Here is a 67,154-nt window from a genome sequence, read left to right as displayed (position 1 = left end):
TTGCCTACATATTTCTGTCACGGTGAAACTGGTTGTGGAACTTCTTAGTTGATAGTGATGAAAGAGATACAAAATTGAAAAATTTTCTGAGAAGCCCTTCGGACTTCACATGATTTGATCACGTGACCAACCAAGTTCATTTCCCAGAGAACTTTTTAACATTGTTATTTATTTCTTAAACAACATATTGAATATGATCTGAACAGTATGGCACGTAGAGTGGGCATATTGATTTGATGTGTGGTGGGTAGGTCACATGGATGGGGCACATTAACAATATGATGTGAATAGACAGCATAACATAGCTTAATACAGTAGTCTTCTCGACCAATGAAATTTCAAGATTTCTATCAGAGGCAGGATAATCATGTGTTCGACCCGAGCCCAAATATCACTTTTATTTCAAGACAGTAACCATGTATTTTCTTTATCCTGCAACATATTTTCACGTCCGAGATATTTTCAACCCGATTTAGGCACATCTCTGCAGTTGAAACCAAGACGCCATAGCGTAAACATTGCAATATACATGTATATGACGTCAAAATGCTTTTAGAACGTCAGAATATATGCACGAAGCTATATAAGGGCATTGACTGAATATAGCTTTGGTTTATTATATTACATTTATAAGATCAATGCAAGGGGTAGTTGCAGGATAAATACCAGTATAACTTGGGCAGCTATTAAGTTCATTTCTTGTAATTTTATTTTCCGTCATTAAGTGAAGACAATAAGGCAATTTTCCTTCAAAAATGCCTTTAAATTGAGCATATTTTAAAAGTAACGTCAAGCAGAATAGTACGTTTTTGACATAAGTCATTGTGACGTAGGCAACATATGTTATATGATATAAACTAAATCTGTTATCCAATCAAATGACGTGTTACAACCAGAATTTAAATTACTACGAGATAAATAACTCCCGATAGCTAGCCAAGTTATAACAAGATATTTACTTGTAATAACTAAATAATCATTTTAATATAACGAGCTTAATGAAAAAAAATAAAAGAAGTATAATGAAAATAATGATAGTGTTGTTTCATGAAATAAACGATTGAAGTTTGTGCTCTAAGCTTGTTTTATATCTCCCAGTTGGTTCGATACACAAGAGACGCTCTAGGTACGAAAATTTCTAAAAGGAGGCAAGCTACTGACAAACAAGTTGATGAAATAAGAATATCAACAGTCTTGTTTAAACTCATCATTTTGCAAATTTTATGGTCAATATAATGACCTTGTCAGCAAATGCAATCTAATTTTGAATCAAATGCTGACTGATGCTTTCACAGTAATTATTTATTGATTATTTCCTTTATATTCCTTTGTATAGCCATGATCCCCTGTTATGGCCCCTCTATTCTCCTGGGTCTTCATGATTTGAAAAAGAATTAAATCTACATTACCTGAGGATGCTTTTTATATTATCATGAGCAATCATGGCTTTGTTGTTCTTGTGAAGAATTATAAAGATTCCCCCTATGTATTGATACGTAAAACTCTTGTCGCCCATTGAGGCCCCACCTTACCCCCGGGGGTCATGATTTGAACAAACTTAAATCTACACTACGGTATCTGAGGATGCTTCCACATAAGTTTCATATTTTCAAGCACAGTGGTTCTTGAGAAGATTTTTAAATGATGCCATTAATTTTTCACAAAATCATAATTATCTCCCCTTGGAAGAAGGCATGGCCCTTCATCCAAACAAACTTGAATTCACTTTACCCAAGGATACTTTGTGGCAAGTTTGGTTGAAATTGGCCCAGTGGTTCTTGAGAAGTTGAAAATGTGAAAGCGGACAAATTTCGATCAGAAAAGCTAACTTTAGCCTTCGCTCAGGTGAGATAAAAATCCTTAGCATGACAAAAATCACCCCCCCCCCCCACTGAAAAGGGTGATCATTGTTGATTTTGAGGTCACAAGGTCAAAAGTCAAGGGTCAATGAAAAATAACCCAAACAAGATTTTTTTACTTTTCAGCCAGTGATCTTGAACTTGCAGGAATGATCTTTATTCAGTATCAGGACACATCCTCGGATCATTAGCAAGCTCTTTATCAAGTCGAAATTCCAGTGAATCTCATTACAAATTTGGAGTTCAGACAAGCATTTAATATGTTTTCGTCAGTGACCTTGAACTTGCCAAAACCAACATGGATCAAGGTCATGACAAACCCGCGGGTCAAAAGCATTTTTTGTACAATGTATAAGCCTCTAGTGATTCTTATTTCAAAGTTATATGCCAGACCAGAATTTTATACTTTTTTGTAAGTGACCTTGAACTTGCCAAAATGAGTTTGGGTTAAGGTCGGCTTTACTCTCAAGTCAAAAGCAATCTTTGTACCAAGTATGAGCTTCCAGTAATTCTCCATTACATAGTTTTTCTGCCAGTGACTACGTACTTGCCGGAATGACCTTGGGTCAAGGTCGACATACACTATTGGATCATCAGGAAATTTTATTCCATGTATGAGATTCCAAAGATTCGCTGTTACAAAATTACTTATCACCCACACAAAAGTTTTTAAATTTTTCAGCCAGTGACCTTGAACTAACCAAAATGACCTTGAGTCAAGGACTTAACACACGTGGGTCAACAAAGCTATCACTGTACCAAGTATGAGCATCCAATTATTCTCCGTTATAAAGTTACAAATTTTATACATTTTTTTGCCAGTGACCTTGAACATGCTGGCATGACCTTGCGTCAAGAGCATGGTACCCCCTTGCGTCATAAGCAATCTCTGAACAAAGTATGTGCTTTCAGTGTTTTTCAATAACAAAGTTATAGCAAGGAGAAGATTGCATGGACAGAAGGACACACAGTAAAGAGATTTCTGTATAACACACTCCTTAAATCCCCTCCCCCCAACCCCTCTCCCACAAACTTTTTATGTGGGATATTTAGATATTTGTTACAATTTCAATAACATAGGAAGATTCAACAAAAAAGTAGAGTAGCTAGTCGGGCTGCGCAAATTCAGTTTTACTGCTAAAATGTAATATAAATATTTTTAAAAACTTTCATGAATACATGTACGTGCTAAATACTACTTTCCTTGTCTTGTTGCCAAGGAAAATTTTCTGTTGCCATGGAGATGGAAAATTTTTAAATAGTCATTAGTTTACACAGAAGAATATTGTATATTATATTCTTTTAAAATTTGTTTTTGGTACTCAATGATTACATTTTTTATTTACTTTTGAATTCGGCCTACTAGTGCCCATACGGACTTCGTCAGGAACTGATTAACCTCAGACTTCGGCCTCGGCCAACCAATACCTCACCAGGTCTGCATTGGCACAAGGAGACCTCATCAAAAGTTACTATTTTTTTATAAAGAGATTACTGTATTTTTAAACTTGTCAGAAAGTAGACTATCCAGTTTTCGTTGCAAATATTGGTCATGATGCAAAATTTTCAGGAAATTGCAAGAAATTTTAAGACTCTTGAGTCTCAGTAAGCCACTAGCATGAAAAAGTAGGTCATTGATTTACCATTTGAAAGTGGAAAAAATACCAGCAAGTCAAGTAAATGATTTTTCATTTCTATAAGTAGAATGTTTTTGCCTAGTTAACATCCTTAAGGATACACCAAAGGCTTTTTTCAAGATTTTCAACAATTTTGAGATTTTTGGCCAATAAAAAGAAGTTAAACATTGCTTTATAATGCATGTAAAATTATTGGTAATTATGAAATGGTTTTCTAATTATTTAACAATAATGAAACATAAACACTACCACATGTGAATGTTCCGTTATTGAAGCTTCTGATTTGATCTGTGACTGCCTGCTCATGAAAGACGCAATAAATCACTGTGACCACTTGGGGAATTCTTCACTAGCCACACAGAGATTATCAGTAATTAAACTACAGGGACTCTAGATTTAGAGAAGGAGATCTAACAGATTACTGATGACCATAAAATAGGAGGTGGAGCTTAGCTCTTGCCATTTTGCCGGGAAATCTTTCTGATTCAGAATTGAACCTATTTTACTTAATTAAAAGCATCTAAATACAGAAAAGAACCTCCCATTCTTGTGAATATGCATAGGAAATATGGCTAAGTGACAGGTATCCAAAGCTGAATCTCCAAGGTGTCATATATTCCTAGCTTTGGCAGATTTTGTTATGTAATGGGTTTTTGCCCTCTACTGTAAAGTAAGATCAGACAGTTTGTGGTATTATTTCAAAGGATTCAGCTCCCTCATTTATTGACAAATTTCTCTGAAAATTGGATGGGCTGCTTCTCAAATGTGTGTTCACAAAACTGTATCTCAGATTTTTGATATCTAGCTTAGTTTTGGAATTATTGAGGGAAATGTTAAATTAGGCAAATAAATTGGTAACATTGAAGGGCAAATGGCTGTAACTTTTGAATTAGAAGATTTATCAAAAATCTGAGATCTGATGTTTTAAAAACTTAGATGAATATGTGCTAAAAGTAACTTTCAATGCTTCGTTGCTAAGGAAAATTTGCAGTTGCCATGGAGATAGCTTATTGTAAAATAGTCTTTAGTATACAAGGAAGAATATTTTATATTTTATTATTTTAAAATTTGTTTTTGGTACTCAATGATTACAATTTATCCGATTTTTCTTCCAATGCTTTACAATTTCCCCTTTTTAAATTTATCATACCATCCATTTTTGTTGCTTAGCAACAGATAGGAATTTCAAATTTGCAAAACTTTTTATTTCAAATTCTTAGAGAGGTTTTCCTGTGGTTTTACATGAAATAGATGAAACAATTGTATTAAGATGGTGAAATGAATAATATCGACTTGATTTTTGCTAAAATCAAGCAAAATGCTGAATCAGCAAAAAATGGGAAACGTGTATCTTTACCTGTGTCTATAACAAATATATTAGAGAATGTAATTTCTTGTTATTACGTTGACAGAACATTTTAAAAGTATATCTTTCTTATTACACTGGATAAGAAAAAAATTACTATATTTACATTTTGTATAAAGCCTTCAAAATGAGTGAAATTTCGTCAATCTACAAAGAAAAATTGGCCGGTTGCTAGGGAAATTTCTTTGTCCATGTTTCCATAGTAACAATGACCCAAAATATTTTTCCTTCCACATACATGGCTTATAGCCCAAGAAAAAACTGTGAGTAAAAAATCATTCATTTCTGAGAACCCCCGTGTATCACCTTTTATATATAGGCTGCCTGATTCTTACGTGGACCTGTACTTAATTATAAATGAAATGTATAATATAATGTTCAACTTCTGATATGTTCGTAGTATAGGAGTTATTCTTCCTGACCTCTCAGAGCAATATTTTTGCCTTATTTTGCGCACACACACCTTGTTGCCAGGAAATGGATGTTTTTTTTTTTCCTTTCCTTTTTGGAAGACCCCCTCATGTATTATAAGTAATAGCAAATATAGAAAAAAAGAAGAAGATTTTTTGGCTAAAGGTACATGAATTTAGTGCACATTAATTCATCAGAGACGGTTCATTTGTCCATTATTATGTAATATTGTTTTACTTAAAAAGTGCTAATTAATTAAAATCAACTTAACTGTCCCTTTGTTCTTAATTAAATTTTCTTGCTAAGATTGCAAAACAACTGTCATTTTTATTTCAGACGGAGTAATGAATTACGTGCAAGGAATTTTGTTAGTAATTAAAGAACCCATATAGAGTAAGACTACTTTAAACCAAGTCTACATAACAGGTTCCTATTAAAAATTGGGAATCCATCTTGACTATCAATACTAATATTTTATTTAAAGGGATGTACAATTTGTACATACACTGTATGTTTATGTGTTTGAGACGTTGCTGTTTAGATTTGAACTCATGTGAGGAGAAAATCACATCTGTATAATTGACTTATTTCCAAGGTCACGTTTTAAAACAGTCTCGTGAATATCACATACCCATAGACACACACAAGACCTGGCAAAAATTTTTTTACTCTTCATTTATAGAGAAAACCTTGAATTAAAGGGTATCACGAAAAGGAAATGCATTAAATATCAAGCATGATGCAATTCCCCGAGTTTGCCACGTGAAGTCATGCGCAGTTCAATAAATCCCATATTAGGGAGTGTGCATCGTTGGGTCTTCCATATTTGGACCTTGGTTTTCGCCATATTAGGAAGGTACAAACCATATTAGGTAGGGTAAATGTTATAAACGTTTTAATGCTTATCGATATTCTAGAATTGCTAATCATTTCATATGTTCAATAACGTGTAACTAATTTTTCTGAATAGAAACAAAATAAATGTGTTAAAAGGTTATATTAATGAACTGTTACTTAGTGTACGTATTCTGCACACGTTTATCTAGTGCGAAAGGGATTTTTTAACTGAAGAATACTTTATATTATGGGGTTATTAATCTTTCGTGTTCTCATCTTGGGCAGACATGCAGTTAAATACTGTCATCTGCGTTATCAATTAAAACATTCAGAAATAAACCAAAAACGGAAATGGGGTTTAAAACAGCTTGAAAGGTATAAATCCTTTTACTGACTTTTAGAGTGAATTCATTATAGTAGTGCGCAGAGATAGTGAATTTTTGTAAATCAGCAGGAAGGAAAGAAAATACAAAATTAAAATGGTATAACTTAGTAGTCAAGATTTCCACGAGTGCTAGAGCATTTGTGAGTTGTCGAACTAATAGAATCGATACCTTAAAAATAATATATTTGATTTTTTTTTATATAACTATGAATATATGAAAATTCAGTGAAGTTATTATTTAAAGTAATAAGTTCCTGGTGTGATGGATACTTTTTATGGAAGTGCATGATGAAACATTAGGCTGCAACATTACCTTGACTTTGCCACGTAAGTAATGCGCGCGTTATATCCCATGTTAACGCATGCGCCGTTGATACATATTTGTCCCATATTTGGACCTTGGATTTCACCATATTAGGAAGCTACAGTCCTTATTTGGAAGAGTGCACTTACAACTTAATCAATACTTTTTACTTGAATGCCCGGTAACACGTGTAAATACCATAAGCCTTTAAAAAAATTCTCTCACTTGCTGTGAGTGCAAATAAAAAATGTATATATATATATAAATAAAATTATACATGTATATATAATTTTTCTCCATACATAATGATATTGGCATGTTGTTGAACAAGTCAGTTTAACTAAAAAACTGATAAACGAAAACGGGATTTTTGAGTCCGAATAGAAGGCCTATCATTAACCACAGCCCTGAGGTCGAAGGCGAAGGAAGGTTGTTGGATCGACTCCGTGTCCTCACTGCTTTAAATTGGGGACGGGCACGTTTTTGTATCCCCTCCCCCTTCAATGGATTTGATATAAATAAGCGGCATGTTTCCCCGCCCCTCTACCTGATGAAATAAATGTAGCTCTTGACTTTCATTGTCCTATACTTGTTTCATGAATAGAAAATTTGTTTTCAGGTTTTCAATTGAAAAAAAAATTAAAATTTCTAAGGGAGAGGCAAGGTCAGGGTTTCCTTCAATCGCATCATCTCGGATTTTTCCGACAGAGGTCGGAAGAACAACTTTTTTCCGCTTGTCAGAAAGGCCCGAGAAGTTTCGATTGGGTTTCCTTATCCTTTTTTAAAAATTATAAAAGGCTAATTTCTTTTCAGTTTTGCACAACATGCTCGATCCACTTTGTCCGATGGTTGTGCTACTGGTTTCTTGTATGTGAATGGATTGCTGAACATTTGTTTTTTTTTATTTTCGTACCATGTTTTATTTCTAAATTAATTGCATGAGTACAAATACAAATAGAAATTTTTAGATTTTTTTTTCTTATTAGTAACTTGTTAATTTTTATGCTTATGACTGTATATGTATATATACCATTTCTAAAGCAGAATGGTTCCACCTCTGAAGAGAAAGACAATTTGTCGTATTCTTATTTACATATAGTATTACAGTGAATTTATGGAACTCAGATACATGTATCTTTCCCATCGTCAAACAAGCGTATTTCGCCATTATATGATAGAATACACAAGTAATGTTTGTGTGCGTGTAAAGGGGGGGGGGGGGATACTTGCCTGTGTTTGAACCTCCTACTTCTAAAATTCCATTCTATTGATTTCATGCTCTACATGGCTTTTAAAAACGTGCAAGCATGAATTACCTGTGACGCAGATCAATAACAGCGTAACCACGACGTGATATTTTTTAAAACGATTCTTTTGGCATGATCAAAATAAAAAAAATCAGAGTTCAATTAAACATAGACATCTTTATTGGTTCAAGTTAATGCAAAATACGATTTAAACTCAAAAAGGTAGATTCAGATATGTACATGCAACCATCACAATATAAGTCATTAGTGCAAATAAACATCATATTACAAATTAAAAAATTAAATTAAAAAAATACAGCGACCACTGATGTAGTATTGTATAAAGATATTGGACATCGTTAATCATTAAAAGTTCAGTCTTTCAGAATGATTGTTTGATGGAACACTGGAAGGAAATGTTTCACCCTATCTCTCCTGTATTTGGGAATGTTTCAGAATAAAGTAATCACTCAAGCAAATCGGCATATCTACAGGATATATTTTTTCTTACTCTGTACTTGAATTAACGCAACACGGCTTATGTAGTGTAAGGTCATTTTTTTTTAATAACGTCAGTCACTGCAACATTTTCGTTTCGTCGAAAACGATCCTAAAATTAGCCTGGCACGTTTGCATCATCTAACGGGAAACGGCGAAAGTAAGTTGACTGGTAAATCATGTCATGTTTTATAGTTTTTTCCATTTATATTAAATTCAATTTAAAGAGAAGTCAAATTTTTCACACTTGTTGATGACAATATTTATTTATTAATTCACAGTTTGCTTGGGGAAATCAATATTTACTGTAAACACAACAAAAAACGCTGTATACACATGGTACAGCAGGAAAAAAATCAGACTTAATAAAAAAAAAATTGTGAGAACATTTTATGTTTGATTAGATCTTTCTTTAAGTTTATTAGATATGGAAAGCGTTTTGCTTTTAATTATTTAAAAATATGCATGTTTCTTTTGTAACTTAATAAGCGAATGATTGACCGCGTGTATTGCCTTTTGTTAATTATGTAGGAGGGCATATCGTAAAACACGGTGTATGCTGTATGATATGTCAGGAAGAGAAAAGTATCGTGTATCACTGTTTGCAAATGATCTCTGTTTTAGATAAATGACTGAATCCAAAGTATTCATTTTAAGGTACATAAGCATGATGCAGAAATATTGATTCAATGAATGGCCTCAGATCTATAATTCCAGCTCACCAGGAGGCATGCTTATAAAGAGCTATTAAGGACTAAGTCATATCTTAAGGAGGAATGCCACACCAAAAATTTATTTTATAGACCTTTAAGACATCCCTGATAAGTAGTGGTTTCAGCATTAAAAGGTCAATGTTAGCTCTCAATTATTTAATAAGAATTTTTTTTCCTATTTTTCATACAAAATGAAAAAAATGTTTTATTTGCTAATAAGATGCTTTAGGGTTAAAAAATCAGTGGCGGATTCAGGGGGGTTTGGGGGGGTTCGGGAAAACCCCCCCGCCCGATCAAAAAAATTTTTTTTTACAAGTGTCATTTTAACAATATATTGCATAAATGCAACTCTATCCAAGCCCATTGTTTTACACAAAGAGGTGAAATATACAGTCACCATGCGAAATCCCTTTCCGCTTGAGCGCACACAATATACAGGTAATCAACAGTACTGTACATGCAGAGATCATGATAGTCCGTGCAGCTAGTGATGACGCAACGTCATACACTAACAACCAAAATTATTACCTAACCTACTATATAAATTGTAATTAGGCATTTTGAACTGTTTCCTGATTCTTTTTAATGTTTTTGCAAATCATGAAACAGTCAAAACTGTTTACCCGGTCACAGAATGAACTGTTGCATGGGTGAACTGTTCCATTATGACGTCATAGTTAATTTCCCGTACTTTACAGCTATAATATTGAATTATATATAAATTGAAGCATTTTTATTCAATTTGAAATTATCATCTGAAAAGTAATTCTGATACCAATTTAAATATATATTCAATTTAATATCATTTCAAAGAAGAGGCCATGAACACCTTTTCTGAGGGTAGTTTGGGAAAAATGTAGGCCCCTTTCTTTCAGTATAGATCTTTGCCATAAACGTGCAATATTCAAATTTTTAAGACATCATTATGTTGTTTACTACATGTTTTTTTTTTTTTTTCATTTATTAGTGCATGATAATATCACACCCATTAATTTTTCTGATTTTACACCAATCGGTGTGAATATTTGATTAATATTCAACTTGTTTAGTTTGGTTTTAAAAAATAATACAAACTTTTGTCAATGTATTTTAAAAGTCATTGATTATTATGTCGATATCATTACTTTAAGAAATTATATAGTAGGTTAGGTAATAAAACACTTATTTCATGACAACTCGGGAAACAGTCAAACTGTTGTCCCTCGATAATGGGGAAGACCTGGGAAACTGTTGCCCTCGGCCTTCGGCCTCGGGCAACAGTTTCCCAGGTCTTCCCCATTACCTCGGGACAACAGTTTGACTGTTCCCCTCGTAGTCATGAAATAAGTGTATACTGCACATTGTTATTACGGTTTTGTTTTGGCTAAAGTAATATTGTTTCGAGAATTTTCTTCTTTCTTCGATAATTGAATGTTACTTTATTGAACTACGTGAATAAACTGTGATTATTATTTAATAGAAAAAAAATTAATACATCAGGGACGTATACTAGTTGAAATACGTTGTGACCTGTACCAAAAAGCACATTGAAAGTATTCCTTTTGTAGATGGAAGTTACAATGCAATTTTAAAAAAGCAAAAGATCTGCATTTTTTTTTAAATTACAGTTGAATGATGTTGAATAAAACCCAACTTACGGTTACAACTTTGTATAATGAATTGTGGTAAAACTAATACGTATAAATTAGAGGTCCTGTCAAAACAAGAATTGGCCACTTTTTTATTGATTGTTTTTCAAGACTTTTTTTTTTTTCAAACATTGGGCAGGTAAGTGGGTAAAAAAAAAAAAAATAGAATTAAAGAGTGCATTTATGTTAGAAATTATAATTAACCCCCCCCCCCCAATGAATAAGCAATAATTCCAATTATTTTCCAAAATAATTTATATTTATTCTTCAATATGAAATATCATTATGTATATATATTGCAAATTATATGAACTGTATAGTCAAGTTGTTGAAAAGAGTAATTAGGGTCTCTTCACAGAATTCGAATGTTCTAAGTGTTGGAAAATTGCACATCATGCAGTTGTATTTTGGTAGACAAAGCTTCACATGCGACAGTGTGTTGGACGTGCATTTTAAAATGAAGAATTGGATATTATATAGCAAATGGCGATATTTCTAATTTTATCAGATTTTACATTTAACTTTTTCTTTAGAAAAGTATTTTTCAAGTTAACATGGAAGTTAAAAATAATCCCAAAATTTTAATTTTTTGTTCAACATGTTCAATTTCTTGAAAATTTGGGTAGGTCGGTCTTGAAAAACAACTAGGAAAAAAGTGGCCAAAAACTAACTAATTCAATCTAAAATGCTGGAAAATGCACCATTTGGAGCCATTTTTAAAGAAAAATGGGACACCCCCTCCCATGCCCTCCCCCTTCGGCCCTACGGGCCTCAAAACCCCCCCACGTGGACTTCTGGATCCGCCACTGAAAATTCCTGTTAATAAATGCATGATATGAATGTCTAATAAAATATGATAATAAAGGCTGGATAGACATTTTAGTTTTTTAAATAAAAAATAATTTATGAAAATAAAATACATCATTTGTGAATATTTTTTAAATCTATGGTTAAAATCTTCATAATACTAGTCACAACTAGGGAGAATATCTTAGGCAATCATATTTTAACAAGAAATTGAAATAAAATTGCGAAATTTTAGAGAAAATAATTTTTTTAATTTTGGCCAATCCCGATCAAAATTAAACTGATCCCAACCAGAATTATGTAATAATTGGAAATAGATAGCATTTTTACAAGAATACTAGTTTGTTTAGGTGTAATACAGGTTAGAAAGTAATTGAACTTGATAATCAAATAGATTTCTCAGTGGTAAATACAAAAAGAAGGAAGTGAATTATTATTTTATTTATTTTGTGTTAATTTTGATCGGGATTGGTCAAAATATTAAAATAATTATTTTCTCTACAATTTCTCAATTTCATTTCAATTTCTTTTTAAAATATGATTGACTAACATATTCTCCCTAGTTGTGACTAGTTTTATTAAGATTTTAACCATAGATTTAAAAAATATTCACAAATGATGTGTTTTATTTTCATAAATTATTTTTTATTTAAAAAATTAAAATGTCTATCCAGCTTTTATTAACGTATTTTATTAAACATTCATATTATGCATTTATTAGTAGCAAATTTTAAAACATAAAGCATATTTTCTGCAAATAAAACATTTTTTTCACTTTCTCTGAAAAAATGCAAAAAAAATCGTATAAAATAATTAAAAGCTACTATCGGTCTTCCATTGCTGAAACCATAGTTTAAAAGGGAATTCTTAAAGACCTTTTAAATAAAATTTTGGTGTGGCATTCCTCCTTAAAACGAACTTATGACACATCTTAGTCTTAAGTGAGGCAAACAGAAGACATCCTATTCAAGACAACAACGAACTAACCCTAAAACATATACCTTAGGTGATTTAAAAAGCAATAGTGTGAGGAAAATAAGTAGGAATTATTGAATGTACAATTTAATACAATAATTTTTGTAAAACATTATGCCCCCATAATCGAAGATTTTTGCCCTGTCCATCTCTCTGTCTGTCTGCAAAAACTTTAACCTTGCCCATATCTTTTGATTGGTTGGAGCTATGACTTTCATATTTCACATGTGTATTCCTTGTGAGAAGACCATCATTTTTGACCTTGACCTTGGAGTTTGATCCAGTTTTGCAAAATTTTACCCAACTTTAACCTTGGCCATAACATTTGAACAGTTGGTGCTAAGGATTTCATATTTCACATACGTATTCCTTGTGACAAGACTTTCTTTTCGATACCAACAACTTTGACCCTTTGACCTTGACCTTGGAGTTTGACCTACTTTTGAAAAACTTTAACTTGGTCATAACTGTTGAATAGTTGGTGCTAGGGATTTCATATTTCACCTGATAAACCTATTTTGTGTGTATGTGCAGGGAGGGGGTTGTAATTTGCTTGCTTTTACAATGTATAGAACACATACATGTACCGGTATATGACTTTCTTGTAATTTTTATTAGCGGTTAATGTTTTCTTGGGGATTAGTGAACTTATACTTTTAATAACTCTAAAAATCTTAGGGGGACTGGACCTATTGAATTATCCCCCTCCCTGCATCCGTGCATGCATATGATGGTATATGGAAATATATGAATAAGAACAACATGTACTATTTGTTTTACCAAAAAAAATGCTTAGATTGGAATTTACAACATCTTAAGTTACTCTCAAGGTGCTTTCATTTTAAACCCGCTGTAACTTAGGATAGTCCTAAGATATGTCCTGTGAAATATAATAAGATATCTTAAGACAATTCTCAGGAAATTTTCATAAGCATGCCTGCTGGTGCAAAGGATATCTAGAACTTTGTCTTATTCTTTCCCAAAAATGTGTCTTCTCACTTTGAATTTCCATATCAGAATCTTCATACTAGGTGATTCTCAATCAATCTTGCTGCATATTCTGCAATAAATGGGATTCCTTTATTTACTTTTTGTATAAAAAAAAGTAAGCGATAATGCTTCCAGACAAAAAACAGTGAAACATCACAGTAGGACCATGTCTTATTGTTGATTCATGTTTTCTTTCAATGAATGGTGTTTAACTATTGAGTTAACTTGATGAAGGATCTTTAATTATTTCTAAATTGACTACTTCTACAGTTGTTTTGTCTAAGCAATCTAAAGATACTTTCCTTTGTATCATTTTCCCCCAATGAACATTTGTGCATTTATTAAAAAAAAAAGATTACCAGTTTTATATGATTTTCAATGTTTTTGTCCACAATATGTTTATTTGAATGTGAATGAAACATGGCACTAATTTGAAGTACTTCAAGATGCATTTTCCTATATGTCATTTTTTAAAATGCCTCTTATAAATAGTCATTCTTTACCAGCTGGTCATATGATTCTTAGACTTTAAAATAGGTAGTTCCTTGCAAGGGCTTGTAAAATTCAGGGTTTCCCTAAGACCTGGGAGCTGAGGAATTTCCCACCTATAATGACATAATTCCCCAGTTATTGGTATTTCCCCTAAACTCCCCAATAGGGGAGAAACCCTATACCCCCCTTCTACTTTTTAAATGTCCCCTTCTATTTCAATTCTTAGGGTCAACCCTGTATTATAGATGGGACCTTGCAGGTAAAAGGCAATACATCAAGTCAACTGGACCATTAAGGCATATATCAAGAATTTGAATGGAAGATGACAAGATCTTGAATGATCCAAATATCTGACACAGTCGTTACAAAATGTTGACATCTTTGGCTGAATGATCAAACTTTCACTGCTCTGGAGTCCATGGCAATGGCATTTAAAATTCTGAATTTTGAACAATTTTTATCACTTGTAGTGACCTCATGATATGAATGAAAAAAAAATCTTGCTAGGATGCTTAACTCCATAAATCCAACAATGAATATAAAGTCATGGCAAGAACGTTTATCATTTTTAATAATTTTTTTTTTTTTTTTACATTTTAATCAAAGCTGGTACAATTGTAAATTAACTGAGATAATTACATGTAATTCTATAAAATTTGTTCTAACCTCTGATTAACAACAAAGAAATGAAAAATCTGACGTGGTACACAAACAATACATTAGTCAAACATGTCATGTATAGCAATGTTTTGTTATTATTACATTTTAGTCAATATTTTGGACTGCAGGTGAAATGTGGGGGACAATTTAACCTAAAATTATTTTTACCCCTCACATAAACAGAATTCATTCCACTGTATTTACCAAGAACGTCTTTGAATGGGGTTGAAGATATACATAAATGTCCATTTGCATGAACTGAAAAAAAGCCTTTGAGTACAGTAAGAACAGGGATTGTGTGCTTTATTTTATTGAAAACAGGGATTCTGTTTTCAATATTTTCATTTTTTTTGTTCTGCAGAATATAACATTTGTTGGCATAAAAAAATTTAAGCCATAATAATTATGCAAATTAAAGCATGGGTGAGGTTATAATTGAAGGCCTTATCTTTCAGCTGTCAAGAATTCTAGCCCAGAATGTCAAACGGCAAGTTAGACAAATCCAGCGTCATGACCAACGGGTCAGACTCTAGCGGTGAGGAGGAAAATGCTGAAAGGGGGAACTGGTCAAATAAACTGGACTTTGTCCTATCCTGCCTCTCGTATGCCGTTGGATTGGGAAATGTATGGAGATTTCCTTATGTTTGCTACCGCAATGGTGCAGGTTGGTAATGTTTTGAAAATTAAGGATGTATTCATATGCAGCAACTATAGCGGGTTCCATCGCAGTGTACCTTAAAAATCTAAGAAAACATTGATGGCATATATCACTCTGGCATGCCATACTGAGCATTGTTTAAGCAGACTAATGTATAAATGTACATGAATAACAATTCTCTTAAACTTTTGATAAATTAATACCTAAAAAGCCCTTTTTATTTTGCTTTTTGATTTTTAAGTTGCATTAAAAAATATGCTATAGGCAGTGTCAGCCGTAAAGTTAGTATTACTGTATCGTGTGATTTATTATTGATCAGAACAGATATGCTATGTGCTGTTAGTAGTACACTGAGATTGTATAATTAGGGGGTATTCAGTTTAACATAATTTGTAAAATATCAAAGTTGTTTTAAGATTATGTAAGCATGCTTTGGGACAATTAAACCAGTCCTGAGAGATTTATTTATAGTCCTTTATTCCTTATACAACCATTGACCTTACAGGCCTGTAGAAATATATAGGGGAAATGATGTAATGATCAGGAAGAATTAAACTGCGAAGAGTTTTGTCATTTACCATCATACAAAGATATTTATTAAGTGACAATGCATTTAATATAGGAGAAATGACTTTTAGATGTACATATTATATTATACATATATTGAATATGAAAATGAATAAATATTTTTAGAGACAGCAAAAAATAAACTGACTATCAGATAAATTTTGTCAGGGGCTTTCTTGATACCTTTCCTGATCATGTTGTTCATTACGGGAATTCCCCTGGTGTTTATGGAACTCTCTCTGGGGCAGTACGCCAGCGCCGGTGTGGTGATGGTATGGAGGGCCTCTCCCATATTCAAAGGTGAGTTGGACATCTAACAGTATATTTCTGATATAGAGAAGCTTTAACTTGAAATGACCTTTAAATCTGCAGTGGATAATTCAATAAGGGCATTCAACTTCCTTGAAGCCTTCAGACAATGGGCTATTGTTGTCAGATTGTGATAATCTGTAATTCTGAAGGTTTTCTGTGAAGTTTAGATGGGCCAGTCCAGTACATGGGGTGACTATTAGGACACCTCTGAGGTTATTAGCTCCTTAGGATATAGACCAGAATAGCTGTACATTTGTATGGTATCCATCATCAATCTGTCTGTCTGTTTAAAAATTTAATATAAATAATGCTTCTGATCTTTGATCAGTTTCAATAAAATTTGGTACATGCAAGTAGGATACACTAATTAAGACACATTATTCTTTGTGTTGGTTTTGCTTTTGATGAACAGTGTTCTCATGATTACTAAACTTAGAAATGTCTGTAAATTTCTTACTAAACACCACTCCTCCTGAGATTTGCTCAGATTTAAGAAAACTTTGGTACATTAGTAGAGTACTGTACCCTAAGGTTAATGATTTTATCAAATTAGGTACATAAGTATAGTACACCAAGTTTATGGTTCTTTATGGTTTTCATATCCCCACTCTGAAGGATAGGGGGTATACTGTTTTACCCTTGTGTGTCTGTCTGTCTGCCATATGGTGGTATTCATTTTTGTACAAATCTGATGTCAACTTCCTTTTATCTTTGAATCTGTCCGTACCAAATTTCCATCACAGTTTTCTCAACAACTACTTAAGGCAGATGCTCGAAATTTTAGCACACTCTTTAGACATGCCATATGGTAGGATTCATGAGAGCCTATATTCACATCAGAGTGGGGGTATTACTAGTGAGCAATGGCTCACAGACTTCTTGTTTTTTATTTATTTCAATGGTCAAAGATATTACTTAGTTTACTGAAAAAGGAATTTCAAATTCTTTTAAATGTTACTCGTCTAAAGGTTTTGTTTAATTTTGATAAAGTTACACAGACAAACTTATTCAATCTGACAAACTCACTCGATTATTGAATTTTGATGTACTTTAATTGTTGCCAGGGTAACAAAAAATAGAATAAGCTGTAAAATTATTGCAAAAATCTGCCCCTCCTGTAGTACAGTTTTGTTTTGATTTTGATAAAACGAGGTTCTAGTTGTAGAAACACAAACTTGTAGGTCTATAAATGTAAAGCTTAAAAAAAAATCTAGGAACAGCTATCATCTCTTTCGCATGTAAAAGTACAAACCAGCTACGGTGTCATCAAGAGTTCTGGTTATTCATAAATTATCTAAACTGCTTGTCAAGTTGTGGAAATTAAGAGTTAGGTCAACATGTTTGCAATTCAGAATACTTCGGTTAAAACCATACATACACCTATTTCATCATGAATAAAGCAGTTATTAATGCCTAATAAAAATGAGAGAGTCCTATAATTTAAAATGAAGATGATAGCTGTGATTTCATAAGAGAGGAAGGTGATTTCCTCTTAAGACACAAATAATTGTGACTTTCAAAGTAAAGCTATTTCTTTCAGTTTTTGTCGTATCAGATTATCTTCCTTGTATAAGTGATTTGTTGTTTATTATTTTAACATTTTCTGAGTGGGGGTAGGGGGTGGAGGATGTAAATATATTCTGATGATCACATTGATGCATTTATAATTATAAAACATCACACTATTGCACGTCTCCATGGAAATTTGAAATTTCCACCTGGATAAAGATTAATACATGTATATTATTTTAATGGATATACTAACAAAAAAAAAAAACAAACAAAAAAACAAAAAAAAAAAAAAAACTGTTATTGTTGTGAACTTGGCAGTTGAGGTATATCAGAATTATTGTTATAGTGGTGTGAGGAATGTTTTGTTTGTTGGAGATAATGTAGATGTCAGGAGATATTTTGTTTGTTTGTGTAGCACTGATATGTACATGATTCTTAATTAACTGTCCAGATGAGGTGCTTCACATTCAAGATGTCTTCATTAATTGCTGAAGGCAAAAAATGTCACAAACAGAAAGATGCTACAAATCTAGAGGATGTTATTCTCTTATGTGTAGTTTATCATGTTTATAAAGGAAGCTAGTTCACAAGTTTTTCTTCAGTAAATCTGAGATTACAGATTACAATATGAAGATTTATTCAAAGAAATTAAATGACAGAATATTTTAACACTATAATTCTTGAGAAAAGAAAAAAGATTAAGTCAGAGAAGAACAACAACACCTATATATACAGATATAGCTCCAAAGAAATTAGATAAAGTGCCAATTACTGAGCATAACACACCACATTTTTAACAGAGAGATGTAAAAATAGGTCAGTGTGGCATTCCTCCAATGTCTCTCTGACAGTCTGGGATAAGGAATGCTGGATTTCATAGAATCTGGAAATCTAACATAACTGATATCAGTGTAGGCTGCTGTGGGTGTAGAAAATGTGTGGTCTTGTTAGGTATATCAGACTGGGGTTTATAGCTATAAAGCTGAATTGAAGGCTATTGTTTGATATATCAGGCTGGGGTTTATAGCTAAACTTTAGCTGAGTTGAAGGCTGCTGTTTGATATACATGTATCTGATTATCAGGCTGGGGTTTATAGCTAAACTTTAGCTGAATTGAAGGCTACTGTTTGAGGCTGGGGTTTATAAGCTATACTTTAGTTGAGTTGAAGGCTATTGTTTGATTTATTATACCTCTACTGTTATTACTCTATATAAAATTAATACCATAAAACTGTCTATTTCCCCGAGAAGATACTATTTCCCCCATCTGAGGACTACTCCCTGAAAAATCAGAGCTACTCCCTGGGACTACTCCCTCATGAATATTTATTAGTAATTATAACCAATTAAAATGAACAGTGGGCGGAGCGTTCAAGGAATCTCGAGTCCGTGACGTCATGTTATTAGCAATGTAACTATGACGTCAAAACATTTCGACATGCGATGTCAAAATCATACTGGAATTTCTAAGCAAAAAGAGGACAACAATAATCCTTCGAATTGTCAGTGAAATTATTGTTTTTTTATACAATTTTATTTTTTCCGTATTGATGCATTATGTATTGAACAAAATTCGAATCACGCGCATTTTTGATTATTTATATAAATGCCTCTATATTGTTTTAAAAATGTCTAAGTCTCTATATAGTTAATAAATCTCCTTTGTTTGTTTTAGTATAATAAAACAGTTATGGAATGGGTACTCGGGAAATATCAAATTTATGGTTCCCCTCGGCAAGAAACTATTTCCCTCGGCGGCTTCGCCGCCTCGGGAAATAGTTTCCTCCCTCGGGGAACCATAAATTTGCTATTTCCCTCATACCCATTCCATAACTGTATAATATGAGGCTGGGGTTTATAGCTACATTAAAGCTGAATTGAAGGCTATTGTAAGTGTGATATATGAAGCTAGGGCTTATAGCTATACTTTAGCTGAATTGAAGACTGCTCTGGGTGTAGAAATTGTATGGTCTTGTTCCATATGTCAGACTGGGGTGTTTAGCTATACTTTAGCTAAAGGCTCAGATGAGCTGTGCAAGTCCATTTATTGTCTGGTGTCTGATACCTTTTGGTATAATTCTGGATAATAGCATTGAGACCCACTTGGCAAATTAAAAATAGGTAAAACCCATCACCAGGAAATTCATGTGTGTTCAAGGGTTATATCTTTAAATTTGATATTTATAAGTACAAATAGGATGGAGTGATTTAAAAGCTTGTTCTTAAGAACATTAGCTGGTTTAGGAATATCAAAACTTAAGTAAACTCTTCTTTAAGTGTAGATTCATATGTTAAAAACATGCCTTAGGCCACATAAATTTAAAATTTAGATTCTCATCCTAATTTGCTAAAAAAGTGGGGCGGGTGGGCGGATTTTATTTTTTATTTTTTATAATTTAAAGTATCAACAAAACATTCGTACACGTAATTTTTACATTATGTTAATGCCAATATGAATAGATTTATTTATTGTTTCCATATTCTTTGAAATATCTACAGAAGATTCTTGTTATAGAAAATTAAAATATTTATAGTTTTATTAACAAATTATCAAGTACACAGATACCTGGATACGGCAAACGCCAAACAAAATAAGGTGTTGATCCTAATAAATTGCATATGCATGTTTTCTCATCGGCCTTTCCCCATATACCTTATAGTTTTACCAACAACTCCTTCTGTTCTGTGTGATATACAGATATCACAGATTTCCACTGTCCTCATACATTCAATCGTTCTTGAGACTTGACATGTTCGACACTAAAATATATCATATTTGCAAAAAAGGATTGTGTAAATATCTGTAAAATATTCTACTGAAAAGCCTATGCCTGAACAGTTTTAAGATTTAACACTTAGTACTATTATTCTCTAAAGTCTTTGGACGATGTTTTATTTTTTTTTAATGCAAAATCACATACAACTGGAGATCGTTATTTAAAACTTGACCATGTGTATTTTCTTCGTCTGTTTTTACTTGGTTAAAATCTCTTTAAAAACTTGCCCATGCCAGTGATGGTATCTAGATGTGTTTATATGTTATTTTTCTTTTCTGCCCTCTCTTTACTGACAAATTATCTTTTCCTTACATATTTAAACTGCTTTTATTGCCGATTTTTCTCCATTCTTCACATGGGTGTTTTGCTATAAATAGCGCCAGGAGACTTTTAATACAGACGGGAGATAACTCTTAAATTTTGACCCAGATTCTTGCTAAATAAAAATACATGAAAATAAGATGTTTGGCACCTAAAAGGTAAAATAAAAAACAACGGGGCGGGGCACTTTGAGAGGGGCGGGCGGGGATGAGAATCTAAAGATTAATTTTACCTGACCTTATTTTGATGAGAATAATGACAGTAATAAGTCTTGAGAAGGGAGTGTTCAACGTGCATGAAACAGAACATTCAGTGATCCAGTTTGTTTGAAATATCATTTATATATATGTGGAGAATGAATTCAGTGTCATAGTGTCTTTCATTTTAAAAAATGTCAATTTTCAGCAGTAGACACAGCTAAGATTTCAGAAAGTAACATCAAAAGTCGTAATTCATGTTATGAATAAATTAATCATAAAGGAACTGTAGCCTTCTTATGTTCTATTGATCCCTTGAAACAGAGCTGACTCTCGCATGCAAGGGCTACTAGCACATAGAAGTATTATTGTCTTATTCTCCTCGCAGTCATTTTATGGGAAAATTGTTTGAACATGCTTTACACTCCTTATTTAACTGAAAATTGAGCTATTTTAGGCTTCCTAATTGCTTTTAGGCAAAATAGATCAACATATGGTTTAATCAATAATTCACCCACTCCATAGGTACAGATGGGTCAAATTTAAATGAGTTCTTCCCATTCAATCATTTAGAATAGTACAGAAACTATGGTACTGAACCATGATAGATATATTAGTCTTAAAAAGGAACATGAATTTGTCAGGATGATGTATCTCTAAGAATGTAATACATCTCATCAGGTTGGTAACCCTGTTATGTATAGCTTGTATGGAACTCAGCAGTTGATAACAAGTGAATCCTTAAGTTACTAGAAAATTTATCCTAAGAAAAGTGTTGAACTTTGGATTTTACAATAAAATGAACTATTATAGAGGGTTAGAGATGGTGAGAAAGAACTTGTGGTCATTAACAGAAAGAAATGAAAAAAAAAGAAAACAATGTGGAATAGTGTTTTACAATGCCTGTGAATTATTCTGTAGGCAGAGGAGAATCTTAGATAAAAGATAAAAAGTTGTTGACACCAAATATAAGAGTATAAGTCAACTCTCATTAACTTCATGTGACATGGGGGACAAGTACGAGTATTGGATTTGACATGGGATATAAACATAAATATTATTCATTGTACACTTCTTAAAAATTTTATTTCAAAGAATTACATATCAAGTTACCATTCCCTATTCAGAGTTGTCTTCTGCTACACTAACCAACACCTAGAGCTGTCAATGCTCTTTGTACAAGATTCTTGTACATGTACAAGTTTTAAACGGTGAAAATTTTAGATTAAAATCTCACACATTCACACTTTCCCTCTTTAATTTTAAACAAGAATGAAATATTGAATAAAACTCAAGTATTCAATTATTTATCCTAAACTTGTCAGATGAAAAGCAGAATTAATAAGAAAATGATTGAAAGCAAAGTTTAGGGATATTAACTAGGTTTGTTTGTGTTACTGGTCAGAGACTAGAAGAGCTTCAGCAATGACATGGTGTCCATCATCTGTCTGTACATGTATGTTTGTCTATAAACAATCTTCTCCTACAGTTTTGATCCAATATCTGTATAACTTGATATACAAGTAGACTACACTAAGAAGAAACATAATTGTTTTTTTTTTAGTTTTTGATTTGGATGAAAGTTGTTGCCATGGTTACCAAACATAGAAATTCTTGTAAAATTCTTCCAAAATGCTACTCCTTCTATAGTTTAGATCTGATCTAAATAAAAAAATTTATACAGGTATACTATACTAATCAAAATAAATGATTCCTTCTATATACATGTATTGGTTTTTGATTTTGATAAACGTTGTTGTCATGGGTACTAAATTAAGATTTTTTGTGAAATTCTTTCAAAACATTAACTTCCTATAGTTTTGGTCTGATTCCAGTATTACTTGGTACACAAGTAGACTTCACTTAGATATGTAATTTTATTTATTGGGTTTTGATTTCAGTGATTATTTTAGCCATGGTTACTTAAAAGTAGAAAAATTTTAGTAGAAAAACACTATGCTTCCTACAGTTTTAATATGAATTCAGTAAAAATTTTTACACTTGTAATGTAGACTAGACTAAAATACATAATTCTATTTATCAGTTCTTGATTTTGGTGAACAATGTTGCCATGGATACAAAAATTAAAAACATTTTGTGAAATTCTTTTAAAATACAGTGGCGCCGCGGTAATCCGGACGCCAATAATCCGGACGCTTCACCTTCCGGACGATATTTTCTGGGAACCGACTTTTTCCACGTTATTCTGTCTCATTTATCCGGAAATTCGCGTTCCGGATCCGGACGGTCAATTTCTACTACAAAACGTAAAATTTCATTGAAAAATGACTCGTTTATCCGGACGGTAATTTTTCGAGGAACGACTTTTCACACCTTTCTTGCAGTAGTGATAATTATTGTAAAAACATTGTCCGTGGAGTCAGTTTGAAGGCGGTTACCTGTGACCTCTAAACAATAGCGTCTATAATTAGCGTGTGTTTACCTCAGATAAAACACACGTCTTTTATATCATAAAGCCCGAAGAATTTAGCTTATACTGTGCATTAATTAAATATAAATCCGTTCAGAATACAATAAATTGCTAACGGTTTATAAATTTATGAGAATTTTGGAGAGTTGTAAATAAATTTTTTTTTACTGAATAATAAATCACGAGATTTCGTTGTAGTATTGAGTTGCGTAAGTTTATCAAAATACGATTTTCCAATTCTCAAAACGTACATCATTTGAAACGGTTTTTTTTTTCATAAGACTATTTATTATGATACATAATTCAAGAAAATATATTTCTATTTAATGCGCTAAGAAATACGTAACTGGCATTAGTTATAAATGCCGATCACGTTTTTTCAAGGTATATAACTTAGAGTTTTTAGAAAAAGTATTGATAATCCTGAATATGGCTTATGTTTATGTTGAAAATTTGCAATACGTACACTGATTACATTGTTTAGTTACTTATTTCCCTATGTAGCGAATATACGCGGTTAGCCATTTGAACATTCTCAATGGTGATAATGAATAGTTCTACTTAATATGAGCTTGAATAAATAAAAAAAAAAATGTGCCGAAACAAAACAGTAGCAGATCAAAATTTGGTCAGCCCATGTAACTACACGTCAAATAGAAGGCGAGTAAAGTTTCTTGTGTTAGAAAAGGAAGTTTTTTTTAAATATTGATTATTGCTTTTAAAACTATAAAAATAAAATCAATAAGTCAAGGTAAAATAAAGGTGTTTTCTTTTCCTTCACATTTGATACCACTGTTCATATGTACATGTTTTGAGAGGGTACGTCTTTTAAGAAGTGATTCACTTATCCGGACGATTCATTTATCCGGACGATTTCGTTGGGGACGGAGGCGTCCGGATTAACGAGGCGCCACTGTATTACACTCCTATATTTTTGGTCTGATTTCAATAAAACTTTTTACACAAGTAGACTACACTAAGATACATAATTTTGGTAATCTGTTTGATTTTGATGAACGGTGATGCCATGGTTACTCAGAATACAAAATTTTGTGAAATTCCATCATAAGGGTACTCCTACAGATTTAGTCAGATTGCAGTTAAACTTGCCATACAAAGAGACAAAATCAAGGTTCATTAATTTATTTGTTGCTGTTGTCATAGTTTCAGGTCCAAGTTATACCTTTCTCTTCCATTGTTATAAGTATGAAATAGTAGAGCTACAGTCTCACCACAGACTTTTTTATTTTTTTTTGAGACAGCTAGATCTTTATGACGTGAAGACTTGAAGGAAATCAGCCAATTTAAATTCTTTCTATGAATTTGTTAAAATGACATTTTGAAACAGGAAACCACCTCTTCATGTCAGTGGACAGGGTGTGTAATGTGTGTGTAATGATAAATTGCTCTGTTTTATACTGTCCTAAAATGAAACAGAAATTTGTGAATTTTATTTTTTTTTTTTGTTCAGGGTTAAAACCACTATAGGTTAACTATCAATATGATTTGAAATATATTATTGTTTTAATCTGGATATTATTATATAAATACTGCATGTAGTTGAGTGTAACATTGAAAATTTTCACCCCTTGAAAACCATTGTGCCGAGGTTGACAATAGTTTTCGAGGGGTGAAAATTTTCAATGTTATACTCAACTACATGCAATATTATATTATACTGAATGTTTTATGCAAATACATATTACAGTGAACCTTGCGCGCATGAATTCTGCGCAGTCAATATTTTTTGGAATAACACCCGTCGTCAAGCAATGTTAACTGTTGCTACGCTGGAGGGTGTGGCTTCATTATTCAGCGGGTAATAGTGTTTTTTAACAAATACATGATTGTATTTCTGGACGAATCAAATTCAACTAATTTACATGAAAGTATAATATTATGTAATAATGCCTTGTGTGTTCTATAAGATTTTCTTAAGTTCTTCATCAGTGTATGTATTAAAAATAAAATATAATGGAAGTCATATTTGATGTAACAGTTGATGCATTGTAATGCAGAGGGGATCAATTTCATACATAAAATGAAGTATCAAATTTTTTTTTTCATACTTTCTGGAAATATATAATAAGCATATTTTTGTATTCAATTAGTATTTGTGTGAACAATATAGTGGAAATCATTAAAATTCAGAAGAAATTCAAATTTCTTTTTCTAGCAATTTAAAAAAGAAAAATGTCTTCTTTTTATTTTGATTTAATCTTAGTTTTATAAAGTATGTACAAAAAAGACTATTAGAGTAAGCTAGACTTTTTAAAACAAGAAATATTTTCCTTCCCTAAAATAAGAAAAAAAAACAGTTATGGAGAAACCTACAAACTTGGTATGTCTTGATATTTGGATATTATTCTAAAATATTGGAATATTTTTTTCCCTCAAGATACTATTACTGTAAGTCTAAGTGTTTTGATATGCATGTATAACTTGCAGATATGTATAAGGTAAACTCATCTTTTGATAGTCAGGTGTGTGTAAATTGCCGTGTAATTTTGTGTTTTTGCCACAATTAAGGGTAACAACTTGATAAAGTTACCAAGATTATCTTGATAAACATTCCTTAAGTTATATAGTAATGTCATTTAATGATGATCAAGTGAATGATTAGATTAAACTAATTGTTTAAGTTCTTGAAGTGTTAGAAACTAGGAGAGGAACAATTGCTGTGTAAACCCGTAGCCACTGTTTTTTAACTGGGAGATGTCTGATCTTTCATTGTTTTTGATTGTACCTATCTTAATATGATCAATTCTGTACGGCTGATTTACAGATGTTTTCGGAACTATAGACTCAGAATAGCACACATCATGAAATAGCGTCAAGAAGTTGAATTTAGTATTAACTGCATCATGTTTTAGTTTTACGAGCACTAAAGCTGCTGACATTGGTATTTGAGTTGAGTATATTTAAGCATTCAATTCTTGTTTTTGGATGTCATTGGTCCTAAAACAGCACCTGGCCCTACCAACAAATTGAATATCGCGTGTTAGCACGGTATGATAATTTGTTGGCATTGACAAGTGCTGTTATAGGACCGACAACATCCAAAATTTATAAATTCAATGCTTATTATTTACATTCTCTAATTTTCTCTCTTATTACTTGTTAAATTTCATTAATCTTTATTATAAATTTAGCGCCTTTCAGAACTGGTGTGCTTAATAGATGTAAAAGCCGTTGTGATGTTTGAAAGTTAAATAACGCAAAGAAATATTTTGCTTGGGAAAAAAATGACAAATTAATTTTAAAAATACAATTGTTATATTTCTAAAATAATTTAATAGGGTAATTGTTTTTAATTAAATTGAGTTAAAACAATATACATTTTGGTGTTCCTAGAGTATTGAAAATGCAGTTCCTACTGTGTATTCTTCCTTGCTGTGACAAGGTTTTGCGTGTGTTATAGGGTTTGGAATGTTGTAGATTAATTTCCAATGGATTTTGTAAAGAAAATTACACTGAATGTAAATATATACACATAACGGTCTTTGCAGTTGAGGTATATACACTTGATGGATGAAATTATCATAAATCAGAAGCAAAATATCCCATCTGTAATCATATCTACTAATGACTACTATACATAAACATTAGTGATTGCATTGTAGAACTGTGAAATTTCACAATAAATAAACTAGGAGATCAGGTCTGGTTAGTCAGTGAGATGCTGAGTAACATATAAGATATACATGGATCTACTACTGATGAGACTTATGAAAACTATTCTCGACATCCTGGCATTTGTACATGAGTGTATTAATGATTTAATCTGATCATAAAAGTGATCGGATAATTGTATGTGTATTGGAGGTGTATTGGGGGTGTATTGTAAGCAATAAGTGACTCCATTAATAAGAAGAACAAGCCATATGTAAGTAATTAACCCATCTGATCAGTAACAAGGTGTTCCCTAGAGATGATACTAATCATGACTTTTTCAGGAGTTGGCTGGGCTATGTTTGTGGTATCAGTGTTCATCTGTATTTACTACAACATGATCATCGCCTATACCCTGTACTATCTCTTCGCCTCACTGGCTGCCAATCTACCATGGGCTGAGTGTGGGGAGTGGGCCACTGAAGGTGGGAAGAGTTATCTCTCCTTACAAGCACAATGTGTTACACTTTATAGCTCTGTACATAATATCCTACTTGTGTCTCAAAAATTATGCCATTTCATCATGTTCATTGGCTAAGTAAAATCATATTTAGTTTTTTTTTTTGTCCTAGCTATGAAATATGCAGAGTAAATTAATTATTCTGAAAATATTTATAAGCAGTATCAATTATGAGCTGGTGTAAAATTAAGAAAATTCAGAGAACTTCCTTTTTTTCAAATTGAAAAGATTTAATGTCATATTGTTAATCATTTTTCTTGTTCCCATGTTTTTTTTTAACCACTGAAGGTGGTAGTGTGAACAATACATAAAAAATTGTTCTTCTGATGAAGATCGACCTGAAAATATTGTAGTATTAAAGTATTGTGCATAAATTCATACATTGTTTTTTCCCCCTGACTTTTAGCGTGTAGTACAGAGATGAAGTTTAAGATGCTGAAGTGTCAGCGTACCAATGGAACCTGGTGTGATGACCAGTGTGTAAACTCCACTGCTTTAGACTTCTCCACTATGAACTGTACCTTCTACAATGGCACTACAAAACTCAAGTCACCAAGCGACGACTATTTCCAGTAATTAACTTATCAGACTATATGGTTACTTTGTACTTTTCATGATTATACCCGAAAATACAAAATAGTTGCTGGAGAAAATTTGATAACATATTTCATAAAGGTCCCTGCCAGAAGTAATACCTCCTTTTCTTGAAAGAGTACCACCTGTTTCTAATCTTTTAGAAAGCCCTGACTTTTACTGCATTGCCAAACTCACAACCTAATATCACTAATTAAACAGACTGATTTCATTTATATATATATAACCCCTTGAGGTTTTGTGAGGGGAATATTAGGAATCACTTTGTCTGTAATGGTTTGGGCTGTGGATATTGGCCTGGTTAGCTCAGTAGATAGTGCATCCAACTAGTGATGCAGGGTTCTCGGATTTACCAAAGGACAAGATATTTTGGGAGAAAAATAGTAAAATGTAATGGGACATAAATTTTAAGCCTGCTCACATATTTTCCAGTGTCTACATGGTTTTATAAACTTATTAGCCCACCTGAGATGAAAGCTCAAGTGAGCTATTCTGATCATATTGGTCTGTCTGTCCATCTGTAAACTTTTCACATTTTCAACTTCTCCTCCAGAACCACCAATTTCAACCAAACTTGCCACAATGTATCCTTGGGTGAAGGGGGTTCAAGTTTGTTCAAATGCAATCTAATTAAAATTAGATGTTCTGAATCCTCGACCCCTTCTCAGACACTTAACAACATCCCATTCAGGGTCATGTTGGGTTTTGACCCCTGGGTGTTGGGTGGGGCCACAATGGAGGATCAAAGTTTTATATATAGGACAAAGTCTAGAAATCTTCGTGTCAAGAATAGCAAAGCCATGTTTAGTCATATTGATATGGAAGCATCCTCAGGTAGTGAAGATTCATTTTTAGCTCACCTGAGCTGAAAGCTCAAGTGAGCTTTTCTGATCACATTTTGTCCGGCGTCCGTCTGTCCGTCTATCTGTCTGTCTGTCCGTCCGTCTGTCCGTCTGTCTGTCTGTAAACTTTTCACATTTTCGACTTCTTCTCAAGAACCACTGGGCCAATTTCAACCAAACTTGGCACAAAGTATCCTTGGGTAAAGGGGATACAAGTTTGTTCAAATGAAGGGCCACGCCCTCTTTCAAGGGGAGATAATAAGGAATTAGTGAAAAAATAATGGCATCATTTAAAAATCTTCTTCTCAAGAACCACAGGGCCAGGAAAGATGAAACTCAGGTGGAAGCATCCTCGGGTAGTGTACATTCAAGTTTCTTCAAATCATGACCCCCGGGGGTAGGGCGGGGCCACAATGGGCGATCAAAGTTTTACATAGAAATATATAGGAAAAATCTTTTAAAATCTTCTTCTCAAGAACAGCAAAGCCATGATGAGTCATATTTATATGGAAGCATCCTCAGGTAGTGTAGATTCAAGTTTGTTCAAACCATGACCCCCGGGGGTAGGGCGGGGCCACAATGGAGGATCAAATTTTTACATAGAAATATATAGGAAAAATCTTTTAAAATCTTCTTCTCAAGAACAGCAAAGCCATGATGAGTCATATTTATATGGAAGCATCCTCAGGTAGTGTAGATTCAAGTTTGTTCAAACCATGACCCCCGGGGGTAGGGTGGGGCCACAATGGAGTATCAAATTTTTACATAGAAATATATAGGAAAAATCTCTAAAAAATCTTCTTCTCAAGAACAGCAAAGCCATGATGAGTCATATTTATATGGAAGCATCCTCAGGTAGTGTAGATTCAAGTTTGTTCAAATCATGACCCCCGGGGAGTAGGGTGGGGCCACTTTGGAGGATCAAAGTTTTACATAGAAATATATAGGAAAAATCTTTTAAAAATCTTCTTCTCAAGAACAGCAAAGCCATGATGAGTCATATTTATATGGAAGCATCCTCAGATAGTGTAGATTCAAGTTTGTTCAAATCATGACCCTGGGGGGTAGGGTGGGGCCAAAATGGAGGATCAAAGTTTTACACAGAAATATATAGGAAAAATCTTTAAAAATCTTCCTAAGAGTCATATTTATATGGAAGCATCCTCAGGTAGTGTAGATTCAAGTTTGTTCAAACCATGACCCCCGGGGGTAGGGCGGGGCCGCAATGGACTATCAACGTTTTACATAGAAATATATAGGAAAAATCTTCTCGGGAACAGCAAAGCCCAGATTTGTCATATTTATATGGAAGCATCCTCAGGTAGTGTAGATTCAAATTTATTCAAATCTTGACCCCCGGGGTAGGGCGGGGCCACAATGGAGGATAAAAGTTTTACATAGAAATGTATAGGAAAAATTTAAAAAATCTTCTTCTCAGGAACAGCAAAGCCCTGATTGATCATATTTATTTGGAAGCATCCTCAGGTAGTGTAGATTCTATTTTGTTCAAATCATGACTCCTGTGGATAGGGTGGGGCCAAAATGGAGGATCAAAGTCTTAAATAGAAATATATAGGAAAATGTCTTCTTCTGAAGAACTGCAAACCATGATTAGTCATTTTGATTCAATTTTGTTCAAATGATGACCCCCAGGGGTAGGGTGGGGCCCAATGGGTGATTGAAAGTTTTACATAAGAACATATAGAAAAAATATTTCTTCTCAAGTTCAGAAAAGCTATGTTCAGTCATATTGATACGGAAGCATCCTCAGGTAGTGTTGATTCAAGTTTGTTCAAATGATGACCCCTGGGATAGGGAGGAGCCACAATGGGGGATCAAATTTTTACAAAGGAATATATGGGAAATTTTTTTAAAAACTTCTCAAGTACAACAAAGCCATTTGTTATATTGACATGGAAGCATCATCAGGTTGTTTAGAATTCATGCCCCCCCCCCCCCCCCCCAGTAATCTTTTCAATACTGAACTGATTTGTACTTTTGCGTAGCCAATGTGCTCAGGTGAGCGATGTGACCCATGGGCCTCTTGTTGTTCAAATTTTGACCCCCCCAGGGGATGGATTGGGCCACAGTGGGTGATCAAAGTTTTACATAGGAATATACAGTGTATAGAAAGAAATCAAAAATCTTCTCAAGAACAGCAAAGCCATGTTTAGTAATATTGATATGGAAGCATCCTCAAGTAGTGTAAATTCAAGTTTATTCAAATCTTGACCTCCGGTGTAGGATGGGGCCACAATGCACTATCTGAGTTAAACATTTTGATGTATAAGGAAAAAATTCTCTAAAATCTTTTTCTCAAGAACAGCAAAGCCAAGTGTAGTCACATTGATGTGGAAGTATCTTGAGGTAGTGTAGATTCTAGTTCGTTCAAATCATGACAGTGAGGGGTAGGGTGGAGCTACATCTATAAAAATCATGACACCTGGGGGTAGGGTGGGGTCACAACAGGGATAAAAGTTTTACATAGGAAAATATAATAGAAAAAATCTGCTGATGAAGAACAGCAGGGCCGTTTTGACTCAGGTGAGCATTGTGGCCTAGGGTCTCTTGTACCAGTATTTTAGCTCAGTAAATGTAATTTATGAAGAGTTTTCACGAAAAAAGAAATTTCTAAGTCGTTAATCTCACAAATTTATATTAACAGAAACATTTCAGTTATAAAATTGATATCTGTTTCATTATCAAATAGTATATTATGGCAAATGTGAACTAAGTTTCATTGAAGTCGGCAATTATAATTATAGTGATATTTATTTGTAGTTTGAGATAAAAAGGTTGTAGATAGATGAAGAAAAAATGGATGTTATATTTTTCTTTCAAAATGACACGTGCATATATCATGATCTGTACTTCTGTTGTCAGTAAGAGTGTCCTTGACATCACGGAAGGTATCCACACCCTGGGGGGTGTGAGGTGGGAGCTTGCTGGCTGTCTCTTACTGGCTTGGGTGTTGGTCTGTATTTGTCTGGCCAAGGGCATCAAAACTTCAGGAAAAGTAAGGACAATTCAGTGTGATTAAGAATGAAAAATATAGGACAATTGAAAATCAAATCATGAAAGAATTCATACATGTAATACAATATGAAAATAAGGAATATTTAATTTCTGGTGTCTTGTGTCAAAAGTTTCAAAAAAATCATTTAAGTAGCATTGTTTATTATTAATGTCTTAATTTAACTCCTATTAAAAGATCTTGATACCTTGTTGTTTTTCAGGCTGTTTACTTCACTGCCTTCTTCCCATATGTCGTTTTGTTGATCTTGTTAATAAGAGGCCTGACTCTGCCTGGATCTCTCAAAGGAATTGTGTACTACGTCACACCACAGTGGGACAAACTAGCCAGGGCACAGGTATGATAGAGGAGGGGTATGACAGAACCATTGGTTTTAAGAAAAAATCCTTTCCAAAAAGACTCCAGTTTTAGCAAAGAAGTTGAATTCAATTTTTTTGTTCAAAACAAACAAAGAAAAAGAATTTCTGAACTTTTTGTTCATCTTTGTGGCATGTTCATTTGTTTGTATGTTACAGTGGCAGTGTATTGGATTGGGGGGATACTGCAGTCTTGAAATTTCTTTTCATCTACCTCTGTTGAATGTTGGGGGAGACTGTAGTTTTACATTTCTTTATAAGTTTACATCTTGGGGATGTTGCATTACTGATTTTCTTCTCCCCATCTCTTTGTTACATCTTTCTGCATGTAAATCTGTATGTTGTAAGCTTACGGGGATGCCTCTTTCTATGCAAATCTCCATCTTGTAGGTTTAAGTGATGTTGCAGTACATGTACTGATTTTCTTTTCCCCGTCTCTTTGTTACATCTCTGTATGATGTAGGTTTGGAGGTTTGGATGTGTGTGTGCTGCATTACAGATTTTTTTTATCCCTGTTTCATCTCTTTCTACGTAAATCTCTATGTTGTAGATTTGTGGAGATGCTGCTTTTTAGATGTTCTTCTCCATGTCTTTCTGTTACATTTGTTTGTATGTTGTAGGTTTGGGGGGATGCTGCCGTACAGATTTTCTTCTCTCTGTCTCCCTGCTGGGGAGGGCTTATTACCCTGGCTAGTTACAACAAGTTCCATAACAATTCTAAAATGTAAGTCACCAAAATTATGTCAAGTCAAATCGTGTAAAAAGTATTCAATTGCATTTACATAATCTAACAATAATTTTCATTCCAAAAATCATATCATTGCGATTACTTATGAAATTCATAAAATGTCATTCAAAAGATTGTGAACTTATCCTTTGTATTATGTTTGTTCTTTCTGACAGGGATGCCATTATTGTGTCTGTACTTGACTCTGTTACCAGTGTCTTTGCTGGCTTGGTGATTTTCAGCATCATTGGTTACATGGCTGAGGTGTTGGAGCAGCCCATTGATAAAGTGGCTACTGAAGGTATAGTCATTTTTGTAAACAAGGGGGATAAATGTATGTCGTCATTAACCAAGAAAATGATAATTTAAAGTGAGTATAGCTTTGTCCAGAGCTCTTAGAAAACAGAATAAAGAACCCCATTTCCATCTCCTGTTTCTACAGGAATGGTGGAGAGTGTGTGTGTGAATTGTTATTTGGCATGATTGATGGGTGAGAACATGTTAATGAAGGATTTGATGTTAGATTTTTCGGTTCCCTTTTAACAGGTGCAGGATTGGCCTTTGTAGCATACCCTGATGTAGTGACAAAACTCCCCCTTTCACAATTGTGGTCTGTGCTTTTCTTTGCTATGCTAATCACTCTTGGACTTGGAACTCAGGTAAAGTATAATGTACCCAGACCAGGACATGATAGGTAAAATAACAGGTATTTATGAAGGTGTGTCTTACCCTCCCTATAGAAGCTCAGTACCCTCCATCACATGTCCTTCATCTCTGTGGTACTTTCTGTAATATACCTTAATCATGGGGATGATGGTCTACTTGATAGTGAGGGAGATTGTCCATATGAATTGTGAGAAACTGAAAATATATTTTATTTTATTTTTTTAAAACCTTTTTCCAAAGTTCTGAATTTGAAAAGAATGAAATATATGAAGTAGTGTTTTTAAATATAGTATTCATAGCTCACTGTATGAAGCTAATCATTGCATTTAATGTCAATGTTTATTGGTACACCTAAAATGTCTAGTTTGTCTACTATACAGTGTTTGAAACTCACCGAAAAATAAGCTAGAAATGCAGGGCTGGCTGTTAATTAAAGTTGCCAGCCCTGGCAAAAATCAGGTAGCCCGAGAAGATATTTGTCTTTTATAAATTCATTTTAGCAATAATGTGAATGGAGCCAGATCACCATATCTTCAATCCTGAACCAACAGGCTGACGAATTCTACCCGTTTGCTTGTTTCACTTTGCTCCCGATGCTATTAGTTGCTTTGAAAGAGATCAAATATCTAAATTTTAATTTATGGAAATTGATCATCAGCTTTGTTGTAATTACTGGTGATTTTATAATACATTCTGAAATTGAAAATCATCGAAACTAAACTACACAAACTCAGATGAAATACGACTTTCTACAGCTAGAATTTTGAACATTTTACTCTGCAGGTCAGCTTCATTAAAAAAAATAACTTTTCTCTTGCAGCTATTTGTCACAACAGAAAACTGATTTGAATAAAAACAAAATATAACTAAATCTTTTTCTCATTTTGTAGATTTCCACAGTAACCACAGTGCATACCACATTGCTGGATCAGTTTCCTAACCTTCGTAAAGGTCACAGGAAGACTATCCTATTGATCATCATTGCTATCTTTTGTTTCCTGATTGGACTCATCTTCTGTTCTCAGGTCAGTAGCCTAGTATTACAAAATTTTATTCAACTTTCTTTTACCTGCAGAAAATGTTAAATTATCTATGCTGTTTGAATGTGTTGTCCATCATAGATATTGATTGATGCTGAAAAAATGAATTAATAAATACACTGTAGAAGTTAATACAACATAACCCATAGAAAAAAAAAAGAATGCCCTAATTATTATACCCCCGCTCCGAAGCAGAGGGGGGTATACTGTTTTACCCTTGTGTGTCTAGCTATCTGCCTGTCCGTCCCTGTGTGTTTTCTGTCCATAACAAATTTTGGTCACAGTTTTCTCAGCAATTACTCATCGCTGATGCTTGAAATTTTAGCACAATCTTTGTTTAGGCATGCCATATGGTGGGATTCATTTTTGTGAGAATCCGATGTCAACTTCCTGTTATCCGTGCGTCTGTCCGTACCATACATAACAAATTTTGGTCACAGTTTTCTCAGCAATTACTCATCGCTGCTGCTTGAAAGTTTAGCACACTCTTTGTTTAGGCATGCCATATGATGGGATTCATTTTTGTGAGAATCCGATGTCAACTTCCTGTTTATCCGTGCGTCTGTCCATACCATGCATAACAAATTTTGGTCACAGTTTTCTCAGCAATTACTCATCGCAGATGCTTGAAATTTTAGCATACTCTTTGTTTAAGCATGCCATATGGTGGAATTCATTTTTGTGAGAATCTGATTTCAAGTTCCTGTTTATCTGTGGATCTGTCTGTACCATACATTACAAATTTTGGTTGCAGATTTCTCAGCAACTATTTATTGCAGATGCTTGAAAGCTTAGCACACTCATTGTTTAGGCATGTCATATGATGGGATTCATTTTTGTATGAATCTGATGTCAACTTCTTGTTTATCTGTGTGCTTCCCAAAAATCAACTTATGTATTCTCATCAGAGTGGGGGTATTATTAGTGAGCATTGGCTCACAAACTTCTTGTTTTGTGTCATTAATGATGACTGTTAGGTAACTATAATTGTACCTGTATTATGACAGGGTGGAATGTACATGCTACAGCTGTTTGATAATTATGCTGCCACCTGTTATGTAACGATAATTGTACCTATGTATTATGACAGGGTAGAATGTACATCCTACAGTTGTTTGATAATTACGCTGCCACCTATTATGTAACTATGATTGTACTTATGTACTTTGACAGGGTGGAATGTACATGCTACAGCTGTTTGATAATTATGCTGCCACCTGTTATGTAACAATAATTGTACCTATGTATTATGACAGGGTAGAATGTACATGCTACAGATGTTTGATAATTACACTGCCACCTGTTATGTAACGATAATTGTACCTATGTATTATGACAGGGTGGAATGTACATGCTACAGCTGTTTGATAATTATGCTGCCACCTACTCCCTGTTGTTTATTGGTATGGTGGAGTGTATAGGTATATCTTGGGTGTATGGTGAGTATAAAGTTAATAGAATTGATAAAATTTAACTGTATGTAAATGCTAATAAAGGACTAGATAGGCTAAGACCCCTTTTTGGCCCCTGGTTTGGGGTGCCTTTTAGAATGATGCAACAGTTATCAATAAAAACCTGTTGTCACCCCTGCCACAACATGAGTATTGGTTCTAAGTTATGGGATACACAGAGGTCACAGGAAGGTCAGAAAATATGTCAATTTCCGAATTTTCTCATTTTTATGCACATTTTCATCGATTTTAGAGCGCATTTTGTTTCTGAAAAAAATAGAGCACAAGTTTGCCTATCTACCAAATTTATATATTTCATACACTAATATCAGATGCATCTTTTGTATAAAAATCTCAGATAGGCAAGCTTGTGCTCTATGTTTCCCGAAGTGAAAAGTATCGCAAATTTGACAAAATTCCACAGAAATTAAGGAAATTTGGGAAAATGTCCTACTTTTGCACCCTCTTGTGCCCTCCGTGTAAGCTTTGAATCAAAATTAGTGCTTGTTTTAAATCAAGCATCATTTTAAGTTCTTAACTACAAACTATCACAATTTTAACTGTGTTCTGATTTTTACATCAAATAAGGGGCCAGATTCGGCCATTACCATGCCTTGTCCTTTATAAAGTTTGGAAGAGAACATTCAACAAGGGAATGGTGGGAGAGGTTTGGGTGGATTAACTTCGCACTAGAGATTTCTTATCTCTAAGTATACATCATATATGATCTTTCATCAAGATAATCGTGCCTCTGCTTGAAAATGCAAAAGCCTTATAGGAATCACATTGTTTGTCCATCTCTCTGTCAACATTTTTGTTGTGATGTGAAGTCTTAAGACAGTTCTTACAAATACACTAGTGATTCCATAGTACTTTTCTTTCAGAGATTTCTTTCTACCCATTAGGAATGGTAACAATACCCATTCCACTGGGAAAAATTGTGTCAAAAAAGAACAAATTTGGAATGAATTTCTATCATGTCAACAAATGACATTTATTCTAAAATCATTTATGATTAATCCATGTTTTCAGGAATAAACAACAAAATTTCATTGTTTACCATATTTATGTTGCTTGTTCTTACATTTTCAAATTGTCAGTAGAGTCAATTAGTCAACTCATACAATGTGTCATAACAATGTTCCTCGGCAGCTGAATTGGGAATTTTTAGTCTCAAACTTGGGAAAAATCAGCGTTTTGGGCATATAAAATGGTACCGTTTATTGGTATCAGTTATAAAAGGAAGAAAAAATATGCTGTCTTATGTGCTTTATTTTGTACTTAACATTACAGTAGCTATACTAAGTACTTTGTCACTTTCCTTTGACAGCCCTTAGTGGGGCCCTCTCTGACTGTGTCTGTTTTCTATTTTGCTATGGAAACATTATTTCTAGTACGAAAGAAATATAAAAAAGGTGAAAATTTTGTAGGTGCTGATAGATTTTTGACAGACATTGAGTTGATGTTAGGGACTCGTCCTAGCAATATATGGAAATACAGCTGGAAATTTGTGGCTCCTTTGGCTCTGTTGGTAAGAATCGGATTCATTTATGATTAGAGCATTAAGGTATGATCTGTATCTCTAGGAATATCTAAAGAACAAAGCTCAGTGGCTCTGCTAGAGTGTATACATTGGTAAGTTGTCTATCTCTCTCTAACTTTCAATTTGTCTGTAAACAGTTGTACAAAACTCTATTCCTTCTAGATTGAGGTTTTGTTTGATTCCAGTAGATCTTGGTACATACATGTATGTACACTAGAGCAACATTTGTGTTTCAATTGATGTATTCTAGGTTTATTGGTCAGAGACCAGAAGAGAGATACTGTCTTGTCAGAGACTTCTCACTCATTCTTACAGTACATAAAGTTATTCTTTATATTCTGTCTGGATGCAAGTTTTGAATTACTGTAATCTTTGTTAATGCTGAATTTTATTCTTTTGACAGGGCATCCTGCTTTTTACAGCGATTGATTTTAGCCCCACAGAATATAACAAAGAGAAGTTCCCAGGGTGGGCAGATGGTGTGGGCTGTCTCATCTCTATAGCGTCCATCATGATGATACCCATTGTGGCAATATACATGCTCTTGAGACGTAGGAGTCAATTCTCAGGGTCCTTTATTGAAGTAAGTCAACAAATACTCCTTAACTGATTAATGCAATCATGAATAAGTGCATTAGAACCTTCACAACACAAGTATTAGTTAAAATAATGTATTAGTGAGTACATAAAATAGCAGACATGAATGCACTTTATCTCTACACTTAACAATCTAGGAACAAACTTAATAAATAATTAGTGCACATAAAATTTTTGTTCTGTTATTAAATTTGTGTTGCATGTCTTCAGAGGTTGGGCTGAGTTAGTCATATCGAGAAGTTCTTGATACTTGGATGACGGTTAGGGCTCATAGGCCCCTTGTTTTTAACCCTGGGATGAGAGTGGGTCTACATTTTGGAATAAATTTTACATAATTTATTGCATCTACATGCTATTGGGGAAAAAATCTTTAAAAAATATTCTTGAAGTTCAGAGCAGCAGAGTCATGTTATTAGTCATACTGATGCAACCCCATATTGCTTCCTTGTGTACTAAGTTTGCTTGACTCCCCCCCCCCCCCCCCCCTCCCCATTATTTATTTCACTAATTTTTCTTTTTGCACTGAAAAAAGGACACTTTGATGATAATATAAACCTCTTTGTTTCATAAAAGCAATAGTGTTAACCAAATGGATTCTGTTAGATGTTCTTTTGATAGTGTAGAGTTCCTGGTTAATCTTTTGACATGGTTTTTTTCTATAGCTAATCAAGCACCTGTCAAAACCAACAGAAAAATGGGGTCCTTACAAGAAAGATCATCGAGCACAGAGACAGAGAATGGATGATACCTATAACTACGAGTCACAGATTCCCCTTAAAGATCACACCGACAGCCATAAAGTTTAATACCTACCAAAACTAGAAAAGGAAATAATTTTCTGAGCAAGAATCCAAAATAAGGACTTAGGAGATTATTTAAGGTGCAGGCAATCACAAAACAAATACTATTGTGATTTTTTTAGCTCACCTGAGCTGAAAGCTCAAGTGAGCTTTTCTGATCACATTTTGTCCGTAGTCCGTCTGTCCGTCCGTCTGTAAACTTTTCACATTTTCGACTTTTTCTCCAGAACCACTGGGCCAATTTCAACCAAACTTGCCACAAAGCATCCTTGGGTGAAGGGGGTTCAAGTTGGTTCAAATGAAGGGCCATGCCCTCTTCCAAGGGGAGATAATTAAGAATAAGTGAAAATTTGGTGTCTTCTTTTAAAAATCTTCTTCTCAAGAACCACAGGGCCAGAAAAGTTGAAACTTATGGGAAACCTTCGTTACATAGTGTAGATTCAAGTTTGTTCAAATCATGACCCCCGGGGGTAGGGTGGGGCCACAATGGGGGATCAAAGTTTTACATAGGAATACATAGGAAAATTCTTTAAAAATCTTCTTCTCAAGAACAACAAAGCCACAGTTAGTCATATTGATATGAAATCATCCTCAGGTAGTGTAGATTCAAGTTTGTCCAAATCATGACCCCTGGGGGTAGGGTGGGGCCACAATGGGGGATCAAAGTTTTACATAGGAATATATAGGAAAATTCTTTAAAAATCTTCTTCTCAAGAACAACAAAGCCACAATTAGTCATATTGATATGAAATCATCCTCAGGTAGTGTAGATTCAAGTTTGTCCAAATCATGACCCCTGGGGGTAGGGTGGGGCCACAATGGGGGATCAAAGTTTTACATAGGAATATATAGGAAAATTCTTTAAAAATCTTCTTCTCAAGAACAACAAAGCCACAATTAGTCATATTGATATGAAATCATCCTCAGAGTAGTGTAGATTAAGTTTGTTCAAATCATGACCCCCGGGGGTAGGGTGGGTCCACAATAGGAGATCAAAGTTTTACATAGGAATATATAGGAAAATTCTTTAAAAATCTTCTTCTCAAGAACAACAAAGCCACAGTTAGTCATATTGATATGAAATCATCCTCAGGTAGTGTAGATTTAAATTTGTTCAAATCATGACCCCCGGGGGTAGGGTGGGTCCACAATGGGGGATCAAAGTTTTACATAGGAATATATAGGAAAATTCTTTAAAAATCTTCTTCTCAAGAACAACAAAGCCACAATTAGTCATTTTGATATGAAATCATCCTCAGGTAATGTAGATTCAAGTTTGTTCAAATCATGACCCCCGGGGGTAGGGTGGGGCCACAATGGGGGATCAAAGTTTTACATAGGAATATATAGGAAAATTCTTTAAAAATCTTCTTCTCAAGAACAACAAAGCCACAATTAGTCATATTGATATGGAATCATCCTTAGATAGTGTAGACTCAAATTTGTCGAAATCAAGACCCCCAGGGGTAGGGTGGGGCCACAATGGGGGATCAAAGTTTTACATAGGAATAAATAGGAAAAATCTTTTCAAGAACAGGAAAGCCGTGATTAGTCATTTTGATATTGAAGCATCCCCAAGTATTGTAGATTCAAGTTTGTTCAAGGCATCCTCCAGTAGTAGGGTGGGGCCATAATCGGGGATCAAAGTTTAACAAAAGAATATATTATAAGAAATATCTTAAAAAGTCTTCTTCTCAAGAACAACAAAGCCATAATTAGTCATATTGATATGGAAGCATCCTTAGGTAGTGTAGATTCAAGTTTGTTCAAATCTTGAACCCCCCTCCCTTCCTCCCCCCCAGGGTAGGATGGCAGACATCTTTAAAATTCCGTTTCAAGAATAGCAAAACCATGATTAGTTATATGAATATAGAAGCATCCTCAGAAAGTTTAGATTCAATTTCAGTCAAAACATGGCAACTGGGGATAGGTTATGCCTAGAACAGTTGATCAAAGCTTTACGTATGAATATATAGAAGAAGAAATCTGCTGACAAAGAACAGCAGGGCCATATTGACTCAGGTGAGCGTTGTGGCCCATGGGCCTCTTGTTTAAATTTCACCTTGTACGTTCAGGATGTGAATCTCCGTTACCATTCAAGTGACAAATCAAATATAATATTCTTGATTACAGTCTTCCTAGGTCAATATGACATTTCCTTGAGAAATCATACGAAGAAGAAATTGGAAATAATTGTTGCAATACACATCAGCATTATCTAGTAGACAAAGCCAAATTTTTGATGAACGTGTGCTTTGAGTTTAAAATTCCTGGCATTTTTTTCTCTTTGTAACATAGTCACAAATGATTCAATATGCACAAATATATTAAAGTCTCTTAAATTTTTCATATTAAGTAATTTTCTACAGAATATCAATTGCTCCTTGAATTCACCACAGAAGCCTGAGTATTAGCACTTTGATGTATATATCTGTTGTACATATATTTATATGTAACTTTCTGTCTCTTGTACAAGATTGACACACTGTAATTACCTTGCAGTTCCTGTGTGTAGAATGGTATTTATCAGTGTACAACTCTACCTTTTCCAGCCTATGTATGAAATGGAGAGTTAACTAAGAAAGGTGTTTTTGATAGTATATGACGGTAGTTTGATAATGTACATGTACACCTGTACCTTATGTTGGTGTATATATTTAGAATGATTATCAAGTTTCAACAGAGAAATAATATTTTATTTAGCAAAATCATCAAAACACTGACATACAGTGTGTGATCTGAGAACTTTGTGCTTCCTTGATTAATAGGTGCTGAAAAAAAATTATGTTGGTTTTTTGTCTAACTTTTCTGGACGCCATAATAAAGCTTAAAATTGACTTGTGACACAATAACACTGAATAGAAGTCAGCAGGTCATCTGTGATAAGTGAAAACCTCAATCCTCATGTATCAAGAATTTAATAATTATTGTGCATTCCCCATCTGTACTGAAATCATTGGTTTTACTTTTGTGTGTACCTGTAGGATTGTGACCTTCTCCTCAGCTTTATATGCAGCAACTATAAAAAAAAAAAACAATGCTTCTGTGTTGAAAAAAAAAAACAGACTAAAATTTAATTTTTTTTTTTTTAATTTCACAAAACTGTACAAAAAGAAAAAGTGCATTAGTTATCCATAGTATTTATATTACACTTGTGCCTTTAACACCTGCCATTGATAATCCAGCATCATTTGAGGCCAGAAGTGCTTTTTTTTTTACACTAGTACTGTGTTATTTAAACCTTGTAATATGCATGCCATTTCACTGCTTTTAATGTCTAGATCACTTTGTTCACACAATAGTGTACACATATTGTTATTACATCATCTGGCCCTGTCCTCATACTCATAGTTCAGAATTCCACTACACATTTGAATTGTTGTATTAGTGCTTAAACTTTTGTACTTGCATTTGTAATCAAAATCAGTATCAACTGTACTTTTCATATCAGTGATATTTTAAAATAAATAAAAATGCTAATTCAGTAAGCATAATTTACAATCATGTGTAAAATATGTGTAAAATATATATAGTAGCCTTCAATACTGCAATATGCAATGAATTTTAAAACTACATGTAATTAACAAGTGTGTATAGTTACCAGGTAAATTTCTTCAGCCTAAAATACAATAATTGTATTTGTAATGCTTGTCTAGGCTTCGACAACATTTGTTAGGGATGTGTATTAATGGTATTTTATGGACTATACATGTATATACATGTAGAAATCAGAGATTTTACTTGATAAATCACTCTGTGTCTACTATATTTCAAGTAATCAGCAGTAACGGGGCAGATCATAAATCACCACCAGCCTCCTGCCGATTTATTTATTTTGTTTTACTTAATATTAGATTTGATTTCCTTTGAATCTCCCATTGAACTGTGTTTTAATGAAAATTAGTGAATCTCAGCACTATGTTTCAAACCTTTGTATATATACATACAATTATATATGTAACATTGTATTTACATTTTGATTTTGGTTAACTTTCCCACAGTAGTAGATTAATGTGTAAGCTCTATCATCTCAGGTTTCCATTTGTTATGATTTTTTTTTATTCTTTTTTAATAAATTGAATCATTAAAGTCTTTGCCAAAAATAAATTTCAGAATTTAACTTTTAAATATCTTCCTTAAAGACACATGAGAAATAAACACTACTCATGTTTACCGTACATGTTTCTGTGTTGTGATTACATAATATTGTTTCATCCTAGGACAGCATATCAGGGATTGAATAATAAAAATATCAGCATTTTCACATATATATATATATATATATACTTGTACATGTAAATACAGCCTTATGTGTGCTTAAAGTGTGTTTAATTTTATCCTTTAGAAATGAGTCAGTAGACTATGTTTTTGATACCCCATGATGAAAATTAATGTCTTAAGGAAGCTCTAAACACTGCACACGAAAGAGTTCAATTTGTAGGGTAGTTTTATTGAGTTAGAGTGATCTGCCCTTAGAAGAAAACTAGAATAAATGGGAATCTACAGTTAATGACACAATTTCTTATGAATTAAAGTATTCTAAATGTTATGTTAGACCAATATTAAGTAATTAAATACATTATTTCTATTAATTGTCCCGATGGAAGTAAACAACAGTGATTTCTGTTCACAAATAGTTCATTGTCTTTGAACATTTTTTCTGCAAAAGTAAGGCAGGTACCCTTTGTTGAAAATGAACTAGATACACTGAATATGTGCACCTTTATATGATATATTTTTTTCAAAGTCCAAAAAGCATTTTTCATTAGTGTTTAGAGCTTCCTTAAAGATAATGATTTTAAAACTGGATTGTGGGATATGCTTACCCATATACATGTAAAGAATTTTGTTTTCCTTTTTATTTCCTCTTGTCTGTTGATATGACTTGTATCTGAAATTCTTTTACTCAAAGATTGAAATTGTGCATGTATATATACTTCGTATGCTTTTGTTTTGTTGTATTCTTTTTCTAAAACAGGGAAATGACATTACTAATATATATATTTATTTTAATGAAGTGTAAGTTGTAGTGAGACATGAACTTCAGCAAGAACTTAATGGTGCTTTTAAATTTTACAGAACAATAAGATTTTTATGTCCTGACATATGCAGTACACTATGAAATCTGTTTATTTGGTATGTGTATCAAAATTATCAGCTTGTTTGGGAATTAATCGAAAGAATTTCATATTTATTATAATGCATAATATCATGTGGATTTTTTCTCTAGAATGTTATTTTTATAATTTTATTTTACATCTGTCCAAATTTTGATATTTAATTAAATTGTTACAACTCTAGTAGTTCCTACTGAATTTCAGTGGTTTTAATGGAGTGATGTCCTATTCAGGTCTCTATACATAATAATTAAGCACACTGAAATAGAACCTAGGATAGGTGCCATTTTCTAAAATATAACATGATTGTAATTTCTAGAAATATTTGCCATAGCTTTGCATCACCTAATATATACCCAACAGTTGTATAACTTTCACAATGACTGTGTCTGCAGACAGTTGAAATGGAGCAGTGTTTTATGTTCATCAAGTCTTGTTAAACTGTTTTAACTGCTGTCTATTAAAAGTCAAGATTTTATAAGGACATTTTGCCATTAAACTGCATATTTATCCAACTGTCCTGTATTATATTCCTAAAATTGTTTCCATAGAATCAAGTGCTCGAAGTAGCATAAAACTTTTTGTGTCCCCATCATCGAAGATTGAGGGGCATATAGTTTTGCACTGTCTGTCTGTCTAAAAAAACTTAAGCCTTGCCCATAACTTTTGATTGGTTGGAGCTTTGGCTATCATATTTCACTTAATTATGTATTCCTTGTGACAAGACCTTTCTTTGGGTACCAACATATTTGACCTCTTGACCTTGGAGTTTGACCCTCTTTTGAAAGATCTTGCCAAAATTTAACCTTAGCCATAGGTGCTAGGGCTTTCATACTTCACATGTGTATTCCTTGTGACAAGACCTATTCTTAGGAACAGTGGCCCCTATTTACAGAAGAACTTATGACTAAGACCAAAATATAATTTCGGAAATAACCTCCTTCTTTAAATGAATTTGAACATAATTTTATTATTTTGAAAAACAATTCAGAAAGATATATTCCTACCTGCAATTTTTAACTGAATCATTAATTTTATTTTGCAAGTTTTTTCCAGTCAACTCAATTTTTTGGTTTAGTCATAAGTGATCCTAAGAATAGGTCTTGTCACAAGGAATACCCATGTGAATCTGAACAAACATTTTTGACCTGACCTTGGAGTTTAACCTGAAAAACCTTATCCAAAATTTTGAATGGTTGGAGCTAGGGCTTTTATATTTCACATGAGTATTCCTTGTGACAAAATCTTCCCTTAGGTACCAACAATGTTGACCTTTTAACCTTGACCTTGGAGTTTTGCCTAATTTTGAAAAAAAAAAAACTTGAACCTTGGCCAAAACTTTTGAAAGGTAGGTGCTGGGCTTTTATATTTCATATGTTTAATCTGTGAAAAGAACTTCCCTTGGGTATTACCAATTTTTGATCTTGACCTTGGAGTTTGACCTACTTGAAAAACTAGAAATATGTCCATAGAACATGAATGTGCCCTGCCTAGGGTATATTAGTAATGCAACATGAAAATTTGTACATGTATTAGTGTATGAAATTTGATGAGAATATCTTGAAGTTCCTTTAAATTGAAACTAAAAAGTTGGATATAGGTGATAAATTTTCACCAATTTAGTGCATAAACTTAAACAATATATCTTAAATGGCTTCTTTTAAATTAAGCAAAATGCAGGTCACAGGTCAAGGTCACAGGAAAGTTCAAGGTCAAATGTTTTGATGCAGTTGAATACTTATCACAAATATATCAGCATATTTAAGTTTGATAAAATATTTTGAATGGTTTATTTAAAACTGAGCTAAACACTAATTTAAAAAAGTGAGGTCAAGGTCAAAGGATGGATCAAGGTAAAAATATTGATGCAGTTGAATAGCTTACATCAGTATGTATCAGCATATGAAGTTTGATACTAATTTAAGAAAAATGAGGTCAAGGTCAAAGGAATGGTCAAGGTCAGAAAATGTTGATGCAGTTGTATTTGTATCAACATATGAAGTTTGATTACACTATCTTGAATGTTATCTTTAAACTGAGCTAAACACTAATTTAAGAAAAGTGAGGTCAAGGTAAAAAAATGTTGATGCAGATTAATAGCTTACATTAGTTTGTATCAACATATGAAGTTCGATTACACTATCTTGAATGGTATCTTTAAAACTGAGCTTAATACTAATTTAAGAAAAGTGAGGTCAAAGGAAAGGTCAAGGTCAAAAAATGTTGATGCAGTTGCATACCTCTCATCAATATCTATCAGCAAATGAAGTTTGATAAAAATATCTTGGATAGTTTCTTTAAAACTGAGCTTTGAACAGAGCTAAACACAAGGCGCGACGGAAAGACAGACGGAAGGACGGAAGACGGACATGACAAATACTATATGCCCCAACCATATTCATGGCAGGGCATAACAAAAATTGGTCATAACTTTTGAATGCTTGGTGTATTCCTTGTGTGACAGAACCTTTTCTTAAGTACAATATTTTGACTTCGTGATGCTGACCTTGGAGATTGACCTCATTTTAAAACTTCAACCTTGACCATAATTTCTGAATGGTTGTTGCAAGGGTTTTCATATTTCACAGGTGTATTTCTTGTAACAAGAACTTTCTTGTGTACAAACACCTTTGATATCTTGACCTTGGAGTTTGACTTGCATTTGAGAAAATTTAACCTTGCCAAGAGCTGCCATAAGGGGGCACCAATTATTTTTCTCAATCTTTCCATCATATAAATACAAATTTTTAAAGAAACAGGCAAGATCCTCAGACTGAACAATGATAATTTAAGCCGAGTACAAGTCTGGATGCTGGAATAAAAACTTATAAATTCATCTTATGTGTAGTGGACTGGTAGACAGGAAACACATTATCAGCAATACTGGTATAATTCTACTAGTTTATACTGCTCACTTCAATGATAAAATTAAAAATAGAAGTAGATATCACATGATGGACAACAATAATTTTCTATCCTTAATATCAATGGAAAATATAATGACCTTGACCTGACCTTGCTGTGAAAGTTTCATTTTTTGAAATACAATAAATGAGAGGGATCCTTTGTTGAGGAAAAGATCTAATAGATATAGGTTCTCCCAGGGCCATAATAGAATAATGTAAGAAATGAACCATTTTCCTGACATTCAATCTAAAAAGAAGTCATCTGGATAACCATATTCAAATATATGATGTAAATTATTATTTTCTGAGAGACTAGGCAATCTGGATACATTTCATTTCTGATATGAAAAAAACCCCCTCATTTTTTAGTGCAAATTCTTTTTTAAATTGTATTTACATAAAACTTATGCCTTATTTTACCAAGCTATAGTTACTGAGCATCATTAAAGGAATTAATATCTCAAAGAGCAAGGTTCACTAAGGGCCTTGTTTGGCCCTGCGAATTTCTAAAAAATCAAAACTGCTCAGTTTAGTTGACCATTAATGCATTAAATTTCAGTTGAACCCTTGGTGACTGCATATTTATTGCAAATGATGCAATTTTTTGTAAGCTATTGCATTATGATGTAATGAAGTGTGTCATTATTCCAATATCCTACAAATTCTTGCTTCAAAAATAGCCAAAAGTTCAAGCTATTTTTTCAAATCTATATATCATATATAGCACAACCTCTGATCAAAAGTGTGAAATTATATAATGACAGTAGATCTGTCTCTGAAGATTATAAAACTGTTGTGTGTGTGTGTGTGTGTTGGGGGTGGATGGGTCATATTTTACTTCTTTGCTGAAGGTATAAACCTGTTTTTTGCACATTTGAAGAACATCACAATTTCACAAACCCTGTGTTCCAATACCTGAACTCTCAAAGGAAACTTTATTATAGGAAAAGAAAGCACCAAGTTTCCACTTCATATTGATGTTAAAAATGGGACAGAGTGATAGTCAATTAATTGGTATTAGGAGGTGTGTTCCCCGAACGGCTACTCGCCAAAAACAACAAGTAATTATCACACTCAATTAAGGGGCCCTCTAAGGGGTACAGGTAGACTTACCTGTGTTTACCTGGATTAGCAATATTTGATAAATCAGATAAATCCATTCAATTCAAAGATTTTTTTTTAAATTTTCATAATTCTACGATATAAAAGAAAAAAAAATAGATAAAATTAAGATAAATCAGATAAATTCATTCAATTTCATTTTAATTTAGAGATTTTTTTTTTATTTTCAGAACTCTAATGTGTAAAAGAAAAAAAATAAATACATAAAATTAAGATCCTTTGTATGATTGTACTTAAAATAAAAAAAATTATTGTACCTTTAATATTATTTTTTCCAAATTATTAAATAGTATTGATGGAAAATTTACATATAATTATTAATAATTATTTTTTAAAAAAATCATAAATTATTTGTTCATAAAATTAACACACACATACACAAATTATCTATATATTTCTGACTTATCTAACTCATTTATTTATCATTTTGAATGAAACCTTTTTTAAAAACTCATCATAAAATACAGAAGTTTATGCAACACTTTTTAATAATCAATAGATTTGATGTGATAAAAACAGAAACACTTTGATTTTTAATGAAGACCCAAGTTAATAAGCTAATTGATGAAGCAATGATAATTGAGATCAGTTCACTTTGAAATTTTAAATAAGAAAAACTATAAAACTTAGTGTCAAAGAAAATGATGTGCTGAACTTGCCCAATGATGCAGTCCAAGCTGCAACTACAAGAACAACACAAGCTTCAAAACAGTATATATATGACTCTGCATCTGAACTACACCTAGGATAGTGATCCCTTAGTTGTGACTTAATAAATTGTAAATATTGTAAATATGTGTGGTGTGAAAGAGTGCTTTTTTATCTATAATGAAATATGAAATGTGTTAAACAGTGCTGTTATACAATAAAACTTCAAGACAATTTGAAATAAAAAATCTGTTTAATTCTTAATTTTACTATGTTTTGTGCTTGTAAAATTATTTATTTAAAAATATGTACACAATATATATATATTTAAACTTCTGCTAAAATTTAAAAAAAAAACTTAATTACAAATCCATTTTATTTTATTTTATTTCATTTTCTGGCAGATTATTCATACAGGTAAGTCTACCTGTACCCCTTAGAGAGCCCCTTAATTGAGTGTGATAATTACTTGTTGTTTATGGCGAGTAGCCGTTCGGGGAATAAGCCTATTTTATACCTAAAGTGAACCTGCCTCTTTGAGAAGCCATTTACTAGATTTTTACCTTGAGACAGTGTTTCTGAAAAATTTGGAAATTTTTAATTTTAATCATTGGAATAACATGAAAATTAATTCATTGAAATATTAATTAAATGTTTAAATATCTACTGCAAATTGGAGGTTCAAGAGCAAATTCTGAAAAAAAAGAGAAAAGAGAAAAATAAAAATACACTGTACTTTAAACCAGAAGTCTCTAATGAGACTGTAGCTGTCCTGATTTGTACTTACAATAGTGGAAGAGAAGTTGCACATGGACTTGACACACTTTTCCAATTTTAGTTATGTATCTCTAATTTCTTTTCTTTTTTCTTTTTTTTTGAAACTTATCATTAAAAGCATCGAAACTTTAAGAGGAATAGGATTTTAAAATATTTTAACAGATTACTCTTTATTTTGTAACCATGTCAATACCATTCATCAAAACTGTAGAAGGAGTAGAGTACTAGTCCAAATCATCACTGGATTTTTATTCAAATAATGAAAAACGAATGAAGAATTGTGATCTTTGCTGTAATATACCTGTGTATTAAGTTTTACAGAAATTTATCAAAGCTAAAGGAGAAAAAGCACCTTGAAGCTACTTCCATAACTTTCTATTTAAGCTACCATGGCAACAACATTCATCAATATCAAAGCCCTTTAATTATGTATCTTGCTAGGTCGAGTTCATTTGCCTACCAAGTTCCATAGAATTCAGACCAAAACTGGGGAAAGACATTTTGAAAGAATTTTGCAGAAATTTCTATGTTTTAAATAGAAATAGAAAGCACCATTTATCAAAAAGAGGCCCATGGGCCACAACGCTCACCTGAGTAACTGGCCTGCCGTTCTTCACCAGATTTTCCCCCTTGCCATAGTTAATTACTGTGGCCTCACCCAACCCCAGGGGTCATAATTTGAACTATTTAGAATTTACACTACCGCAGAATGCTTCCACATAAGTTTCAGCTTTCTGGCCCATTGGTTCTTGAGAAGTAATTTTTTAAGGATTTTTTTTTTTTATATATATTTCAATGTAAAACTTTGATTGCCTATTGTGGCCTCACCCTACCCCTGGGGGTCATGATTTGAACAATTTAGAAATTACACTACCCCAGGATGCTTCCGAATAAGTTTCAGATTTTCTGGCCCAGTGGTTCTAGAGAAGATTTTTCTTATAAAGTTTAATTTCCTATTGTGGCCCCATCCTACCCACGAGGGTCATGATCTGAACAATTTAGAATTTACACTACCCCAGGATGCTTCCACAGAAGTTTCAGCTTTTCTGGCTGAGTAGTTTTTGAGAAGAAGATTTTTCCTATATATTTCGAAGCAAAAATTTTATTCCCTATTGTGGTCTCACCCTATCCCCAAGGGCCATGATCTGAACAATTTAAAATCTACACTACCTCAGAAAGCATCCACATAAGTTTCAGCTTTTCTGGCCCAGTGGTTCTTGAGGTTTTTTTAATGACCCCTGCTCCCAAAAAATATGTCTTTTTTGATAATATCCCCTTTGAAGGGGGCTTGGCCCTTCATTTTTACAATTTAAACTCCCCCTTCACCCATGGATGCTTTGTACCAATTTTGGTTAAAATTGGCCCAGTAGTTCTTGAGAAGAATTTGAAAATGTGAAGTTTACAGACGAACGGATGACAGACAATGGGTGATCAGAAAAGCTCACCTGAGCTTTCAGCTCAGGTGAGCTAAAATGCAATAAAAAGAATTTTTGCTGTACTCTACTTCTGTAAAAACTCAAAAGACGAAATGGGAAGAAAAGTATTTACAAAAAAAAAAAAATGTAAATTTTTTTTTTTTGGTAACCATGTCAACACCTTTCATTGAAATCAGAAACAATACATTGGAATTATGTATCTAAATAATCTTCCTAAACCCTACTTGTGTACCAATTTGTTTTGAAACCAGACTAAAACTGTACGAGAATAGCATTTTGAAAGAATCTATATCTTTATAATCATGGCAACACATTCATTCAAAAAAGAAACTTTTATAGTGTTCCATTGTTTATTCTACTTGTGTGACAAATTTCTATCAAAAATGGATCAAAACTGTAGCATTTTGAAAAATTGTTTGAGAAATACATATAGTAAATATCAATGGCAAAAACTCTTCTAATCTTTGACAACTTGAGCTTAAATGGAAAAAAGTTCAATGAGCACCAAATCATTTAATTACTTATCATCCAAAAGAAGGAAATTGTAACTTGTACAACCAACAACAAATAAACAATTGCATTAACATACATGTATATAAAACATCATACTGTAGTAGAGGTAGATAGATGTACATGTTATAGTCATATAATAACAATAAAGTATGATAAGGGACAGAACATAAAATCAATATTGTTCTATAAAGTAACACAAAAAGCTAGATGTGATGTGGAATGTCTCCACTTCATTTCTTTTTCAAATGTAACAATGTATAAATATGACACATGATTAGAATTGAAATAATTGCCTCAAGAAAACCCTTGGCACACAAGGTCTTAGTACAGTGATGATATCAACTGTTGCTTTTCTTATGTTAACACACTGAATACTGTTACAGTAGAATCCTAAATGTACGTGAAGAATTTATTAATGTATAATATGGTGAGATTCACCACTCACAAAATCAAATTACTGAATTTTATTTTTATAATGTAGAAACTCCTGTTCAACAGTCAACTTGCAAATTCATATTCTCTCGATTAGACAGCAAAATTAAGAACTCATGTAAAATAAGGAATCTAGATAAACAGTATCAAGTCATATAAGAGTATGTATCAGAGTAAAGCTTCTATAATTTAACACTCAATAGTATATATATGATGAACCTCACAGGTAAAATTTTGCACAACAATGCTTGTGAAGTAATCATTATGAAATATAACCTGTGAATGCATACATAAGAGGTAAAAGTGTGCTGACTTTAATCTTTCCTGTCCAATCATATTTGAGTATTTCACAGGAATGTATAGTGATACTGATTAATGCCTGATAAATCAAGGTTGAATTGTTATACCCATACATGTATTTCCTTGATCAACCTTAGAACCTTATTAAGGTCACAGCCTGGCCCCTGGAAGGGGGGTCATACTTTGAAGATACCAAACCTTAACTATGTACATTTATGAGTAATTATGTTATCTATCAAAATATAGCCAAAGACAGACATCATAAACATACACATGCATTTATTCAGTTACTTGCATCTAACACTGCAGATGAGCTAAAAATAAAATGTCTATCTCATAAAAATATAATTCTAAAACTGATATGTATACATAGTAAATTAAAATAATTTCAAAACAACTTGATATGTCTCAAATAATGGATTTGTCTCAAACAATGGATTTGTCTCAAACAATGGATTTGTCTCAAACAATGGATTTGTCTCAAACAATGGATTTGCAAGATTAGATGACAAAACTTTCTGAACATTCCTTGTAGAGTAAAACTATTAACAAGATATACCATAAAAAGAACTCTCCCACACTGGAGTGTAAAGAATTCTCCATTCACACAACCATGAAAAGCACCATGAGGTATCTACTCACCTCAACAAGAGGTGGGCCACAATGCTCACCTGCGTAACCTTGGTCATGTTGTTCTTAGATTTAAGATTTCCCCCCTCTTAATTTTGAACCCATATTGTGGTCCAATCCCCGCTCCAAATTGTCATGACTTAACCAAACATGAATTCACACAACATGTGGATGCTTCAATATCAATATGACTAACATGGCCCTGCTATTTTGGAGATATTTTTCCTGTACATGTACAAACAGACATTGTGTTAAATACCTGAGGGTCCATAGTTTGAAAAGAAAAGAAGAAAAATTGAGTCTGCACATTTCTGGAATGTTACCTGTTTTTTGTTTTTTTTTAAATTTCCTTCAAATGACAGGAAGACTATTGAATATTTTCCCCCATATATTCTCATGTACAACTTGATCCCCTAATGTGATCCCATGCTACCCTTGAGGGCCATGATTCTAAAATTTGAATCTGCACTACCTGTATATTAATATGTCTAAATATGGCATAGCTATTTTTAAAGATTTTTTCCTTGTATACATATCCAATATAAAACATGGCCCCACCAAAACCCCAAGGCTATGATTCAAACAAACTTGAATCTACACACCTTGAAGAAGTTTTGTCTTTTTTGCACAGTGGTTGTAGCAAAAAAGAATGATGTCACCAAATTTTTCACTATTTATGAATTATCTCCCCCTGAAAGAGGGCATGCCTCCTTATCTTAACAAATTTGATTCCCCTTAACCCATTGATGCTTTATGGAAAGATGGTTGAACTTGACCCAGTACCAAAGAAGTTGATAATGAGGTAAGTTAACAGCTAGATGACACACAATAAGACAACAGAAGAACACCAGACACACACCGATCAGAAAGCTCGCTAAGCATTAGCTCAGGTACACTAAAAATCACTGTAATTTACTAATATCATAGGTGATGATTGACCTAGGTATTTATAAAATTATGAAAAAAATTGCCAATAGTCAAAGTAAGCACCAAAGAGAATGTGTAAATTCTATGTAGCTGCTTCTTATTAACGTCCTTTCTGTCAATGATTCTGGGCATTCTGTAGATCCAACTGTTCAAATTTTTGATTCCCTGGAAAAAAGTAATCATTATTGATGTGCAAATACGAGGTGAAAAATTTATATGTATGCATGTCTGCAAACAGCCAACCAATTCCATGTATAGAACTGATCACATTTATTTTTTACAATGTATCATGTGGTACCTGATATCATTACAAGAGGTACTCGGATTATCATCAACAAGCAGCTATACTTGAACATGTGACCGAAAGACAACAGCCTAAAGGTGTAAAAAAAATTGCCTGTTCTATACAGTCATATGCTAGTTACAGGTACCATATTATGTAAGAATTAATAGAGACAGGATTTAAACAAGTTTTAATTGTGGCCTGCTGCATGATGATTACTATTAAGCAACAAATTCTTTAGATATTGTTTGAAAATCTTCTATGCCAACCTGAAAAGTAATAGTGATTATCCTTTTAACAAGGTATCTTTTATTTGAAAATTGATGAATTTCAAGCAAAGGATCTCAACCTTCTATGTAGGTATAGAAGAAATATAGGTGATCTTTGACTCAGTAGAAAACTGGGTAACCTTTGACTATTTAAATGAAATGAAGCAGTTACATGTATTATATGTACAAAGGTTAGTGATTTTTAGATACAAATGTACATGTTAAAGATTCTCAGTGCAATAATGTGATGGTACATGTAGGAAACAATTTTTTTATGTTCAGCAGAAAATCATGTGATCTTTGATATTATATCTCAAAAATCAATATGGATCATCTACATATCATTGCCATGAACATGTAAATAAGTCTACAAGAGGTGCTCAACAGGTTGGGAATATTTTAAAAAATTGTGAGAGGTAATTAATAAGTCTAAAGATTGAAATCCTGTTTTAGCAATAAATGATTGGCATGACCTTCTCAACTTATGGGTAATGGACCCCACCTTTGGCCATTATTTGATTATTGTGAGATATTAACATTTGAACTTATTTTTAGTCCCATACATATTACCTTGTAAATTTACTTTTTCTCGAGTGGCATGAATGTTGATTATGGATATGTATTTTATATGTGTAAATTTGCTTGTCTGTCTGTCTGTTTTTTCGAGACAGTTTCAGAGTAATTTGTTAAATATGACCATTGTACGAAGAAGAAGTAAACTTTTGAATGTTTATGTTTTGAAGTACTTGATTACATTTTGTCAGTTCTTTTGTATTTGCTTATTCGTGTGAACTCGACAACTGCATGTAGTCTTAGGAATGTTTTTGGTAGATATTTTTATTTGTTCCTATTACATGTTTAGATGGTTGATCAAGATTTATTTGATCAATAAAATACATTTTCAACATATATGGTGTTTATGTTGTGTGGAGGTATAGGAAGGAGGAGGCATAAAAAATATTACCAACTTGAAGTATAGAGTATTTAAAGTGAGATTTTTTTCTCCAAAAAATCAACATCAAAGGTCAATGTCAAGAATCAGGCATTTTTAGTATTTTTTTTAGATGAACTTGAAAAATAATAAACATTTGAATTATCAAAATTCAACCCATGCCGATTACACTTGAAATCCAGAGACAGAGTAATACAGAGAGACAGTCTGTTGATAGATGTAGGACATTGTGATTCCTGAGTGTTATACTGCTATGCATCTAAACAAAAATGTAAGATTTGTATAGACTGACCTTTCCTTTTTCTGCGGTATCTGATGTATACTAAAGTCCCTATCACCACCAGGGCTACCAACAGGAGTGAACCCACTACAGCTCCTGCTATTGCCTCGCCCTCTCCAGATTTCTGAGGGGAGGCGGTGTTTGTCACTTTTGAGACGGTACTGGCTTTGGTTGCTGTGGTAATGGCTTTTGTTGCTGTTATGGGTAAACCTCCTAAAACCAACAGCAGAACTTTATTTACCAATCATAACTCTTTCTATTAGATCAAATTAATCATTTCCTAAAGTCTATCAAGGATCAATGTTATACCTGAGGAGTTTGAGTCCTCCAGAAGTTCAATTTTATATGAACAATTTGAGTTCTCCAGAAGTTCAATGTTTTACCTGAACAGTTTGAGTCCAGCAGAGGTTCAATGTTATACCTGAACAGTTTGAGTCCTCCAGAAGTTCAATGTTATATGAACAGTTTGATTTCTCTAGAAGTTCAATGTTATATGAACAGTTTGAGTCCTCCAGAAGTTCAATGTTATATGAACAGTTTGAGTTCTCCAGAAGTTCAACGTGTTACCTGAACAGTTTGAGTCCTCCAGAGAATCAATGGTATACCTGAATAGTTTGAGTCCTCCTGAAGTTAAATGTTATATCTGAAGAGTTTGAGTCCTCCAGAAGTTCAATGTAATACCTGAACAGTTTGAGTTCTCCTTAAGTTCAGTGTAATACCTGAACAGTTTGAGTCCTCCAGAGGTTCAATGTAATACCTGAACAGTTTGAATCCTCCTTAAGTTCAGTGTAATACCTGAACAGTTTGAGTCCTCCAGAAGTTCAATGTTTTACCTGAACAGTTCGAGTCCACCAGAGGATCAATGTTATACCTGAATAGTTTTAGTCCTCCAGAAGTTCAATGTTATATGAACAGTTTGAGTCCAACAGAGATGTCAATGTTATACCTGAACAGTTTGAGTCCTCCAGAAGTTCAAAAAAATACCTGAACAGTTTGAGTCTTCCAGAAGTTCAATATCATACCTGAACAGTTTGAGTCCTCCAGAAGTTCAGTGTTATACCTGAACAGTTTGAGTCCTCCTGAAGTTCAATGTAATACCTGAACAGTTTGAGTCCTTCTTAAGTTCAGTGTAATACCTGAACAGTTTGAGTCCTCCAGAGGTTCAATGTAATACCTGAACAGTTTGAATCTTCAAGAGGTTCAATATTGTACCTGAACAGTTTGAGTCCTCCAGAAGTTCAATGTTATACCTGAACAGTTTGAATCCTCCAGAAGTTCAATGTAGGCTCTTGCTTTTGGACCTCCGTAATTATCTGCTTCCACAACATAGCTCCCAAACATGTACTTATAGACGTCTTGTATGCTGTATATTGTGGTGTAATACACTGGTCTGTAGTTATTGTATCGGTCCATGTGTACATATCTGTTAGTATCTGGCAGTCGGAACCACAATATATCCGGTCCTGGTACTGATATAAATCTAGCTGACATGTTGATTTGTGACCCTTCACAGACTCTATAGGTCTGATTGGCTGTTTCACCATCAGCAACACGAGGTGAACCTAATCAAAATCAGGGAACAATTACTGAAAGTGCTTATTACCATGAAATATGGATCTTCTTTACTATTACATGTAGATTACAAACAAACAGGGAAAGAGAGAACATGAATATATATAGAACAGCCTTTGTTTAATCTTTCCAATTCCCACATTTACTCCTATGTTTAAAGTATAAATGTCAAGAATAACTCACATAAGACTGTGATACTGTTAAGTGATGTTTTGATGGTAGAGTTGCCTTGTTCATTCTCAGCATACAGTGAGAATTTATTCCCCGTGTCTGCACAGTCTGGGGTCTGTAAGGTGAGCACCTCTGTTATCTCGCAGTCGTATGAACAGTTCACAGTGCGATTAGTGTTGTACCTCATGTCTGGAAAAAATATTCATAAACATTTAAATAATACATTTATGATGTAAATTACATGATAAGGGTAAATGATAATCTGGATATCTTGTTTAAAATGTGTTTACAAAGTATAGTACACCAGTTTAAGTTCAATGACTTACCTAAAGGAATAAACTGGTTTGTGAACCGATCATTTCTGATGCCCCATGTTAGGTGGTCCACTAAGGGCCAGGCCCTTATAACACTGGTCACAGAAATAGGACTACTGTCATCATATGGGTTACCTGTGAATTTGTCAAGGGAGACAGACTGAACCTCTGGTACATCTGGAAAAAATATCAAACCTTAATCAGTATGTGTAATGGTGTAATGAAAATACAAGGAATTACTGTTACATACATATAGTGATTTTCTTAAATAGCTAAAATTGAGTCCACATTAAAGTTTATAACTACTTTCAGTTCTACAACTACATAATAAAGTATAATGAAAACAAAAACAAAAAACCCTTGCCTATCTGTATCAACTCTAATTATAACCTGCCTTGATTTCATACCATGTCAGCTAAAAACAGGCAGAAGTCAATTCATAACTAGGACTTTTCATACATCATAATGTTACCTCATAACTCAATTATTTTAATTTATCATGTGTTTATATAGATCAATATTCAGAAATATTTATTTACACACACGGTATGGTTAAGTGCTTTAACATCTGATCAAACCTTTACTAATAAGAATATTTATTTGTATTAATCACTCTCATTTCTGGCTTTAAAGATACAGTTTTGAAAAAAATGTAATCATATCTGATCCATTCAAAACACTGAATTCCGTTTATAGTGACTTTGGATCTTTAGGTGTGACTTTCAATCTCAGCCACGACATATCATCTGGACATGTGCATGTATTGTGTAAAGTGTCAATTAACATTCACTTTCATATCCTCCTTAATGAATTTCCTGTCTCGACAGGTACAATGACCTTGACCTTGGACATGTAACCTTGTTCTTTCTCATGCAAAATTTCCTATCAATAAATGCACATAGTGCTTCAAAATTTTATATTTACTAAAAAAATCAATGGTTTTCCAGGTACATGTATATTTTCAAAGACCCTCTCATCTTTCCTCATTTATATCAAACTCTTTTTTTCTTTTATATCAAACTCACATTTCACTCTTAATTCAAATGTCACAGTTTCTGCATACTGCTGTGATCGTACATAGTTATAGGCCTTGCAGGTGTGGATCCCAACCTCTGCTACAGTGGCATTACCAAGATCCAGGGTGTTACCAGATCTAAATCGTTTTGTATTTCTGTACACCTGAGTCCAGGTAAAGTCACAATCAGGTACACAGTCTGCTATACAGGTTATACGAGGAACAGGTGCCCCCTGCTCAATTTCTAGGACAGTAACATTCGGGGAAAGGCCAACAGAAGCTCCTGGTCCATCTAAAAAATACATTCCACAAGAAAAACTAGAAAAAAAAGACTTACTCTTCCAGAGAGCAGTCATTCATAAAATTGGCCTTGACTTTAAGCAATTGGCCTTGAAATAAATGGATATTTCTCTCTGACAATTTTTAAAAAAATGATCTTTTGACCCACACTTTTTATTCAACAACCACTTTTATGTCCTCAGGGCGATACATACGCTATTTATTTAGAATAAAATTATGACAGCAAGTTCTCTTTGCTTCATTCATTCAACTAAACCTGACATGTGTAGTTTTTTCCTCTATTTTTTTTTCATAAGATATTATTACAACAAAATTCTTGAAAAAATTGGCTCCTTTGACCCAAATTTTCTTAATATTGGATCTTCCTTGAATTGCATTCCTTAATAAATATACTTACACATGACCTCTAATATTGTTGAAGCATTTCTAATGACTTCTTCTGTAGCATTATTTTCCCTTTGTTTTACACTGGTGGCCTCCAACACATATACCCCCGCTTGGTCCCTCATAACATTCTCCAGAAATAGATTCTGGTCAGTGGACAAAATCGTGCCGTTTCCTGCCTTTCTCCAAGTCAGCCTGGCAGAGGGGTTGGCTGACACAGAGCCATAGATTGTGGCATTTGTTCCCTCTTTGTATGATATTTTAGGGTTAACATAAAGTTCTGGTCCATCTGTAAATTGGAATGAGGATTAAACATTTAAATCTTAAATCCTGTAAGGCATACAGTATATAATAGTACTGCACTGAGTACTTTTGAAAAATACATAAATTGTGCAGAAAATTTACCGGTACTTCACTAAATTCTTTCATTTTCTCTAAATATTTTTTCTTTTGGCAAATTTTGACATTTAGTAAATGGATGAATCAATAAGACTTGAGTTCTTTGGATTAACAACATAACAATGCAACTTTTTTTCTGACAATGTTGAAAATTTATTTTAAAATTTACAGAAATTTCTGAGTACATGTACTTGTATTCACTCTAGCAAACAAAAACAAAAACAAAAAAAACTGACACTGAACCGTGATTATGACTCCGAGGTAGGACCTGCCAGCAGAATTCTCAGCACTACAACTGAAACTATTTCCATTCTGATTTCTCTTGATATCAGATATCACCAAGTATTTACCCACTGAAAGAAACAAGAGGCCCATGGGCTACATAGAAATCAATTCAGTATTGAAAAGTTACGGGGGGGGGGGGGGGGGGGGGGATTGAATTTTAAAATACATGAGGATGCTTCCATATCAATATAACAAATGGCTTTGTTGTTCTTGAGCAGAAGATTTTTTTCCTATATATTCCTTTGTAAAAATTTGATACCCCATTGTGGCCCCTCCCTACCCCCAGGGGTAATCATCTGAACAAACTTTAATCTACACTACCCGAGGATGCTTCCATATCAATATAACTAAACATGACTTTAATGTTCTTGAGACAAAGATTTTTCCCTTTATATTCTTATGTACAACTTTGATCCCCCATTGTGATCCCACCTTACCCCCGGGTGACAAACTTGAAGGGGTCTTTTCCTTCACAGCTAAAAGTCGCAAAAGTAACTCCTCTATTTAAAAAGGGTGATACATCAGACCCAGGAAACTATCGCCCAATTTCAATTTACCAACTATATTGAAAGTTTTAGAAAAGCATGTAGCAGAAAATATACGCATCTTTACTTCTCACTTCGATTTATTAATGAAAGCACAGTCAGGATTTAGAGAATTTCACTCATGCCAGACAGCTCTCACAAAACTAACTGATAATTGGCTGCATGCAATAGATCAAGGAAATTTCGTTGGCATTACTTACTTGGATTTTAGCAAAGCATTCGATCTTGTTAATCATGATATACTAATTAGAAAACTTAAATGCTATCACTTTGATCCAATATCAATTAAATGGTTTCAATCATATTTATATCATCGAACTCAAAGTGTAAAAATAGGTGCATACACATCTGAATCACTGCCAGTCACAGCAGGTGTGCCACAGGGGTCTATATTAGGCCCTTTATTATTTCTATTATACATTAATGATTTACCATTGTCTGTTGAACATTGTAATATTGATATGTTTGCTGATGACACTACAATGCATTTTCATGGTAACAATATTTCACGTATTGAAACAACTCTTAACCATGACCTCTATCAAATACAAAACTGGTGTCAACAAAATCAGATGCTTTTGAATACTGATAAAACAAAGTGTATGTTAATGGGCACACAACAAAAGAAATCAAAATTAGAAAACACTAGTCTTCATTTACAACTTTCCGGTCATCCCCTTGAAAACGTGGAAATGCAGAAATTATTAGGTGTTCACATTGATCATACTCTTCAATATACTTGTCATGTAGATGCAGTTTGCAAAACTCTTACATATAAATTACATACTTTACGAAAAATTAAAAAGTTTCTTCCACTGCATACTAGAAAACTATTTTATAACGCTTTTATTTTACCATCAATTTTATATTGTCTATCTATTTGGGGTAACTCTCCTCAAACGCACATCGACAGAATCTACAGACTTCAAAAACGTGCAGCAAGGATTATCTTAAATGAAAAATATGATGCACCTTCAATGCCTTTATTTAACATTTTAGGCTGGTTAACGGTTCATAAACTTCTATATTTACAGAAAAGCATTCTAATGTTCAAAACATTTCATGGTATGTCTCCCGATTATATGCATAATTTTTTTGAATTTCAAAGTTCTGGATCATACACGTTGCGCTCAGAAACAAATTCCGAACTTCGTTTACCAAAATATAAAACAAATTTATTTAAAAATTCTTTACAATATTCAGGGGTTATTATCTGGAATGAGTTACCTATTAGTATCAGGAAATCCCAATCCCTTGCAATATTTAAAAGTAGTGTTGAAAATTTTTTACTTACGAAACGTACTAGTTCTACGTAAAAATATGTGACTGCCCCCCCCCCCCCACCCATCCTTTCACATTTTGAACTAAGCTTTGATGTTTTTATTTATTCTGTTGTAACATAGTGTTTATATTTTATTATCTCATAATTGTGATTTGTGTTTATTGTATATGTACATTGTATATGTGTTACAAAGAAGGCCCTGAGGAAGACTAGTGCTTGCACTAATCAGGTCACCTTCTATAAATAAAGTATTATTATTATTATTATTATTATTATTATTAATCTACAATACCTGAGGATGCTTCCATATCAATATGACTAAACATGGCTTTGCTGTTCCTGAGATGAAGATTTTGAAAGTTTTTTTCCTATAAATTCCTTTGTAAAACTTTGATCCCCCCTTGTTTCCCCATCCTACCCCCAGGGGTCATGATTTGTACAAATTTGAATCTATAATACCTGAGGATGCTTACATATCAATATGACTAAACAAGGGTTTGCTGTTCTTGAGAAGAAGATTTTTAAAGTTTTTACCTATATATTTCTATGTAAAACTTTGATCCCCCCTTATGACTCCACCCTAACCCCAGGGGTCTTGATTTGAACAAACTGAATCTACACTATCTGAGGATGCTTACATATCAATATGACTAAACAAGGCTTTGCTGTTCTTGAGATGAAGATTTTTAAAGTTTTTTCCTGTAAATTCCTATGTAAAACTTTGATCCCCCGTTGTGGCCCCACCCTAACCCCAGGGGTCATGATTTGAACAAACTTGAATCCACTTTATAACAAAGGTATCCTATAAGTTTCAACTTTTTTGGGCCAGTGGTTCTTGAGAAGAAGATTTTTAATATATGCCACCAAATTTTAACTATTTCTGAATTATCTCCCCTTGAATGAGGACATGGCCCTTCATTTGAACAAACTTGAATCCCCTTCACCCAAGGATGCTTTGTGGCAGGTTTGGTTGAAATTGGCCCAGTGGTTCTGGAGAAGAAGTCGAAAATGTGAATGGACAGAGAGACAGACAGACTACAGACAAAATGTGATCAGAAAAGCTCACTTGAGCTTTCAGCTCAGGTGAGCTAAAAACTAGGTACAGGTATACAGAATGTTAGTACCCTAGTAGAACTTAAAAAGTTTGTTTACAAAGACATAATATGTACATATTATGAGATGAAAGATTATGGACATATTGTTGGCTAGTCAGTAAGTAATATGAAGCAAATATTTCTGAAAAGAACTAGAAAACAAGAGGCCCATGGGCCACATCGCTCACCTGAGCACATTGGCTAGGCAAAAGCACAAATCAGTTCAGTATTGAAAAGATTAACGGGGGGGGGGGGGGGGGGGGGGGGGGGCTTGGATTTTAAACTACCTGATGATGCTTCCATGTCAAAATAACAAATGGCTTTGTTGTTCTTGAGAAGATTTTAAAAAAAATTTCCCATATATTCCTTTGTAAAATTTGATCCCCCATTGTGGCTCCTCCCTATCCCAGGGGTCTTCATTTGAACAAACCTGAATCTACACTACCTGAGGATGCTTCCATATGACTAAACATAGCTTTTCTGTTCTTGAGAAGAAATATTTTTTCTATATGTTCTTATGTAAAACTTTCAATCCCCTATTGGGCCCCACCCTACCCCCGGGGATCATCATTTGAACAAAATTGAATTTACACTACCTGAGGATGCTTCCATATCAAAATGACTAATCATGGCTTTGTAGTTCTTCATCAGAGGAAATCTTCCTATATATTTCTATTTCAGATTTGATCCTCCATTGTGGTCCCACCCTGTCCCAGGGGGTCAACATTTGAACAAACTTGAATCTACACTACCTGAGGATACTTCCACATAAATATGATCAATCAGGGCTTTGCTGTTCCTGAGAAGAAGATTTGTAAAGAATTTTCCTATATATTTCTATGTAAAACTTTGATCCTCCATTGTGGCCCCGCCCTACCCCCAGGGGGTCATGATTTGAATAAATTTGAATCTACACTACCTGAGGATGCTTCCATATAAATATGACCAATTAGGGCTTTGCTGTTATTGAGAAGAAGATTTTTAAAGATTTTTCCTATATATTTCTATGTAAAACTTTGATCCTCCTTTGTGGCTCCGCCCTACCCCCGGGGGTCATGATTTGAACAAACTTAAATCTACACTACCTGAGGATGCTTCCATATAAATATGACTCATCACGGCTTTGCTGGTCTTGAGAATAAGATTTTTAAAGGTTTTTCCCCTATATTTCTATGTAAAACTTTGATCCTCCAAGGTGGCCCCGCCCTACCCCCTGGGGTCATGATTTGGACAAACTTGAATCTACACTACCTGAGGATGCTTCCATATAAATATGACTCATCATGTCTTTGCTGTTCCTGAGAAGAGGATTTTTAAAGGTTTTTCCAATATATTTCTATGTAAAAATTTGATCCTCCATTGTGGCCTCGCCCTACCCCCGGGGGTCATGATTTGTACAAATTTGAATCTACACTACCTGAGGATGCTTCCACATGAGTTTCATCTTCCCTGGCTTTGTGGTTCTTGAGAAGAAGATTTTTAAAAGATGCAATTAATTTTCACTAATTCTTTATTATCTCCCCTTGAAAGAGGGCGTGGCCCTTCATTTGAACAAACTTGAATCCCCTTCACCCAAGGATACTTTGTGGCAAGTTTGGTTGAAATTGGACCAGTGGTTCTTGAGAAGAAGTCGAAAATGTGAAAAGTTTACAGACAGACAGACGGACGGACAGACGGACTACAGACAAAATGTGATCAGAAAAGCTCACTTGAGCCTTTGGCTCAGGAGAGCTAATAATAATAAAAAAAATCACATATTCAAGATTTATTCTTTTAATTTGCTCTGTCATTGTATCATTACTCTGGTTTTTCTTGATAAAAAATTAATTTTTTAATTAAAGATTGGTGGGACATGCATACATTACCTCCCCCACTCCAGGATCCACTAGTCATTGGATTGGCTGCTACCACCTCACAGGTCAAATTTAACGTGTCTCCCTCATCCACTATTGAACTCCCTCTTACTACTAAATCTGGATCATCTGTCAGTAAGAATGCTCCAATTAAAATTTCCTTGAGACAACACTAATACACTGATAAATTTCCATTCAGTTTATTTTTTAAAATTTTCCTCTCAGAGAGAGAGAGAGAGAGAGAGAGAGAGAGCACACACCTATTAATTATGTTTTTATATTTTCATGTTTCCACTTACAGAGAATGTCTCCAAACTGCTTTGTTTTGGTTACTGTCCTGTTTCCGGAGCCTCTGACGACACAACTGATATTATTCCTCGTGTAATCTCGTTGATACTTGAAGTTCCATTCTTGTCGTGAATAGTAGTAATTACTCTAAATATCAGTGACAATAACATGAGCATGCTTGTTTTCTGAACATAAATAAACTTTGTAATAGGCATACATCTTTCACACTATATTCTATATCCGATTCTAATATGTGGCTTTTGATCAATGTACTGGTACATGTAAACTGTTGATGGTGGAATTCCACTTATTTCTGTGCTATTAATTATATTTAACATGTGAATTTCATTGGATTTGTCAAATATTCATTGCAAACCACAGTATTCAAATGACAGTATACTTTATGGCCCATGGATTTATGCTTCTAGCCTTACATATTTTTCTACAATAGGTGATGTATCAGGGCTGAACTCCATGGAGCCATTGTACCATGTAAAGGTCAGCTGTGGGTTGGTGAATCCTCCATAGCAAATCCAGGTCATGCTATTTCCTTCCACTCCTGTCTCTCGGCCATATAATGACACCTCACCTTCATAGGGCCCATCTGCAAAGTCAGTATTTTACTTAACACCAAAGAAAGATAACACAAACCCTCTACTGATTTGAAAATTAAGTAAATGATCAGTGTTCTGTTTGTCTCTGTGGTTAGTCTGATTAGAAATCTTGGACATTTTATGCAGTTTGTTCACATATTAGCTAAACAAAAGAGGAACAGGACAATAGACAGCCATGACCAACACTATATAAACATAAATAGGATGAGCTACAAAAATCAGATAAGACAGACACATAAGGCTTATGGATGCTATTAAACTTTTTTACAGTTTCAATATAAAGTGGATATGCTTAAATGAAATTTCACTGGCATTTGACTGTCACCAAAATCCTACATTCTGTAATATTGAAATCATTAATCTATGGCTGGACTAAAACCCTGACAAGTTATTTTGCCATCTTTATAATTTTGATATTGCTTTTAAGAAGTGACAGTGTATTTACCTTATTCATACACTTTTTTTCAAAGTAATTATTTACTCTTTAGAAGGAATACTACATGTATTTAGATCTGATGTACTAACTCAATATCACAAGTAAAACTTACAGAAAACAGTAAATCTCTTTACTTGGTAAAACATGGACGAATTCACTGAACCATAACAAAATACTGATTGACCATTCATTGATCTATCAACTGTGATGTGCGGGGCTGATAGGGTGGTGGTATAGGTCTCCGTCACACTATCGTACACAGCTGTCGTTGTGTACAGGGATGCATTGTTGATCTCCGTGTTGCTGGGATTATAAGAGAGAATTACGATATTTGTGGGTTGATAATGTGTACGTGACACGGTACATGAGATATTGACGACGTCGTTCTCTTCCACTGTTCCTACTCCTTCTAATGCTACGTCAATTGCATCAGCTGAAAAAACATGATTGCAAAAAATTCAAAATTAATTCTGTAATTTGGGATACCTTGCAAGCATTTTGATTACAAAATTTCAAGACTACATAGAAATACTGTATTTCTGCATAAAATCACCCTAATACATGTATATAGGCCTATCCTTCAAAAATTCTTGCCATCATTTTCAGTAAAGCATTACAAACATCCTAAAAGTTTACATCAAAAT

General features: G+C 33.6%; 2 protein-coding genes across 2 annotated transcripts in view; one reads left to right on the top strand and one right to left on the bottom strand.

Annotated features, from left to right (window-relative positions):
- Positions 1 to 8,657: 8,657 nt before the first annotated feature.
- Positions 8,658 to 44,998, top strand: LOC133201327 (sodium- and chloride-dependent glycine transporter 2-like). Its single transcript, XM_061337128.1, has 15 exons — positions 8,658 to 8,704; positions 15,265 to 15,473; positions 16,203 to 16,334; positions 27,541 to 27,681; positions 28,123 to 28,288; positions 32,036 to 32,168; positions 32,389 to 32,523; positions 33,163 to 33,266; positions 33,446 to 33,570; positions 33,816 to 33,928; positions 34,826 to 34,960; positions 36,315 to 36,414; positions 37,857 to 37,957; positions 38,373 to 38,552; positions 39,229 to 44,998. The coding sequence occupies exons 2-15, from the start codon at positions 15,287 to 15,289 to the stop codon at positions 39,370 to 39,372; spliced, it is 1,896 nt and encodes a 631-aa protein (XP_061193112.1). The 5' UTR covers positions 8,658 to 8,704; positions 15,265 to 15,286; the 3' UTR covers positions 39,373 to 44,998.
- A 6,720-nt stretch (positions 44,999 to 51,718) lies between these two features.
- The window catches only part of LOC133201326 (uncharacterized), an 18,304-nt gene continuing 2,868 nt past the window's right edge, over positions 51,719 to 67,154 (bottom strand). Inside the window, exons 3-14 of the mRNA XM_061337127.1 lie at positions 66,623 to 66,943; positions 65,895 to 66,064; positions 65,472 to 65,607; positions 65,185 to 65,301; positions 60,350 to 60,466; positions 59,728 to 60,003; positions 59,041 to 59,322; positions 58,028 to 58,192; positions 57,714 to 57,890; positions 57,209 to 57,520; positions 55,971 to 56,171; positions 51,719 to 54,339 (exon numbers count right to left, since the gene is read on the bottom strand). Of these exons, the coding sequence (XP_061193111.1) occupies positions 54,290 to 54,339; positions 55,971 to 56,171; positions 57,209 to 57,520; positions 57,714 to 57,890; positions 58,028 to 58,192; positions 59,041 to 59,322; positions 59,728 to 60,003; positions 60,350 to 60,466; positions 65,185 to 65,301; positions 65,472 to 65,607; positions 65,895 to 66,064; positions 66,623 to 66,943 (2,324 nt within the window). The 3' untranslated portion in view covers positions 51,719 to 54,289. The remainder of the gene's footprint in view (positions 54,340 to 55,970; positions 56,172 to 57,208; positions 57,521 to 57,713; positions 57,891 to 58,027; positions 58,193 to 59,040; positions 59,323 to 59,727; positions 60,004 to 60,349; positions 60,467 to 65,184; positions 65,302 to 65,471; positions 65,608 to 65,894; positions 66,065 to 66,622; positions 66,944 to 67,154) is intronic.

This window comes from Saccostrea echinata, unplaced genomic scaffold, assembly GCF_033153115.1.
Source record: "Saccostrea echinata isolate AGI-Se365-2 ecotype Australia unplaced genomic scaffold, CSIRO_AGI_Sech_v1 ptg000043l, whole genome shotgun sequence".
Taxonomy (NCBI): domain Eukaryota; kingdom Metazoa; phylum Mollusca; class Bivalvia; order Ostreida; family Ostreidae; genus Saccostrea; species Saccostrea echinata.
This window is presented reverse-complemented; position numbering and strand designations above follow the sequence as displayed.

Coding starts and splice junctions, on each gene's coding strand:
- LOC133201327 (XM_061337128.1), top strand. CDS start 15,287: ATGTCAAACGGCAAGTTAGACAAATCCAGCGTCATGACCAACGGGTCA. Junction 32,524..33,162: donor ACAAACTAGCCAGGGCACAG/GTATGATAGAGG, acceptor TGTATGTTGTAG/GTTTGGGGGGATGCTGCCGT. Junction 33,929..34,825: donor CTCTTGGACTTGGAACTCAG/GTAAAGTATAAT, acceptor CTCATTTTGTAG/ATTTCCACAGTAACCACAGT.